The sequence below is a fragment of the Alosa alosa genome, chromosome 13 (assembly GCF_017589495.1).
Source record: "Alosa alosa isolate M-15738 ecotype Scorff River chromosome 13, AALO_Geno_1.1, whole genome shotgun sequence".
NCBI lineage: Eukaryota > Metazoa > Chordata > Actinopteri > Clupeiformes > Clupeidae > Alosa > Alosa alosa.
Window position 1 is genome coordinate 4,615,242 of NC_063201.1, and position 72,089 is coordinate 4,687,330.

At 39.5% G+C, this 72,089-nt stretch overlaps 2 protein-coding genes across 5 annotated transcripts in view; one reads left to right on the plus strand and one right to left on the minus strand.

Moving 5' to 3' along the window:
* Positions 1-24,331: 24,331 nt before the first annotated feature.
* Positions 24,332-35,349, minus strand: LOC125306554 (carcinoembryonic antigen-related cell adhesion molecule 20-like). Of its 2 annotated transcripts, XM_048261976.1 has the most exons (10): positions 35,085-35,349; positions 34,439-34,768; positions 32,567-32,842; positions 29,463-29,711; positions 27,870-27,984; positions 27,720-27,748; positions 27,566-27,606; positions 27,378-27,444; positions 27,148-27,200; positions 24,332-24,431 (listed from the first exon to the last, which is right to left on the minus strand). In XM_048261976.1, the coding sequence occupies exons 1-10, from the start codon at positions 35,137-35,139 to the stop codon at positions 24,399-24,401; spliced, it is 1,248 nt and encodes a 415-aa protein (XP_048117933.1). In that variant the 5' UTR covers positions 35,140-35,349; the 3' UTR covers positions 24,332-24,398. The 2 variants fall into 2 exon arrangements, with proteins under 2 accessions (XP_048117933.1, XP_048117934.1); XM_048261977.1 differs by lacking the exon at positions 29,463-29,711.
* Positions 35,350-48,286: 12,937 nt separating this feature from the next.
* Positions 48,287-72,089, plus strand: part of LOC125306557 — a 24,858-nt gene continuing 1,055 nt past the window's right edge. Inside the window, exons 1-5 of one of the 3 annotated variants that reach the window (XM_048261980.1) lie at positions 48,287-48,505; positions 49,895-50,089; positions 50,265-50,350; positions 50,604-50,903; positions 71,783-72,089. The exon at positions 71,783-72,089 is cut by the window's right edge and continues 1,055 nt beyond it. In XM_048261980.1, the coding sequence (XP_048117937.1) occupies positions 48,428-48,505; positions 49,895-50,089; positions 50,265-50,350; positions 50,604-50,883 (639 nt within the window). In that variant the 5' untranslated portion in view covers positions 48,287-48,427 and the 3' untranslated portion in view covers positions 50,884-50,903; positions 71,783-72,089. Of the gene's footprint in view, positions 48,506-49,894; positions 50,090-50,264; positions 50,351-50,603; positions 50,904-51,327; positions 51,622-58,122; positions 58,285-71,782 lie in introns of those variants that run through there. The other 2 variants (XM_048261981.1, XM_048261982.1) reach the window with 2 other exon arrangements.

The following is a 72,089-nucleotide window of genomic DNA, read 5'->3' on the forward strand; positions in this document are numbered from 1 at the left end:
AACAGGGTTTTGAAATCCTGCGCTGCTCAGTTAGCTCCTGTGTTCACTTATCTTTAACACATCATTGGCTCAAGAGACAGTTCCTACTTGCCTCAAGCAGTCTGTTATTGTTCCAGTACCGAAAAAAAGTCCATCATGTCTGAATGACTACTGCCCAGTAGCCCTGGCGTCTACAGTGATGAAGTGTTTTGAGAAGCTTGTGAAAAACATTATCTGCTCATCCCTCCCTGCCTCCTTGACCCCCTCAATTTGCTTACAGAGCCAACAGGTCTACAGAGGATGCCATCTCAAACCTCATGCACACCACCTTAACTCACCTGGAGGAGGGGAATGGGAATTATGTGAGGATGCTGTTCATTGACTTTAGTTCAGCATTCAAACCGATAGTACCTCTCACCTTGGTCACAAAGATGGAGGCCTTAGGACTGAACACCACCCTGTGTCACTGGATATTTGACTTCCTCACCAACCGTTCACAAGTGGTTAGAGTGGGGGTCTGACATCTGACTCATTAACCATCAGCACTGGTGCTCCCCAAGGCTGTGTTTTGAGTCCACTGCTGTACAACATCTACACACATGACTGCAAAGCCAACAGTAGTCATACCTCCATCATCAAGTTTGCAGATGACACCGTGATCTTGGGCCTGATTAGTAACAACAATGAACAGCTCTACTTGGATCAGGTTGATGAGGTGGCACAGTGGTGTCAATCTAACAGCTTGACACTGAATATCACTAAAACCAAAGGAAATGGTAGTGGATTACAGAAGGCAGCAGCAGAACTACAGTTACACCCCACTAATGATCAGCGGGCAACCTGTAGAGAGAGTCACAAGTTTTAAATACCTTGGTGTCCACATTACTAAACACTTAACATGGACTGTTAACACTCAATATGTTCTGAAGAAGTCCAGACAAGCGACTCTACTTCCTTTGTCAGCTAAGGAAATTCAAAGTTTCTACATCCATCATGAAGGCCTTCTACACTTCAGCGGTTGAGAGTGTTCTAACTGGTAGCATCATCACCTGGTATGGGAACTCCACAGTTAGAGATTGTAGTACTCTGCAGAGAGTAGTGCGCTCAGCTGAGCGCCTATAAGAACTCAACTCCCTGCTCTACAAGATATCTATTCCAGAAGAGTACTCCTAAGAGCCCAAAAGATTCTGAAGGACTCTTCTCATCCTAACAATGGATTATTCCTACCGCTGAAATCAAGAAGGCGCCTATGTAGTCACAAAGCCAGAACTGAGAGACTCAGGAGAAGTTTTTATCCCAGGCCATCGAACTCTGAACTCCCACTATACTGACTTTGCACTCATTCACTCCTCAGCACTCATGACCCCCCCACACACACACACACACCTACATGACTTTTAGCACTTTTTACATCCCTCTCCCTATGCTACAGACCTTTTATTTATTTTCTTATTTCATCACACCGTCAAAACACACACACACACATATCTGACTTTCTCCAACTTTTGCACATCTCCATAGAACTTTTTATTTATTATTTTTGATTTCTCCTCCATCTATCTACCCATGTCCTTGATTGCCTAGCCTGTCTGCCCCACCCGCCACCCCACCCCCATCCCCAACACACACACAAAAAGCACACACACTTACATCACTGTCATCACCACACATACATACAGCACACTGCTTGCTTCAGTAAGCCTCCTCTACTTACTGCACACTGCCCCCCCCTCCCTACATACACAGCACATTGTCTTCAGGATCTTCTCCAACACACATCCTCTACATACTTATAGCACACTGCCCCCACCTACCCACACACACACTACCCACACACACACACAGTCACTGCTCCTCCCTCCCCCCCCACACACACATCTTCACTGTCATCACTCACATACATCATACATACAGTACTCTGCTTGCAATAGTAAGTCCCTTCACCATACTTGCAGTACTCCCCCCTCTCCAACACACATCCCCAACATACTTGCAGCACACTGACCCCCCCCCCCCCAATACACAGCATGAGGAAGCTTCTCCAACACACATATTGCACACTGCCCTGGCAGTTGGGTAGCCCCTTGAGCCATGGATCTGCCCAAGGTTTCTTCCTTGGTAGGGAGTTTTCCTTGCCCCTGTTGCTCTTGGGTGCTCCTTGTTGGTGCCCCCTGCCCAATCCCAATCCTCCCCAATCCCAATCCTCCCCCACCTTTCTTATGCAGCCCTTGCCCCTTAATCTACTAATCCTTCTACTGCACTTTTTACCCCCATTAATGCACAAATAGGCTGACACCAGACATAATTTCACTGCATTTCTTACTTCCAGTAACTATATGCATGTGACAATAAACTTCCTTTGTATCCTTGTATCCTTGTATCCTTGTATGTGAAGCAAACGAGGATTCACCTTTCTGTGTCTCTGAGGTCGATGTGAGCAATGCCTTTAGGAGGGTTAATTGTAGAAAAGCTGCTGGACCGGATGGAATTTCTAACAGGGTTTTGAAATCCTGCGCTGCTCAGTTAGCTCCTGTGTTCACTTATCTTTAACACATCATTGGCTCAAGAGACAGTTCCTACTTGCCTCAAGCAGTCTGTTATTGTTCCAGAAAAAAAAAAGTCCATCATGTCTGAATGACTACTGCCCAGTAGCCCTGGCGTCTACAGTGATGAAGTGTTTTGAGAAGCTTGTGAAAAACATTATCTGCTCATCCCTCCCTGCCTCCTTGACCCCTCCAATTTGCTTACAGAGCCAACAGGTCTACAGAGGATGCCATCTCAAACCTCATGCACACCACCTTAACTCACCTGGAGGAGGGGAATGGGAATTATGTGAGGATGCTGTTCATTGACTTTAGTTCAGCATTCAACACGATAGTACCTCTCACCTTGGTCACAAAGATGGAGGCCTTAGGACTGAACACCACCCTGTGTCACTGGATATTTGACTTCCTCACCAACCGTTCACAAGTGGTTAGAGTGGGGGGTCTGACCTCTGACTCATTAACCATCAGCACTGGTGCTCCCCAAGGCTGTGTTTTGAGTCCACTGCTGTACAACATCTACACACATGACTGCAAAGCCAACAGTAGTCATACCTCCATCATCAAGTTTGCAGATGACACCGTGATCTTGGGCCTGATTAGTAACAACAATGAACAGCTCTACTTGGATCAGGTTGATGAGGTGGCACAGTGGTGTCAATCTAACAGCTTGACACTGAATATCACTAAAACCAAGGAAATGGTAGTGGATTACAGAAGGCAGCAGCAGAACTACAGTTACACCCCACTAATGATCAGCGGGCAACCTGTAGAGAGAGTCACAAGTTTTAAATACCTTGGTGTCCACATTACTAAACACTTAACATGGACTGTTAACACTCAATATGTTCTGAAGAAGTCCAGACAGCGACTCTACTTCCTTAGGTCAGCTAAGGAAATTCAAAGTTTCTACATCCATCATGAAGGCCTTCTACACTTCAGCGGTTGAGAGTGTTCTAACTGGTAGCATCATCACCTGGTATGGGAACTCCACAGTTAGAGATTGTAGTACTCTGCAGAGAGTAGTGGCTCAGCTGAGCGTACTATAAGAACTCAACTCCTGCTCTACAAGATATCTATTCCAGAAGAGTACTCCTAAGAGCCCAAAAGATTCTGAAGGACTCTTCTCATCCTAACAATGGATTATTCCTACCGCTGAAATCAAGAAGCGCCTATGTAGTCACAAAGCCAGAACTGAGAGACTCAGGAGAAGTTTTTTATCCCCAGGCCATCCGACTCTGAACTCCCACTATACTGACTTTGCACTCATTCACCTCAGCACTCCCCCCCCCCCCCCCACACACACACACACCTACATGACTTTTTAGCACTTTTACATCCCTCTCCCTATGCTACAGACCTTTTATTTATTTTCTTATTTCATCACACGTCAAAACACACACACACACATATCTGACTTTCTCCAACTTTTGCACATCTCCATAGAACTTTTTTATTTATTATTTTTGATTTCTCCTCCATCTATCTACCCATGTCCTTGATTGCCTAGCCTGTCTGCCCCCACCCCCCCCCCCCCCCCATCCCCAACACACACACAAAAAGCACACACACTTACATCACTGTCATCACCACACATACATACAGCACACTGCTTGCTTCAGTAAGCCTCCTCTACTTACTGCACACTGCCCCCTCCCTACATACACAGCACATTGTCTTTCGGGATCTTCTCCAACACACATCCTCTACATGCTTATAGCACACTGCCCCCACCTACCCACACACACACACTACCCCACACACACACAGTCACTGCTCCACTCCCCTCCCGCCCACACACACATCTTCACTGTCATCACTCACATACATCATACATACAGTACTCTGCTTGCAATAGTAAGTCCCTTCACCATACTTGCAGTACCTCCCCCCTCTCCAACACACATCCCCAACATACTTGCAGCACACTGACCCCCCCCCCCCAATACACAGCATGAGGAAGCTTCTCCAACACACATATTGCACACTGCCCTGGCAGTTGGGTTAGCCCCTTGAGCCATGGATCTGCCCAAGGTTTCTTCCTTGGTAAGGGGAGTTTTTCCTTGCCCCTGTTGCTCTTGGGTGCTCCTTGTTGGTGCCCCCGCCCAATCCCAATCCTCCCCAATCCCAATCCTCCCCCACCTTTCTTATGCAGCCCTTGCCACTTAATCTACTAATCCCCTTCTACTGCACTTTTACCCCCATTAATGCACAAATAGGCTGACACCAGACATAATTTCACTGCATTTCTTACTTCCAGTAACTATATGCATGTGACAATAAACTTCCTTGTATCCTTGTATCCTTGTATCCTTGTATGTGAAGCAAACGAGGATTCACCTTTCTGTGTCTCTGAGGTCGATGTGAGCAATGCCTTTAGGAGGGTTAATTGTAGAAAAGCTGCTGGACCGGATGGAATTTCTAACAGGGTTTTGAAATCCTGCGCTGCTCAGTTAGCTCCTGTGTTCACTTATCTTTAACACATCATTGGCTCAAGAGACAGTTCCTACTTGCCTCAAGCAGTCTGTTATTGTTCCAGTACCGAAAAAGTCCATCATGTCTGAATGACTACTGCCCAGTAGCCCTGACGTCTACAGTGATGAAGTGTTTTGAGAAGCTTGTGAAAAACATTATCTGCTCATCCCTCCCTGCCTCCTTCGACCCCCTCCAATTTGCTTACAGAGCCAACAGGTCTACAGAGGATGCCATCTCAAACCTCATGCACACCACCTTAACTCACCTGGAGGAGGGGAATGGGAATTATGTGAGGATGCTGTTCATTGACTTTAGTTCAGCATTCAACACGATAGTACCTCTCACCTTGGTCACAAAGATGGAGGCCTTAGGACTGAACACCACCCTGTGTCACTGGATATTTGACTTCCTCACCAACCGTTCACAAGTGGTTAGAGTGGGGGTCTGACATCTGACTCATTAACCATCAGCACTGGTGCTCCCCAAGGCTGTGTTTTGAGTCCACTGCTGTACAACATCTACACACATGACTGCAAAGCCAACAGTAGTCATACCTCCATCATCAAGTTTGCAGATGACACCGTGATCTTGGGCCTGATTAGTAACAACAATGAACAGCTCTACTTGGATCAGGTTGATGAGGTGGCACAGTGGTGTCAATCTAACAGCTTGACACTGAATATCACTAAAACCAAGGAAATGGTAGTGGATTACAGAAGGCAGCAGCAGAACTACAGTTACACCCCACTAATGATCAGCGGGCAACCTGTAGAGAGAGTCACAAGTTTTAAATACCTTGGTGTCCACATTACTAAACACTTATCATGGACTGTTAACACTCAATATGTTCTGAAGAAGTCCAGACAACGACTCTACTTCCTTTGTCAGCTAAGGAAATTCAAAGTTTCTACATCCATCATGAAGGCCTTCTACACTTCAGCGGTTGAGAGTGTTCTAACTGGTAGCATCATCACCTGGTATGGGAACTCCACAGTTAGAGATTGTAGTACTCTGCAGAGAGTAGTGCGCTCAGCTGAACGTACTATAAGAACTCAACTCCCTGCTCTACAAGATATCTATTCCAGAAGAGTACTCCTAAGAGCCCAAAAGATTCTGAAGGACTCTTCTCATCCTAACAATGGATTATTCCTACCGCTGAAATCAAGAAGACGCCTATGTAGTCACAAAGCCAGAACTGAGAGACTCAGGAGAAGTTTTTATCCCCAGGCCATCCGAACTCTGAACTCCCACTATACTGACTTTGCACTCATTCACTCCTCAGCACTCATGACCCCCCCCCCCACACACACACACACCTACATGACTTTTAGCACTTTTACATCCCTCTCCCTATGCTACAGACCTTTTATTTATTTTCTTATTTCATCACACGTCAAAACACACACACACACATATCTGACTTTCTCCAACTTTTGCACATCTCCATAGAACTTTTTATTTATTATTTTTGATTTCTCCTCCATCTATCTACCCATGTCCTTGATTGCCTAGCCTGTCTGCCCCCACCCGCCACCCCACCCCCATCCCCAACACACACACAAAAAAGCACACACACTTACATCACTGTCATCACCACACATACATACAGCACACTGCTTGCTTCAGTAAGCCTCCTCTACTTACTGCACACTGCCCCCCTCCCTACATACACAGCACATTGTCTTCAGGATCTTCTCCAACACACATCCTCTACATACTTATAGCACACTGCCCCCACCTACCCACACACACACTACCCACACACACACACAGTCACTGCTCCACTCCCCTCCCGCCCACACACACATCTTCACTGTCATCACTCACATACATCATACATACAGTACTCTGCTTGCAATAGTAAGTCCCTTCACCATACTTGCAGTACACTCCCCCCCTCTCCAACACACATCCCCAACATACTTGCAGCACACTGACCCCCCCACCCAATACACAGCATGAGGAAGCTTCTCCAACACACATATTGCACACTGCCCTGGCAGTTGGGTTAGCCCCTTGAGCCATGGATCTGCCCAAGGTTTCTTCCTTGGTAAGGGAGTTTTTCCTTGCCCCTGTTGCTCTTGGGTGCTCCTTGTTGGTGCCCCCCGCCCAATCCCAATCCTCCCCCAATCCCAATCCTCCCCCACCTTTCTTATGCAGCCCTTGCCACTTAATCTACTAATCCCCTTCTACTGCACCCCCCCCCCCCCCATAAATGCACAAATAGGCTGACACCAGACATAATTTCACTGCATTTTTTGTTTTGTTTTGAAATTCAACTTTTTTTGTTTTATTGATCAAACTTTAAACACACACAAAAAGGTCCACACAGCACATTACATTGTCTTATTGTACATAGTTTCCCTATACACCACCTTGACATCTCCAACAGAAAATATGGTCCAGAAAATAACAGTAATAATAAAAAATGGAAATAGAAATAGAAATATAACGGCTGTCATCAGATACACCTTATGTCCCTTTCATGTGTACCCAGAAATCATCCCAGATCATTCGTTTCTCATCATTCAGCCTTTCCAGCATGCTCTCATAAGAGGCTGCTTCAACACACTTCCAATTACGTAGAATAATTCTTAACATTGTGATACAACAGAGTTTTACCACAGCGAATGCCTGTTTTGATATGCTTGGTACCACTGACTTGTCTCCAAGTAACCAAAGTCTGGGATCAGCATTTCACTGCATTTCTTACTTCCAGTAACTATATGCATGTGACAATAAACTTTCTTGTATCCTTGTATCCTTGAATGATTAAAAATGTTTTGATTTGATAGTGTAGTGTTCACTCACATTACTTGTGGCAGACTTGTCCTGGCCATCTAAGCATAAAATGACTGTTGTGATTAATGTTGGATTACATGTACACAGGTTTGCATAGTTAGCACTAGAGATAAATGACCAAACAAAACAAATACATACCCTTTTCTCTGGATTTTCCAGATAAATTCCACACACACACACAAGGGAGGGAGAGAGAGAGATACATTTAATCTCTTTAAAATAATGTGCAATTACTTGGGCTAACCCTTACCCTTGGAAGTTGAACTATTGAACTCACCCTTTTCTTATTGCAAAAAAAGTAGCTCCAGCTCCAACTGCCAAACCAAAAACCACACATGCCACTCCTATTCTAGCTATGGCTCCAACAGACAAGCTGTTCACTTCTGTAGGGCATAATAGCAGAATCAAATATACACTTATTAGACACAATACAATAATTATTTGGTAAAAGGGTCAGTGACATATAAGGGTTGGTAAGATGAGAAAATTAAAAATATGTTTAAACCTTTAAAACAAAACATGCCTGAGATTTGCTAAAGTGTATACTTTGTATTTCTGTTGTATTCATATTATTTAATATGACGTGTATACTATTTTTTAACAAAAGATAGAACTAACAGCCTGTTAAATTGTCAAATGGTGTAACCACAAAAATGACAAATATCTAATATGTCACACCTCCTAGAGTTCATGCAATTGCTATTATTTTGTAATATCCTATGAGAATATGTTTTATTATATTTATTTCTACATTTAAATTATATGGGTTTTTCATTGTACTGAGCAAGACCATATGCTATAAACATCTTGTTGTATGTCTATTCTTTGACCATTTGAGTAAAAATGGTTTAAACAACCATTATTACAGTGGGGTAGGGTTTTAAATCATTATCCATATTAACTTTTTTGTACATTATTAGTCTTTTAGACAAAATACTGGTTACACCAATTGACATAAATCGGTTACACCAATTGACCATAAAACGTTTATAGCAATAGGACAAGAAATTGACACAGAAAATAGGCATCAAGGTAAACTGAGTTGGATATTTTGATATGTATTCATGTCATTCATCATATTCCATATCAAATATCATTTCATAACATCAATGAAGAAACTTGTGTTCTATTTGATTTCAGATCAGTTCTCATACAATTTCAGTCTATACCCATTATTTTCAAAGAGAGTGAGATAAATAGCCCTATTTTCACGATGCAAAACCTGGTGCAAAGCGTATTATAATTCTGACGCAAAGTTTTTTCCTATCTTACACTTCACTTTTATTAAATAATGTGCCCTGGGGTGTGGAAATTACCGACATAAGGTGTGGTCTGGCACATGATCTAAAAATCGCTATCTTACATCTAAAAATCATTACGCCACTGACCAAGAAAAGTCTGGTCTATAGCGACAGGCACATATGAAACACATCTGAAGACGCACTGTCACGAGATGTAGGCAGCAATTCCTCTGCAGAATAAACGTCCTTAGGTTATTTATTCAGTCATTCAAGCATTATAGGGGGAAGCTTTTTTCAGGCTTTTTTGCTGGTAACCCATTGTCAGTCAATAGTGAAAGTAATTAACTGTGTATAACTGTTTTGTCATTGACTATGACACCACGGTGAAGTTAGTTTCACTTTGCCTATAGTTCAATTAATAGACAAGTGCAGATGTGTGTAGCCTATACTCTGCTAGGTTTTAGTATGGCTTAGTGGAATACCTGTTTCATACGGTCTTGCGTACAAGCAGATTCCTTTAAATACACCACTGACTATCAAAATACTGATGCGCTGTTTGATGTTGCCCTGCTTGCTGTTAAAGGGAATGACAGATGTCCTCTTCATTGGTTTAAAGGATGTTAAGCCCAAAACACACCCATGACTGATTAAGAAACATAAGAGCCACCTTTTGCGCCAGGTACCTGACGTTTGATAACAAAACCACCCTAAATGTTGACTGGACAAACCCCTAAATGGATTAACGCTATTCGCTAGTGACCATGCATTTTACATTGCTAAAATAGGACCCAAAGTGTGTGTGAGAGAGAATAAGAGTGAGTGAAAGAATGGGTATGATCATTTCTTAACAACCAACCAACAGCAGGATCTGCATTCACTTGCACTCTGTGGCGAGACAAGTTTTCCTTGCTTGTAAGTGGCATCCATTGGGGGACAAGAGGTACATTTGATAATAAATGTATTTATATTATTTATTTATAATTTGAACATACTGTTTACATACATCATAATAAAATATAAAAAAATAATTATGGAAGTTTCAATTTAAAATGAAAAGCTTTGACATTTCAAAAATCGCTTAAAATGCAATCTAATTAAACCCTTTTAAGCTATTGTTCATGCTAAACAGTTAGTCACTATTTAAATTATGAAAATAATATAATTGGCACCTCAAATTACATACTCTTGGCCATGAATCTGACCAAACTGGTCTCAAACAGAAGAGAGTCAAATGGTGTAACCGGTTACACCATTTGACATTTCTATTTAAAAGCAAAATTTGCAGGCATTATTATGGACAACTATGTACACACTTCACCTTTATGTCAATATCCAAACACAGTTTTTACATTAAATTGAATATTTTATGATTATTATGATTTATAAACGTTTTCAAAAGGTCATAATTTGACATGTATAACCTAAGCTTGCCTGGCCATGGCCTAAAAACACTATTATGTTGCTTTAAGAGAGTTGCTAACCTTGACTCATAGCAGTTGGGGTCTTGAAGGGTCCTTCTCTATGACATAGTTTCCTGTCACATGATCCTCTGGCATAAAACATACAGAATTGCTCCTTAAATGGTGGTTGCACCACTTGACATTTTAAGTGGTTGATGTGACAGACACGATTCCCCATATTAATTAAAACATTCAGAACAATGGGGTTTCATTACTTGTATTAAATATAGAAAAGTTCTTCTGCAAGATCATGCCAGATTATTTTAGAAGGGATTTCACATTTTTTTCAGCAAGTGTAATTATTTGGTTCATGTTTTTGTGGTTACACCGTGTTGACAATTTTACCCAAATTCAGTTAATACTCTTTCAAAATTAAATAAATCCAAAACATTAAGATTAGGGTTTGATGAAAATTATATTTGAAAATAATTTGTCAAAATATTTTCACATTTTAACAATTTTAAATGTATGTAACCCATATGTACACAAAAAAATGAGCGTCATTGACCCAAAAAGAAAAAAAATCTGGCTGAGGTTCAGATATTTAATTGCAAAGCAGTGCAATCAATTCAAGTAACTTTGTTTCAGGTAAACCCATGATCATCGGTGTGATCTTCAGACCTACAATTCACTAACCCCCCTGAACACCCCATCTGTGTCAGAGAGGCCAAATTTGCATTCAGGAGCACAATACTGTGTCATGTGACTTAACTTCTAGAGATGTGCACTAGCCAAGGAGCTTAAAATCACTATACTCGAGTCCTTTAGTGACTGGTGTTAGAAAATGTTAATATTTTCATAGGCAAATATTTCTCCACAAATATGAAATGAAATGTAAGATAAACACCTCGGCTCAGGTCTCTTTAAAATGTATTACCTTGAACATTCAATTCCAAAACTGCTTGTTCTCTGTGTTTGGTGATGATGTTTGAAGCAGTGCAGGTATAGCTTCCACTGTCTTTCAATTCAATGTTCTCTTTACTGTATGAGGCTCCAAGTGTTTCTACCCCATTAAATGACCATGTGTAGTTGCTCTCAGGAACAGATTCAGCAGAACAGATCAGATTAATTTGACTACCGAGCACTACGGCTCCTTCTCCCTTAATCTGTGTTTTTTCTGGTCCATCTGTAACCATAGATACACACAACATGATATGAATATTTGCGTGTCAGAGAGATGTAATCCAAGTTTAATGCATGTTTCATAGACATACTGTACACTTGAACCGATAAAGAGTTCAAAACATTACACTCACAGTTCACAATCAGTCTTGTAGACATTGGCACAGGAAGACTGACAGGGTTGCTGACTTGACATGTGTATTCTCCATTGTCTTCTTTCTTCACTGGACTGATGGAAACTGTTCTGTTCTGTTCTGAATTACTTTTGACAGCACAATACTCAGTGCTTTGCAGGGAAATAATATATGTAATAATATGTGGAGCCCGACTCTAGGCTATATAGGCCTAGGCCACCTGATTATGGTAATAACACATTACAGTTTATTTTACATTAACTTACAAAACCCGCTGGGAAATGTGTTGTCTTCTTTCTCCACTGGACTGATGGAAACTGTTCTGTTCTCAGCACTGAGGGTGATTCTGTTGCTAGGAGACAGAGGTTGTCCATCCTTTGTCCACTCTCTGGTGATCATGGAGCCCTGAGCATCGCAGGTTATGGTGACAGAACTTACACCTGCTATCAGGACATCATCAGAGCGTGTAATCTCAACACCAGATATTCGCTCTGGTGAAGTGGAAAAGGTAAGAAAACCAGCATGGCATTGTTTGAGATTTAATTTAGACCAAAGGATGCCTTTAAAATGACTGCATTCAGAGGCAGACTGGCATACAGGGCATTTTCCCAGTGGGCCGACACATCTTGCGGCCGGTAGAATTTATGGCTTTCCTACGCAACTACTCAATAATTAGACTAATAAGATCTCAGGGAAAACACATTACACACCACCATCTCTTAATTTTGGAGTCATACCTTCCTATTATTACATATGTCAAGAGTACAGTACCTCCTCTCCTAATATGTCTAACAACCCAACACACATAACATGCACTTCCCTTTCTTCTTTCCGCTACCTCCTTCTTCTATCACCAATCTCCTTCGACTAGACAGATAGATACTTTATTGATCCCCAGGGGAAATTCAAGACTACACTGACTAGTACTCAAAGCACTCTCATCCACTGGTAGTAGTATTCATTGTTGGTGTAATAATCGTTATCTAAGGTCTTCTCTGCAATTTAGCTTGAATATTATTTATCCTATTCCTCCTATTATGTTGTTGTTGTAAGTCGCTTTGGATAAAAGTGTCTGCTAAATGAATACATGTAAATGTGAATGTAAAGAATGTGTAAAACAGTAAAATAATCTTCATGTTCAATAAGCAACAATGAAATAACTGTTCATCCATACTACATAAAGATACACACTGTACACATGCACGAAACTTTCAAAACAAGTGTACTGACTTGTTGAAAGCGTTATATCTGTTTGAGTGAACTGAAATGCTGTGTAAACATAAGTAAGTATAAGTAAGTATATATACTTTTTTGATCCCGTGAGGGAAATTTGGTCTCTGCATTTTACCCAATCGGTGAATTAGCTCAAGGGCACTTCAGCCGCGGCCCACTGGTCGGGGCTCGAACCGGCAAACCCTCTGGTTACAAGTCCAGAGTGCTAACCAGTGGGCCACGGCTGGATGAAAGGTCCAAACACATAAAACAAAGGCTATCAGTTAATAAGATTTATAATAGGTTATAATGCAGCGGTCATTTTTGACACAAAACCAGTAAACATGAAACAAACACAGGAGGGTTAAGATAAAGATATCCAGGGAACATGCACAGGGTCTGAGTAACTCATTCCTCTTTTTTAACTATCCTTTTGTTGCCACTAAAACTATGTCTTTGTTGTTCTCTAAATGCACTGAATGGCATTTGCAATTTAAATATTTTTTAAACATTTGTTTGCTTGCACTGGTATTTCCTTTAGGTAACACATATCTAGTTTTAACACATTTACACTTAATCGTGACAATGAATTACTTTTGACAGCACAATACTCAGTGCTTTGCAGGGAAATAATATATGTAATAATATGTGGAGCCCGACTCTAGGCTATATAGGCCTAGGCCACCTGATTATGGTAATAACACATTACAGTTTATTTTACATTAACTTACAAAACCCGCTGGGAAATGTGAACGTGTATTTTAGTTGTTTGTGTAAGTAACAAATCATATTTCATCCGATATTCTAAATTAAACGAAAATGTCTCCCAATTAATGCACATAGAGCCCCACATGCTGTCACACTCATTAATAAGAGAGGTGTCCCATTCAAAAATAAATAAATAATAATTTCTAAAGCATATGTGGCTTATAGTTTTCAGAAGATATAGCAAATACATATTCAACATTGCCACTGTCACCTCGCCTTTCCAGTCGAGTACATTCACTTTAATGAGTCTTGAGTCACTTGAGACAGCTATCTCTAGAATTATAGGGCACCGTATACACCGCAAACATGCACATTTTATCAGGAAAAATTGAGGATCTACATACCAAACACTGTCAGTGATTTTTCCCCTCGCCTTACATTCCCGCCAGACTGGATTGCCACAGTGTAAATCCCAGTGTCATTGACAGTCAGCTGCCTGAGCTCCAGTGAACCTGTGGTTTTGCTCACAGAGACTCTACCAACATATCCATCAGCTGGTGTCTCTACAGCTAAAGTTAAGATTATTCCCACATCTTTTAACACCCATATGACTACTGGAAATGGTGGAGTTGGTGGGTTGATGATGGTGAACTCCACACTCTGTCCTGCTTCTTCATACGGAGGTGAATCCACTTGTAATTCATTTTGGCACAAACACAATCCTGAGGGGCAAGAAGAGTCACAGACTGAACATCTCATTGTGGTAACAAATATTACAGAGCACATTACACTTAGGATATCAACACATCAGGTGACAAAAATTAAGGCAGAGTAAAGTAGATGAGGATTTCAATATCTCATTGTGGCTCCATACGGCCTTTTATCCACTCTCTGTTGGCTCCCTGGCTTTGTTTAAAAATATAAATTAATAAAATATTTACAATTTAATTGTAAGAAATATTTACAATTTCTTAAAAAAATTATATTATAAGATTAAATATTTGTACAACAGTGTTAAGCTTTAATACATCCTTACGTTACTAACTTATGTTTATTTGAACGCGACATATGCTGTCACATCCTTGTGTCCCTTTAACTCTGCCGTTCCTTTCTAATGAGGAGACAAAGCACTCCAAAAAATCCTCTATAGCTGTGGTCCCCAAATTTTTTCTTCCGGGGGCCAGTTCAAAATGCCTGGCTCTAAGAGAGGGCCAGAGACTCGGAGTATATCAGTAACCATAAATAGCTTAGTGCTGTAAACAGTCTACCTTAGTTTAATATTCCATTACATTTAATCATAGGCTACTGTAATTTAATACCATTGCTAGCTGTGTTTATATTGCCATCATGCCATATCAGTGTAAAATGTAGCTCAAATGAAATATTCAAAATGTGTGAACTCTGAACTCTTTGCATACACAGCTCAAATTGTGAACAAGCAATATCCTACAAATAATTTAAAATTCTCAAACTATGAGAGTTTTATGAAGTGCTGGCAGTGGAAATGACCACTTTCACTCAACTTATGAGAACTTGTGAATTTGTATGAACATTTGAACGAGTGGATACAAAATAGAAATAATTATCCCTGAAAGTCCCAGAAATATGACTTGAATAGAAGTTAGTTAGTTATTAGCAATTAATTGATAAACTTTTAGAATACTTTGAGCACTGATACAGTCAGCATAGGCCTCTTACATTGTTTGCAAGTAGGCCTACTGTACATTTCATTCCGTTTTCGATGGAAAACGCGAAACAGCGCCAAAACAACCACCAGTGGACAAAAAGAGTATTACACGTGTACTGTTAAAGAGAAACTTGGCAGGATTTCCCCCTCTGCTGGAGAAATTGCACATTATGCTATTTCAAACTGTGTGAAAAGGTAACGCTAAAGCACATGGATTTGTTTACAAGCTAGCGAACTGTTAGCATAAGTTTGGCAGAACTATGTGGATGTTACAAGGTAAGAAACACGTTTTAAAACGAGTTTCTTGTTTCTCACTTCTCTTTCCGGGACGGTAGTCTTAATGTTGCAAGGTTGGTTTTCCGCCTGGGGACGCTAGGCGCAGCGGGGAAAGTCATCATTTTCACCGGAACAGGTCATTTAACCATCCAAATGATTTCTAAACGGGTTTATTAAGTTGAAATAGTTGCCACGTTCTCCTTTAAGACTCGCTATAGAGAATGAATGGGGGAATTATGGAGGTTATAGTTTGACGATGTCATACTCCCATGCGGGGCAGATGCTATATACCACGGACATGTTTTGGGGGGCCACCCTAAAAGAGGTGGCGGGCCGTAGTTTGGGGACCACTGCTCTATAGAATGTAATGTTGAAGACATCTCGGAAGTAGATCATTCTGAGAGCACAGATACTCATGCAGACCAAATAGCCTACCATGCAATGCAACATTGTGAAAGTTAAAGTTGGCCAGGCCAGGCAGCCCAGCGATACCGAACTTTTCCCTTGCTACATTCCGCCAGCTTTCATGAAAATCGGGCTTGTAGTTTTGTGTGATCTTCAGAAAAACAATGAAATCGCTATGAAACATTGCATTTGGACACTGAGCAAAAATGTCAAGGCATGCTTAGCCTACATAGCCAGCAGCAATATTTTATAATCGTACAAACATTATATTGTTATGATTATTATTATGATTGCTACTAGCCTATTATAATGTGGAACAACAGTTTGAGCAAGGCCAAAGGGAAATTATGGATAAGAATAATTTAGAATCAACTTATTCACAGCACTCTTATTTTGGACCACTCAACTGTTTGATTATATTAAGTTCTGGCCTATCATTCAATTTAAAAAATAAAAACGTATTTGCGAAAGTAACGAAAGTAAACGAGTTGTGTGTTTTGGACAGCTACTGTAGCATAGATTGTGAATGTTATTGTAACTGAATGATACAAAAACTTAATGAATGACAATAATGTAACCGGGTAATATTTCAAATGTGCATGAACAAAGACAACTAATTAACTATGTGTGTGTGTGTGTGTGTGGAGAGTAGGCTAAACGAAAGTGCAAGACTAAACTTCTTCGTCGTTCTGTGCGGCGGCTGGTCCGACCGTCACACTAACCCTTGATTCAGGTGAGGTTGATAAGCTAATTCAGATCAATAGGCTGAAGACTCCTTGTATTTAAAAAAAGTAGGAAGTTAGTTTTACAATTTTTGGTCAAAAATAGCTCTTTTGAAAGTAAAGGTTGCCAACCCCCTGAACTAAACACGTCTTTTTTGGAACATATCAATAGGAATTAAAACACAATGAAAGTCGGCCTATATGATTTGATTGGTTCGCAAACCAGGCAAACATTCGTCCAAGCATTTAATTGATTATTAAATTGATCTGTTTTACTTTTTAGGGAGTTTGACACCATCGCTTGCTTGTCCACTCAAGCCACGGCAGAGTCAAAGGGCCGCAAGGATGTGACATAGCCTATGATGCGTTCAAACAATTATATGTTTTTTTATACACATTTTACACAGTGTAGGCTACACAGGTTACATAGTTTATAACATAAGGATGTATTAACATTGTTGTACAAATATTTTAATCTTATAATAATCATTTTTAAGACATTGTACATTTTTTTACATAAAAGGTTGGGAACCCCTGCTTTAAGTCATAGAAATCCACCACAGAACACACACAGGGGTTCCTACAGCAGATAATTATCATGCCAAAGCAGGATGAAGGTCTCAGTTACATCCTAGACCCATGACTGTATGCTTATGTTTTATTGGACGCTGATAGCCAACTCTCCAGTGATCCTACACCTTCTTGCAGGCAAATGGGCGTACTGTAGGTGCTAAAGAAGGCAGAATCCATTCTGTCTGACAGTACTCATCTCCTGCAGCCCGAATTCCAGGACCTGCTGTCTCCTCAAACATCCACTAGCTAGAACCAAAGATTGTACATAGACGGAGCAAGACACTTCGTCATAGTTTATGTCTATGGGCGCAAAATGAGGCATTCCCTCTGTCAGACTCATAGCCAACAGCAGCAGAATAAATAACAGGCGCACACCTGATATAAGGTTGATTTTCTCCAGACTGGAATGCTGACAAAAAATGCTAAAAATGTATCAAAATGGTCAGAAGGCTTTGAGGATCATGAAACCGTGCCCAAAATTCTACAGAACCAAGATCTTAGCATATGTGGCAAGGCCGTAGCCATGATGTCAACATTGGGGGGGGGGACCAAATCTGTGGTGCGGTGTGAATTTCAATAACAGAATTTCAATAAATTTCCTGCCATGCAAAAATATTATTAAAATCACAAACAAGTCATTCAGTCAATTAGGATATACCAAACTTTTGACGGACATAGGCACGGATGAATTATGAACCCCTGGGCATAGATGCAAAAAAAACCTCCCCTGTTAAGATAGGGGGGCCCGGGGGCATACTTCCCCGGAAGACTTTAAAAAAAAAAAAAAAAAAATACCCTTTATATTATGACGACGTGAGTTTTGTGGAAATAGAGGAGAAGGGCGGAGAAGCAACTTCACACAGTCTTAGGCTTCAGGGCCCCCTGAGCTCTTGGGCCCAGTAGGCCCATTCAATAATCCATCCCTAGATATAGACCTGTGGTATGACTCCATTTGTCTCCAAAATGTATATTTTAAAAGAAAATACAAACTAGAGTACCTTTGATAACCTCTATATTACACTGAATGCTTACTCATAGGTTTGGACCTAGCCCAGTCATATTTTGTATTTTGATTTTATTATTCTGGCGGCTAATCACACAATTTTAAGGTTGTTTGAAAGGGATGGGATTCAATATAGGCTACTAAGACAGGTCCCTCTTCTGTCTGACTCACCTCAAGTTACCCTATGCATTATAGGCTGGTTTCTGACAGAAATTACGTTTTGTGTTAAAATGCAGAAACATAGCCTTTATTTGGTAAATGGAGGTGGAAATTCCTTTCTTTGGTTAATGTCCGCGATTCACATTAACTGTAGGCTATCACCGCCATTGTAAAAGTTTTTTTTGTGCCATCGCCACATTTGAGTGCTACGTTTTGCCTGCATGGATGCGCGATTGAGTGCGCATCTACTGTAAATGTAACATGCAAGATGCAACAGCCATTTCTAAGAGGCTTATAAACCGGTTCATTTCTGACATTACTACTAGCATATGAATGCATTATTTATGTTGTAAGACATGTGAAAGAAATGAATGACACAGGCACGCACAAATTCAAATGAAAGGACACTATTCACTTTCGCCATCATTGCAAGAAAATAGGCTACAATACGGAAAATGCTTCAAAGTTACCTTTAAGTTTGATCAGCTTCAAAAATGAATGGGGTTTCCTTAGACAGTGCTACACCTTTCCAACAAGTTTTGTGAGAATTGTACCGGTATCTTTTCCGATATTGTTGACAAGCTTTTGATAGCCCCAGTTAAATGCTCATGAAGGCTGTTCTGTAAGTGACGCTGTTTTTAGCCAACAAAGGTTATTTTTTCTGTGATTTTTGTTTCTATTGCTTTTGGTTCTTTGGTTGGGTATTCACGCTACTGACAGCCATGGACGGATTATGAACTTTCGGGCCCCTGGGCCCAGATGTATTAAGGCCCTCCTGTTGCATGTGGGTTCAAAAAGTGGATCTTTCATATATTCTAGATTCATTAGATATAAAGTGAAGCATATCAAGCCATTTGTTGTTGTAATCTTCGTTATGGTTTCATGAAAACAAAAAATGAGTATCTCAAAATATTAGAATAAGGAGGTTATAATACAGAAATGTTGACCTTTTGAAAAGAAATTAAAATCTCCTGGTAGAAGGCTACATTAACTCTGGACTTGATAAAACACAGTGGACCAACACCAGCAAATGACATGGCACCACAAATCATCACTGACTGTGGAAACATCAAACTGGACATCAAGCAACTCAGATTCTGTGCCTCTCCACCTTTCCTCCAGACTCTTGGGACATTGATTGGACCCTGATATCAAAATGAAATGCAAATTCTGTTTTTTTATGTGAAAAGAAGAGTTTGGACCACTGAGCAAAAGTCCAGTTCTGTCTCTTCCTAGCCCAGGTAAGAACCTGGTCTCTGATTCAGGAGTGGCTTGACACTACAGTAGGAATATGCCACTTGTAGCCCATGTCCTGGACACGTCTGTGCATGGTGGCTCTTGATGCAGACTCCAGCCTCAGTCCATTCCTTGTGAAATTTCTGCATCGACTTTGCTTATTTCTCTCAAGGCTGCTGCTTGCACACACTTTTCCATTCCAGTCAACTTTCCATGAATATGCTTTCATACAGCACCCTGCTAACCTCCTGTGGCTTACCCTGCTAGTGGAGGGTGTCAATTAGTGTCTTCTGGACAACGATCAAGTCTGCAGTCTTTCCCATGATTGTGGTTGTGTTTACTTAACCAGACTAAGAGCTCAGGAAACCGACATTTCTTTATTACAACCTCTTTATTGTAATATTTGGAGATACTCATTTTTGGTTTTCATGAATTATAAGCCATAATCATCAAGATTACAACCAAAAAAAATGGCATGAAATATTTCACTTTATATCTAATGAATCTAGAATATATGAAAGATCCACATTTTGAACTAAATTAGGGGGGTAAATATGTACTTTTCCACGATATTCTATTTTTTTTTAGATCCACCTGTAGTGCAACAATAATATATAATAGGCTTGGTACTGTACCGTCTGATCATCCCCTTTCAGTTGGATGTGCTTGGGAAAGAGAGTTGAGTCCTGTTGTTAACTTCTTCCATAGAATTTACACAATGTCTAAATGGCCTCATGAGAGTCAGGACCCATCTTTACCTCTCCGGTTGTTTTGAAAGTATTTAACTGGACTAACCGTCTCTCCTAAATCTTCTATGTAGTTCCTGAGAAAGAACATCTATGAATGAATACTCATTCCCTCTATAGTAGTCTTCTACTGACTGGAAGGAGTGGTTCTTTGTAATTGCATCAGTACTTTGTCTGTACTTTGCAGGGACCCTCCTCTGCCGTTGCTGTCCTGGGGGGACTGTGGGGATGCAAGTCCCAGTGGCTTCTGTCTATTCAGTGACACTCTTAGGGCGTTTTGGTGACCCACCTCTTATACAGTTTTCCAAACTCCTTTTCTGTCCCAACCTTAAAGACTGTAGTGGTTATCTCAATGAATTGAATTTAAGATCAGATTCACACCCTTACCGGCAAAAAATATTAAGGAAAACCATAGTCTAGAATTGCTAGGAAAGGAAGGAAGGTCGTGTCAGTTAGCTGTTCCAAAGGGATCCAGTTTGTAGATTTTTATGTTACATCGGCATATATTTGTACCGTTAAGAAAAATAAGTACATGTATATTTATTATATGTCATGCACCTCGAGACCAAAACACATTCCTCGTATGTGAAAACATACTTGGCAATAAACCTGCTTCTGATTCTGATTCTTCTGATTCTGATTCTGATTTCACCCTATTCAGGGTGCCGGACCTCACAAATGCACTGTAGTGTGTCTTTTCATAGAGCTGGTAAAACACACATAGAGCTTCTCTACTAGATTTAAAAAGATCATGAAGAGGAAATGTTGTGAATTTATTCCAGCCTGTGAAAAAAGTCCAGATGACAGAGGCTCGATTTTGCACTTTCCACTAACACCAAATATAAGTAGTGCGCTGGGCAATGCACATACAGAGCCTTGTCAGTGTTTTTCAGTATTCTTGACTGCAGGCCTTTGTACTGACCACTCATATCAACAGACAATCGTGGCCTTGACCAGGCATGTTTTGATAGGCCATTGCTCTTTAGTTCTTTCTCATTCCTTATATCTGTTCTTGTGAATAAGACCTGGGCCTTTATGAGATAATGCCGTGCTCTGTTTGAGAGTATTGAAACTTTCTTCTCACCTATTTTCTGGTCCTTCACATTATCCACAACGAGTACACTATCGTACTGGCTAAACAACTTAACAATTTTAAGGGAGTTGCCATTGTTGGAGCTTGTGTAAAACTCACCCCTGAAAACCTTCCTCCATCATGTGAGGCGTAAAATTATGTCAATGAATTATGTCAAAGTATTTCTGTTTATTTGTTTATTTCTTTAGCTCTCTGGTGTCCGTTGCTTGACCATCCGAGCTAAAGCCTTTCTTGGTCTTTCTTCCACGAAGGGCAACCTTATGAATTGAATTTAATAACTGTATCATGCCACTAGATGGAACTCTTGTGGAAATGTACATTGGTGACAGTCATGATCAAGCCAGAGAGAAATTAGAAAGTCTAGTGTGGATTGTTTCATGCGTCACATGTCCAGTCTTATAGGTCTATAGGGTCCCCAGTATTCTGCAATGAACACCACTTGGTGCAGTATGGACTCTTAGTTAACATTTAAGTTTGGCCAAGCAACTCTCAAACTGAGTGAAGCCTGCTCCTACCATATACTTTATCGCAGTATGGACTCTGACATGTGCATTTGTTTCTACGATGTAGACCCACGATCATGCAACACACAGCCATGTGTGTCTCTGCTCCAATTAGTAACTACATTTTTCATTAAAACACTAAACAAATATTTGTAATAATATACAATAATTGACAACTTTGAGTTGAGAAATTAGTTGTTGTTTCCTCCCACTGCAGTACCACAATAAGTGGAAGATACCATCATATTTGCTGCATAGGGTGTACTCTCATTTGGGCAAGGGCAATACTGCAGTAAGATTTCTCTAGCACCTTTAACTATCCAACCCACCTTACAGAGAGACAAGCTGACAGTGATGAAGTTGGACTCACTCCTGGTGTCTGGGATAACAGGTTACCTCACACAAAGACTGCTTCTCTGAGGCTGGTAAGTACCACTGGTGCACAACAGGGGGTAGCACTATTGTTCTTTGACATATCTGTCTGGAGACAGTAAGCCAATACAAGCAGTTGGGCACCATCTTAGACAGGGGTGAAAGTAGTTTTTATTTCTTGGTGGTACTATGATATAGAGTTATAATCTTACCAGAGCCGAAAAATTTCACTTAGCCTAATTATTTATTATTTATTTATTTGTTTATTTACTGTATTATAGTCTATTTATCAAGCATTCACTAGGACTTCTTATCACTCTAGTATCACTCTTTAACCCACCTGCATCTGTTTTTGATTATGAATAAATTGCAAACACTTAATTTCAACATTTATTTATTTATTTAACCTAGTTACTCTGCTCGCTCCCACTTCCAATCAAATTTTTTTTTATATAGGCTACTGTATATCATGAAACACGTTTCTTTGAGTCATGCCTTTTTATTTGGGAGACTGCAACATACTTCTGTCCGCTAAAACACTTTCATTATTGCTGCGCAAGATCTGGTTAAGCCGTACACGCACTGTCTGTCTCCTGTCTCTCCAGCGAAACACTGCACACATAAAACCAGAATAGGCTATTGAAACATCAACATATTTTTCTTTAGCCTGTATGTTTTTTTTATTTGGGAGACTTTCCAAGAAACGTCCGTCTGCTAAAACACTTTGGATACCAGTGCACGTTGGCGCAATTACTGTAGGCTACTGTACGCGCGCTAGCTTGCTCGTTGTCTGTCCAGCTGCACGGGAGGTTTAGACACAATTCAGATACAGTTCAGAACGATGTATATGAAATATATTTTGGGGGAAACGTGTTGCTTCTGGTAATTTGACGTTAGCATGTTGTCATGCTGAAAGTGCTATATTTTTCAGAGACAGTATAGTTTTCTTTCCGGTACGGCGTACCCTCTCCAAATATTTTAGTGGTACTCCGTACCGGCCAGTACCGGCTTACTTTCACCCCTGATCTTAGATGATACACTGACCTTTGATGCCACAATTAACTCCTTATTCAGAAAGGCCCATCAGAGACAGTTCTTTTAGAGGAAGCTGAAGAGATTCAATGTTGACACTTCTCAAAATGTTTTACTCTTCTTTTATTGAATCAGTTTTGACTTGATATGATATGCTGGTTTGGCAACTGAGTGACAAACAAAATTAGGCTCTGTAAAATTGTTACTCTCTGCCAGAAGATCACTAGCACTAACCTGGACAGCATTGGGCAGGCAGAGCCACACTGGCCATTTTGGCAAACACCAACCACCCACTCCACTCAGAGTTTTGCCTCCTGCCATCAGGGAGGAGGTAAGCGGGCCAGGTCTAACAGATACCTAACATCATTTGTCCCATCAGCTGTTGGGTTTCTTAACAAATTATAGATCAACTTGCATTTGTTTATCATTGCTTATGTTTACATTTAAATTGGAACATATTACAATCTTCCACAAGTCTATGTGATTTTACATTTTGAATATGTGTGTTATGTCCTAAATACTATCTCATATCGTTTTCTGTGAACCAAATTACCCCTCAGGGACATTAAAAATATCCAGTCCAATCCAATTCATATCATAGAAGAAACTAATGGGCTAATTTTAGTTAATAATCAACCCGTACACTCATTTCATTGCCCAGTAGCCTACCTTTGACTGTCATTCCATTTTATTATCATTTCCTGGATGTGTGGGAGGGGCAGACAAACGTTCTTTGTGTAAATAAATATGAAAGAACATAAGACACTCAATAGAAAAAGAAAATCTGTGAATATTTCTCAATTACAATTAAATGTTCAGTTTAAAAGGAGTTGCAGGAAAAGGGGAAGGACTTGGGAAGCATTCTTTATTTTCTTCACGTGGTATGTGGCTAGTCCATGAAGTGGTCATATTATACTAGTTTACATACAAAGGCTCGTCAGTTGGATCCTTTAAGGGAAAACAAAGAAAAGATACATTTTAGAACTCAATCAAAAAAGCACATCTTTTAAATTGTAGGTGATCCTACGATTACTGCTCCATTTGATTTCAATTGGTCCATACTATTGTCAAATGCATTACTAAAAGATCCGTGTACTTTTGCTATCATTCATTTGGAAGTGAAATGGGAAATGGAATGGAAGTGGTATATGACTTTTTGAAGTTCTATAGTCACTTGCTAAGTGAAAATGATGTCGTATTTTGACCTATTACAGGGATCACAAACACAATGTTGACTTAATGAATAGAATCTCATCTTAAAGTTGACTTAATGAATAGAATCTCATCTTAAAGTTGACTTAATGAATAGATATCTCATCTTAAAGTTGACTTAATGAATGGATATCTCATCTTAAAGTTGACTTAATGAATGGCTATCTCATCTTAAAGTTGACTTAATGAATGGATATCTCATCTTAAAGTTGACTTAATGAATGGCTATCTCATCTTAAAGTTGACTTAATGAATGGCTATCTCATCTTAAAGTTGACTTAATGAATAGAATCTCATCTTTAAAGTTGACTTAATGAATGGCTATCTCATCTTAAGTTGACTTAATGAATGGCTCATCTTAAATGACTTAATGAATGGCTATCTCATCTTAAAGTTGACTTAATGAATGGCTATCTCATCTTAAAGTTGACTTAATGAATAGAATCTCATCTTAAAGTTGACTTAATGAATGGCTATCTCATCTTAAAGTTGACTTAATGAATAGAATCTCATCTTAAAGTTGACTTAATGAATGGCTATCTCATCTTAAAGTTGACTTAATGAATGGCTATCTCATCTTAAAGTTGACTTAATGAATGGATATCTCATCTTAAAGTTGACTTAATGAATGGCTATCTCATCTTAAAGTTGACTTAATGAATGGATATCTCATCTTAAAGTTGACTTAATGAATGGCTATCTCATCTTAAAGTTGACTTAATGAATGGCTATCTCATCTTAAAGTTGACTTAATGAATGGCTATCTCATCTTAAAGTTGACTTAATGAATGGCTATCTCATCTTAAAGTTGACTTAATGAATGGCTATCTCATCTTAAAGTTGACTTAATGAATGGCTATCTCATCTTAAAGTTGACTTAATGAATGGAATCTCATCTTAAAGTTGACTTAATGAATGGCTATCTCATCTTAAAGTTGACTTAATGAATGGCTATCTCATCTTAAAGTTGACTTAATGAATGGCTATCTCATCTTAAAGTTGACTTAATGAATGGCTATCTCATCTTAAAGTTGACTTAATGAATGGCTATCTCATCTTAAAGTTGACTTAATGAATGGCTATCTCATCTTAAAGTTGACTTAATGAATGGCTCATCTCAGCAAACAGACGTTTCGCCAGCAAATGAAGTGGCTATTAGCCTCTGGCCAACCTCGAAAGCGTATTCTGTGTTTGAAAGTGTTTTAGTGGACTATCGACCGGCTGTCAATCAGGGAGTGGCGTGCTATGCATAATCCCGGCACGCCATGGTTGGCAGCCTGGCGAAGAGGGGCGGACCCCGGAGAATATAGGCTACGGTTGAGGAAGTTCTGCTCTTTTTCGGTTCTGGGCCTGACACGGCCCGCTGTGTTATATGCTGCATTGTGTGCTTTGTGACAATAAACCAGTTCATGATAGTGAAACGCTACAGTATGTTGCAGTCTCCCAAATAAAAAGGCATGACTCAAAGAAGCGGTTTCATGATATACAGTAGCCTATATAAAAAACGATTGGAAGTGGGAGTAATTAGGCTAAATAAATAAATAAATGAATGTTGAAATGTTGGAAATTAAGGCTAAATAAAGGCAGATACAATTGGGTAAATGATAATGTTGAAATAAGAAGTCCTAGTGAAAATTGAAATGTTGAAATTAAGTGTCTGCAATTTATTCATAATCAAAAAAATACAGTGGGTTAAAGATATCTAGTGATACTAGAGTGATAAGAAGTCCTAGTGAATGCTTGATAAGTAGACTACAGTAAATAAACAAACAAATAAATAATAAATAATTAGGCTAAGTGAAATTTTCGTTTCATTATAACTCTATATAATAGTACCACCAAGAAATAAAAACTACTTTCACCCCTGCCGACAGGTGGCCAAAGGAACCATTGTTTAATAAAATCTAGATCAGACCTTTTAGGTAGCCTACTGTCCAAATAACGTTGTTATAGGGGGCTACACCAGGCACAAAACTGAAGTGTCCCGTTTGCGACGCCACAAAGACTATTATTTTTGTTTGTTTGTTTTTGTAGCCACATTATCCATTCATTGAGTCAACATTGTGTTTGTATCCATTCATTAAGTCAACATTGTGTTTGTAGCCTAATCCCTGAAATAGGAGAAAATACAGGATCATTTTCATTTAGCCAGTGACTATAACTTCAAAAAGTCATATAGGTCCACATAGCACTTGTTTTTCCATTTTCCTTCCAAAATAGAATAATGAATGAACACAAAAGTACACGGACCACATTGTCTTTGTAGCCTAATCCCTGAAATAGCTGAAAATACAGGATACTTTTCACTTAGCAAGTGACTATAGAACTTCAAAAAGTCATATACCACTTGTTTTTCCATTTTCCATTTCACTTCCAAAAAAGAATAATGAATGAACACAAAAGTACACAGACGCTAAAAAGTGCAGTATGCTGAAATGTGGTGTTTACTCACAGATTTGTAAGACAAACGTCTGTCATAAATACGATCATTTGGAGCAACAGTGCCTGAAACAACAGAAGATGGCATCACTTCACTGAAATGGCATACATTTATTTTAACTTGTATGTTTATTTGATATGACTAAACCAAAATAAACAAAAAATAAAATACAGAAAATATGGACAAATCTTTTGCAACTCTTTTACTGTATTGCTTGACAGCCTTAAAATATTTTGAAATACCTGAATTTGTCCTCATGTTTAATTCTTGAGCTACTCTACTGTTTACATAGACATGCGAAGCAGCATCCTATTGGGTAAAGTAAGAGATGACATTTTAAACCTAATCCACATAACAATGCATGATTGTAATAAAATCATTGATTGGAAATCACAAAGATTTGATAGTGTAGTGTTTACTGTTTACTTACATTACTTGTGGACGGGGGGGCAAATGGACTGTCCTGGGCATCTGAGCAAAAAAATGACAAGAGTTACTAGTTTCACTTGGATTACATGTACAAGTCTGCATTGTATTTGACCTATTAGACTAGGGAGAAAAGACTAGAAAAAAGAAATGCAAACCTTTTTTTCTGGAATTTCCAGAGACATTCCTACCCACACACACACACACACACACACACACAGAGAGAAAGAGAGACAGACAAAACAATCTTTAGATATTCTCTTTGAAATTAAGTGCAATTACTTGGGCCAACTCTTACCCTTACTCACCTTTTTCTCATTGCAAAGAAAGAACCTCCAGCCCCAACTGCCAAACCAAAAACCAAACATGCCACTGCTATTCCAGCTATGGCTCCAGTGGACAAGCTATTCACTTCCTTCTGATCTGTGAGGCATAATAGCAGAATACAATATATAATTTTAGACACAATATGAGAGTAAAAAAAGAATCTGGGAGACGTTCAGATAGTTAATTTCAAAGCAGTACAATCAATTCAGATACAGTGTAAGTGTCATGAGCTCTCTCTCTGCCTGGTAACACACGCTGATTGAAGTCTGACCTCCACCTGTTCCTGCTCTGCTCTGCTCTGCCTCACCCTCGTTACCTACCAGCTGCACTGCATTCACCACTCATCATGCCCTGTATATAAAGCCTTGCTTTTCAGTCCACACTTGTCAGATCGTCTGCAACCAGCACCAGTTACCTGCCTGTTTTGGAAAACGCCTCTGACTCTTTGCCTGTGATCCCGGACCAGCTTCGACTACTTCTGTGTTCTCCAGCCCTGGTAATCTTGACCTGCCTTCCGTCCCTCTTCTCACGAATACCGCCTAGTCCTTGACTGTACTGCTGCTTCGTTTCAATTGCTGTTGTGTGTGTGTTTCCCCAGGACTTCCCGGATCATCCAGCTCCTGCCATCGGCTGTTCGGCTACTGGGGAACACACACACGCAGACTCTTGGAACTCCTGTACCCCGGAACCCCTGAAACCCCCCTTAACCCCCAACCCTTAATTAAACTTTTGAACGTGACGCTTTTGTGGTCCTCGTCCTGTTTGGTGTCTGACAGTAAGTATTCACCGCATTTGGATATTTCCCCTTTTACTACTTTTATAATTGGAATCTTGGTCCATTTAATTTGGTCTTTATAGAATCATTTATAAAAATCCCAAAAATCAAAGTGAAAGCGGATTTCTACAAAGCAATATTAATTCATTAAAAATATATACTGCAAAATAAGCGATTCAATAAGCAATCAATTGGTCTGTACTACTAGCAAACGTTATTGGGGCTGTCTTGGAATTCAATGAAAATAGTTACAACAATGACCTAAAAAAAGCAACATGATGTGAAAAATACCTGTTTTAACCTAAAGACACAGCTATGTTCTGTGTTGATATCCATTAATCATCCAATCAACCAATCATGCTAACCAACTACCTTTGTCAAACTCTATCCTATTTATAGAGACAACTTGAATTCGTATAGCCTACAGTATATGATATATTCTTGAATAAATTATTCATTTAGCATTATATGGGATACCCGGAGGTAAAACAGCACACATGGCCTTAACTTAGTTGTTTACCTTTTGGCATCTTAGAAATCTTAGTTCACCAAAGAGGTTTGTCAAAGACCTATTTGTTACATTTTACTTTATGCTTATGTGGAAATCACATGGTTTTCATTTTCATGTATTGTATGAGTATACAAAGTTTGCGTTTCATCTTCTATTAAAAGACAAAGAAAGACCTATTTTGTTTGGAATAAGGCATTTATGATCTTAACTTGGTTGGTTCCAGACCTAGCAAGGGAGTGTAATCTAGGTGTCAAGTTTAAGCTTTGGAGAGGCCCTAACAGACTTTACCTGTGACTGACACATCGACATATGTATTTTGACTGAGATTGGTGATGCTGTTCCTAGCAGTGCAGGTGTACTTCCCACTGTCTTCATGTCCACTCTGCTCTTTAATGTATGAAGCTCCGGATATTTCTGTCCCATTAAAAGCCCAAGTGTAGATGCTCTCAGGAATGGACTTAGCAAGACAGGTCAAATGAATGAAATTGCCAGTATCTACTGCTTTTGTGCCAATAATAACAATCTCCTCTGGCCCATCTAAAAAAAGACATGATCAATAGCACATTAGGAATACAAGCAGGTATAATTAAAATAAATAAAGTTACTGTATTGGATATTATATACATTTGTAACCATCGTCCACCAGCTCTAATATTTAAAATACAGACTATGTTTGATGTACTGCACATACAGTACAACACTGCACCACTAGTTTATATATATTTGTATAAAGTGCCACACTTCATTGGGAAGAGACCTGGGCCCGTTTTCCGAAAGCATCGTAAGCCTAAGCGTCGTAAAGTCCCTCTTATGAACGTCTTAACATTTGCTGACTGTTTCCCGAAACCATCGTAACTTAAGAGCGTCGTGAAAACACACTCGTAGATCTACAAGTGCTCCAGAGTTCTCATTACTGGCTAAGAGCGTCTTAACAGGTATTTCCCACTGAGGTCACCAACAGGACATACAGGGGAATTACAACTTAGAATATAATCATCCAAATACGTTCCCATTCTTTATTGTGCTTACTTGTGATGAATCAGATTTTAGCGTGCAGCATACATTTAATGGGCATAATAATGTGATTTAAAAACAGACAAAACGTTTTAAATGAGACGTTGCCAGAATAGTTTGCCATTATCTTTGTCTAAGTGTAGGCTATCTAATTATTAGGCCTATGAAGAAAAAGCAGAGATAGGAACATGTGGTTTAAATTGTCCTGCGTCAAAATCTAAGCCTAGGCTTATATGTTGCCTACATTCCTCTCTTTCTTACTCAACCTCTTTCTTATCTTCATCTTGTGACACAAACATAAACAGTGCAACAATCTAATTTTAAATAATTACAATTATTTATGTCTGTGTGTGGTATATAGCCTACTTGGGATGCGAACATGCAGATATCAAAGTTTTTCTATTTCCATATTTGTTGTATTCTGCATTTATGGAGCCACCACTAGGGTGCAGTAGTGTGAAGTTACATGCAGGAGTTCACTGAGACACATGTAGTTTTGGGGGAGAAGAATAAAAAGTGACATGTGGACTTAAAGGAACCGTATGTAAGAAATGTATTTCAATTAATCATAAAATGGCCCTGATATGTCACTAGACATTAAGAAATCATGTTCATTTCAAATACTTATATCACTGACAACAGTAGTCTGGCCAGGATATTGTCATTTAAAAAGTGAAGTTGCAGCCCTCAACTGATGTTGATGTTGTGTTTTGTCATGTCATGTTGTGTTTTTTGGCCTGATCGCCACCCTCTACCTATCTACTAAGCACAAAGTCAGTAGTGTTTTCGGCATCTGGGTTGGCAACCTCGAGTCAGGAGGGAGGGGGAGGGGATACACTGCTCTAAAGTAATTTGAAAGTGATTGCAGTACCAGTTTTGGCCACAATCTTACATATGGTTCCTTTAACAGGTGCTGTTGCTGAGTTTCTGTATACACCAATCCGCCGCGAACTTTATGGGCGCTGCCATCTTGCCTGCAGCCATTACTGCGTGCCTGCGGAGTGTGACAGTGTGACACTTGCCAGTGCCTTCTAATGGCTTTTCAATGAAGGCATCCTGTCAGAGAATATCAAATAGGAGATCCTGCTCATGAAAAATGTCAGGTGAAAGGGAACATTGGGTAGATGTCAGGCAGTGGCCCAAAACTTACCAATGAAGGTAATTTATTGACAACATAATGTATTAAGACGTGTATTAATTAATGACAACAATAAGCCGAATGCTATCATTAGTAGCTGTGTTGCTAATATCACAAGCTTCAGAAGTTGCAAATAACTATTAGCCACGACCACTTGTAGCAGTTAAATACATGTTCTTACAGGTATTCAGGATTATTTTATTAATCGTATGTATTTCATCCACTTTTAGCGCACATCTTGGTCCTCCACTTTCGACAAGGAACTCTGTGTAATCCGTAAGCCTGTAAACATGGGCACTCAATGTGCAACAAAGGTTTGTGAATTTCACAAACGGTTTAATTCTAGGTCTGTATATTCTTACTGTTGTTAAAACAGCCGACCACACAACACGCTTTTCCTGGCATCACTGGACAGCATACGTACTAAATAAAAATGAAGAAAAAGAAGATTTTGCATCTACAGCTAACGTCTGCTACAGCCGCCTACAGGACCAACACATTACTTCGCTACTTCCTTAGCAGCAAGGCAACGCAGTAATGGCGGCGCTGCTTTACTTCCGTGTTTCGCCGGATTTGTGTATAGTTACCCCAGTTAGAGAAACATAATAATATTGATGTGAATTAATGTGTAGATCCGAAGTGTAAGCGGTAGGCCTAGCTGTGACGTGCAGTCACCTGACATCACCATCAAATTAGAGGATATTTCAGAACTATTAACGTGGACAGCTCCCCTTAAGAGCAGTGCACGCGTGTTCACGCTACGAGCATGTTCGGGAAACAGTCGGAAAAAACAAACGAAAACCAAACAAAACCCTCGTAAGTGCGTGTGTCCATTGTTATCAGGAAACTGGGCCCAGGACTAAAGTGTTGCAAATGTGCCACATAGATCCTCTATCACACGATGGTATATATAGCCTGGTTAAAAACAGACTCATTCACTTTATGAATTGAGTCTGGGGATTCACAATTGGGAAACTGACAAGAAACAGATTCAGCAGTCAGTCAAACAATGTGCGTATGTCTGCTGTAAATGAATGTACGTTTTTTGATTAAAATTGTTTTCGTCACAGATTGGCCTGACCGTTATGGGGTCTGAAAGAAATGTTGATGTTCCAGATTAATATCTCCCTGAAAGGAGGTCTAGGTGGGCGTGGACAGGCTATGAAATATATTCCATTAAATGCAATAACTGATATCAAATGAGTTAGTAGCTCAAATCAAGTAATTCAAAAATACTCACATTTGACCACAAGGTTGTGGTTCTCACTAACAGAGCTGACAGGATTACTGACTGTGCATGTGTACTGCCCATTGTCCTCCTTCTCTACTGGGCTGATGGACAGTGTTCTGTTATCCTCATAAAAGGTGATGCTGTTGCTAGGAAACAGAGGTGTTCCATCCTTTGTCCACTCTCTGGTGATGATGGTGCCCTGGGCATCACAGGTCAAGTTGACAGAGCTGTTGCCTGCTATGAGGGTGCCCCCAGTGCTTATGATAGGAGATGTAGAGATTCTCTCTGTGAGAAGGTCATACAGAATATATGTTACCATGTCTGATTAACTTTTACCTGCTATAAAGTGTTAAGCCCATCAGGATTTAAGGACAATGCAAGATATTATTTCTGCGTGAATTAAAAAGACAAGACACAAAATTGACCCTTTCACAATGATAAAACATATAGAACTGTGAGTGATTGCATACTCCTTATATGACACCTTATATCAGTGGTTCTCAACCTTTTTTGAGCAAACGCCCCCTGACCTTACTTTGATCCTCTGGTGCCCCACACACACACACACACAATTAAACACACACACACACACACACACACGCACACAATTAAAAAAAAAAAAAAATGGGTGGGCTATTAGGCCACTCACACTCATGCTATATTGCTTAAATAAAAAAGCAGAGACCATTTCTGTGCTGTTTTGGTTTCTTCTGGAATTATAAGAAAATGTCCCTAAGCAATAGGAGACTGGTTGGGTAAAAAAAAACACTACCACATCAGCATTGGTTGTAATGATTTTTTTTTTTCACATTAAATGTAGGCAACAAGGCGTGTCATTTTATCATGGACAAAAATCAAGTGCACATCCGTGAACAACACATGCACCGTAACAATCCAGCGGATTAGCAGGGTCTTTTTCGTGGAGACTACGCTCAGAGCAGCTGCAGAACAACAGCGGCGGAAAAGCGGGCTATAGAGATGGCGATAGCTGGGGCTGGGGAAGCGTGAGTCGAGGTGTGCAGGCCGAACTGCACTGTATGACCACTGAGCATAGATAAACAGTAAAATGTAGCTGGGACGGTAGAGGGGTTAGAAACCCATGAATGAAAATAGCCTATTTATTTCAGGTAAGCCTATTTTTGCACCAAAAATATGTGAAAACCATGAAAGTTTAAAATGTAAAAAAAAAAAAAAAACCTCTGACGTTCCCAACTAGGTCTAGGTAGTACGAACGCCCCCCAGGGGGCGGTACCGCCCCCGTTGAGAAACCCTACCTTATATGAACCCAATATTCATAAAGCATTACAATGTAGCCTACAGGTGTACCTTTCATCAGTCCAGTTGCAATGGATGGACTGTGATGAACTGCCCTACTTGTGATTGTTTAGAGATTTTAAAGGTTTTATAACAATGCTACAAATTTTGGCTACTTTGTGTGCGGCCCGCAAACACACATTCCAAACAAGTATACACAAAAGTTTCAAGAGTGGGGGATGGAGTACAAGATGGAGACATATTTATTAATATGATTTATTTTCGCGGCATAGATGTACAGGGCTGCGCGGCGGTCATATTTTGTACCGCTATGCGGTACATCTAGTTTTGCTTATCAAAGGCCTGCTTCACCCAGTTACCATAAGATTGTGTGACTTAAACATGTTGTAATCAATGTTGAACTATATGTACTGCCTAGTTATACATATAGGGGCTGGGGACCGAACAATGTCTAAGGGGCTCATAATGTTCTACTCAAATGTTGTGCAGATAAGTAAATGGGACACTCTATACATTTGTAAATGTTTGTGGATTGCTACATTCATCAGTTTCACATTCACAAATTTCATCAGTTTAACCAGGGTAAGGGAGAGATAGGACCCTTACCGAACACTGCCAGTGAGGTTTTCCCAAATTGTTCTACACCACTGCTGGATACAGTGATGTTCACAGTGTACTCCCCAGTGTCATGGAGAGTCAGGCTCCTGAGATCCAGTGAAGCCGTGGTTTTGTTCACAGAGACTCTGCCAATATATTCAGGATGTATCATCTCTGTATCACCAAGTGAAGTGATGATCACTGTATTGCTTGGACAAGTCCAGGTGATTTTTGTAGGTGGTGCAGATGGAGGGTTGATGAGGGTGAACACCACACTCCCTCCTACTTCTCCATCCAGAGGCCCATCCAGCAGTAACTCATTTTGGCATGAACACAAGCCTGAGGGAACAAAGGGAAGAATGAATCTATCATGTTTGATGCAATGCAGCTTCAAGACTTAGACAATAATTAGTCGGTGCGCAAGTAGGGAGGTTTTTAGAAACAACAACATACCCTAAATCCTAAACCTTAAAAGGATATACAGCATAACAATACTGTGATATAAGCATGCTGATGTATACACATTTTTTAATATATATAGCTTATCAATTATCTTCTCTTGACATCTTTACATTATGTCACAGAATTAACATTTTGACTGTAAATGTATGTTTTCTCTTCTTAAGACTTTGAATATTAAAACATTGTCTCTTACCAGCAGCTGAAAGAAATAACACAGTAAACACCGTCAATGAGATGTGCAGATCCATTCAGGAAGTTGAGTATTAGGTAACTAATCCTTGGTCTTCCCTGATTCTGTTATACATTTACATATAGGCCTATCTAACTAAACAAAATCAAGTAGTCACCGTCAGACTTCCAAGAACAAAATGGACAACAGTACGCCAACGTTTTTTGACATAAAAAACATCAACAGGAAGAGGGAAACACACTTATAGATATGGTACATGGACGGTAACACTTACACTATCATGGAGGCAAAGGTCTTCAAAAAATTGCTCTGTCAACATCCCATAAATCCCAGACAACAGAGAGCGTAAGAAATGATTACCAAATATGTACTGACATCTTGTGGTTAAAGACTCAAAAATATTCACATGAAAAACAGCCAGCTAACAAATTTGAATAATGGAATTCAGTAGTTTTTGTCATCTTTATGGTTATTGATATGGTATTTTGCAGACCCTTTTGTCCAAAGCACCTTACAGAATATGAACATAATCATTACAGTTAATAATATAAAACAAAATATTGTTGAAAAGCCTAAATTAAGCATAGTAATAACAATAATACCAACAACAATATTAAATATCAACAATGACAAAATGATCAGTTTTAAATTAACAACACCATAAACATACCAACCATAACTCTGAAAGAGAATTAATTAATTAAATGCAAGGTGAACAAACAGTACTGCAGTGTTTTTCAACCACTGTGCCAGGGCATACTAGTGTGCCGTGAGAGATCATCAGGTGTGCTGCAGAAAATTACCCAAATGTCACTCACTGGTCCAAAAAAGCAACTGTTGCATCAAAGAATTTATAACCACATGCTCTTATTGATTGTATGATTGCACTATGTGTGGTATGCAGGCATTGTACAACGGGGCCCCATATCCAGTATTCACAGAATCATCAAATATCCAGTTCATAACAACAATTAAATTAGATATAGTCACCTACAAATGAAACAGAGGGCGCTTGTTTTATTGAGCAAGTCTTGCATAGAGGCCATAATAAGGCCGTATCTGTGTATTATTTTAAATTTTAGGCTATGGTATGTTTATTTTTTCTTCACACAGGATGTTAGTGTGCCGTGGGACATTTTAAGTGTCCAAAGTGTGCCGTGGCTGAAAAACACTGCAGTACTGTAAGAGTCTTTAAAGCCCTCTTGAAAGTCTCAAAACTATCACAAGAACGCACTAAATACGTTTTGTTGTTTTGTTAGAGTATCTCATATCTATCTATCTAAGTAAGTATATATACTCTTTTGATCCCGTAAGGGAAATTTGGTCTCTGCATTTATCCCAATCCGTGAATTAGTGAAACACACTCAGCACACAGTGAACACACAGTGAGGTAAAGCACACACTAATCCCGGCACAGTGAGCTGCCTGCAACAACAGCGGTATCTATCTATCTATCTATCTATCTATCTATCATACAACAACATAAGGTGTGGTCTGGCGCATGATCCAAAAATCGGTATCTTACACACCCTCTAAAAATCATTATGCCACTGACCAAGAAATAGCAAAAGGTGCATATAAAGCAAGCTGATGACGCACCATCACAAGGTGTAGGCAGCCATTAGCAGCCCCTAAGCAGTCCCAAACAACTCCTGTGCTTTTTTTAAAATTATTTTTTATTCAGTAATTCAAACATTATTGGGGTAAATGTTGTTTTCGATGGTAACCCCTTGTCAGTCAATAGTGAAAGTAAATAACTGTGTAGAACTGTGCCATTGACTATGAGTTCACAATGAAGTTAGTTTCACTTTGCCTATGAGTTCAAATAATAGGCGAGTGCAGATACATGTAGGCTATACACTATGCTAGTCACAAACAGGTTTTCTAAAACTGATAGTTCCGGTCCTTGATTGTGATTGGCTGAATCACGTTCGATGCCATTGTAAAATCCAGCACAAACATACACCTTGACCGCATTCCCTTCTATATTACTGCGCTACCATAACTTGATACAAAAGTTAAAGTAGCTGCGTCTCGACATTGCTTGGCAACCATTCAGATAGAGGAAATATATTTCTTGGCGGAAGAATGGCTAGCTATGAATAAATTGTTATACATTTCTCATTGCTGTGCCTTTACTTTATGAAACTTTGCCAAGTATTTATAGCAACAGTTTTAGAAAAGCAATAAGCCACTCGAGTCTGTAGGTTACACTGATTCTACAACAGCAAAGGGGGGTTTTAGGCTTTCCGCCAGTGCGATGTGCCTATCAACGTCCCTTAGCTGTTGTAGAATCTGTGTAACCTACGGCCTATCGGGGCTTATTGCTTAATTAGTAAAGCAAGGTTTAGAATCACTCTGTTCCATACACAGACGTCTTGCATGCAAACAGATTCCTTGAAATGCGCTGCAGAGTGTCGGAATACCAATACACTAGTTGAAGTTGCGCTGCTTGCTGTTAAAGGTAATGACAGATGTCACTCTCATTGATTTAAAGAATGTTACGCCAAAAACACACCCATGACTGATTAAGAACTGAGGTCTGATCACAAAATCATGCCAAATGTGGACTGGACACGCCCTTTTAAGCTTTGCGCCATTGACCATCCGTTTCTGAACACCAAGATAGGGTCCAAAGTCAGTCAAAACCTGCATTAATTTCCCCAATTCCTCAACTCAACTAACAGTCTCCACTAAATAATTAAGACTCCAATCATTCAATTTATTCTCAAAGGTGCACACATGAAGAAGAATTATAATAACAATAATAATAATAATAATAATAATAATAAAACAAAGGTTGATAATCAAACAAAAAAAAACATCTTTTTATCTACACAACACATTTAAACCTCATTCAATCAAATTGGTATCATCTATCATGACACAGATATTGTATCAATATCTTTACATTGAGTTTAATGCAAGCAGCATTCAATAACCTATGCCATGTAGTCAACAAGCAACACACAGAAAAGAAAATACCAGAAAAAAACACACATCAACAGCTCATGTCAGTTTGTATTTGATAAGATAATTAATACATTTTTTTGTTCTTCATTACAAGTACTGCATTGCTTTCAGTTCAACTGCTTGAATATGTCCAGTTGTCTAAGAGCGTCTAACTGCTCCTTATAACTTACGATGCAAGGCACAGTGTGCTTACGATGCAAGGGACAGTATGGCTAGCCTCGTCACACCTTTTAGGGAGATATAGTCTAACTCACTGTTTACATCAAGTCCCAAAAAGGTCAGGCTAATCAGTGTTTCCTGACTGTCAATGCTGTTTATTTAAGCAATAAGTTCGAGAGGCTAGCCTGACGAGCCAGACCCACATTAAAATGTAGGGTCTGGGCACTCACCGTTCGCAGTGCTCAGTCCAAGGGGCGGGATAATCAGTTGTCTTTCAAATTCCCTCTGCATAATAGGACAGCGGCAGCTATGAGTCCCATCGTTTCCCACCAGCGGAGCTAGTTGGCTAGTTCAAACGTTTGCCAAATTAATAAAAGCTTAACTCGTGTCACACTGTTCACCAACAGCAACATCCATCTTATTTGTTTTCAAGTAGCAGGGAATTCAAGCCAAACCGTTGCAACTCTGTCATCAATCATTATGTTAAGCCCACCTAACGACTCTATACACGATTTCATTGGCCTGATTGAGTTTCGAGTTCTGGAGCTCGCAAGCCAACGTAGAGTTGCTAGACTAGCCCTGGCAGCTAGGGGCGCGTCTAGATTTCTAGGCTACAGAGAGGCCGTAGGTTACACTGATTCTACAACAGCTAAGGAGCGTTGTTAAGCACGACGCGCTAGCGATGTAGCCTGGAAAATCCAGACCCTGATAATCTAGAAAGATTAAGGGTCTGGCAAAGAGCAATGTAATGGCCCAACTCGAGGGGCGGCAACAAGTGTCACGGGGAAACCTGTACCTGTGTTTATCTGTCTGTGTCTGTGTCTGTGTGACGTAAGAATTTACCTGGAGTCTGATCATTGGGGTGCATTGAGGTAATTAGTCCACGCAGGTGTGGTGATTTAGGGGTGATGGGCCAAGTAGCATTTGAGTAGTCACGAGTCACTGGTGTGGGGTGTAGTGAGTGAGAGGGTGTCTGCACGTTCTGCGAACACTGTGGATGAGAGATAGGCACGGCGCATAGTTGAGCCAGTTTTGGGTTGGTGACGGCTAAAGTTTTTGGACGCTTGACCCGAATGGACGTTGCTGGTGATTGAACCATTGCAAAGCAGTGACAACGCCTGTTCATTCATTGCAGGGGTGCGGCTTACACTCTGCCAAGTTAAGTGCTATTGACTTTGTCATAATTGTTATGGGACTGCAGCTTGCCCTTGCGAGGTTGTTGCCTGCTGATCGTGCTTCTACTATACTCTAGCGAAGGAGTGTCGTCCTGGTATCCTGTCCTGTCAAACGTGAGCCGGCCACCGCTACGAACCAGCCTGCTGTGGGAATACTAACACGCCTGACTATTCACCTCGGGGGTGCAGTTTACATAAGCCGCCCACTGCCCAGTTAAGTGCCGCTTTCCTCTTTATTACTGAATCAGAAGAGCCAGCGTTTGGTGGCTTCTTGGATTTAGAATTGTATTACAGCTACGATCGCCCAGTTAAAGTGCTGAGTCTGGACACTTAAAGCCCTGTGTGTGCTGTGATGGACTTTATTGTTCTCGTGTGATACTTGGATATATTCTTCATAGACTCTTACACTCGTGTGCTGATTTGATGGACTTTGATATTATTTGGCCTTTGTTGTTGGCGTGGCATCCTCTCACCTGTGTGTAGCTATTAATTGCCGACAGAGAACATTGTTTCATCCACTGAGCTGCATATGTGTCGAATTCAGCGCCCTATACTCCCATTTGTCTCTCTCTCTCTTCTCTCGTCAGCGGATCTTTGCTATTGGCCCGTCTGTTGTCTGCCTGCGGCTCACCCGCCCCTAGCTGTCAGTCATGAACCAAGGCCCGCCCCTGCCCTCCTGCAAGCCAGCGCGTGTGTGCGCAGCCGGCTCTGATTGCCTCTCCTGCTCCATCCACTTGAACTATGCAGTGCCACCATTGCCACTCATCCCGTCATTTCCATACCTTGGATTGTGGATTTTATCACGAATAGACTGAGTATTTTTAAATAGGAATTGACTGTTGTTTCAATAAAACAAAAAAATAAATATCTATCTTTTCTAAAGGCTACCCTCCGACTCCGGTGTGTTTGTGGTAACAGTGTCTCCCCAGAAAAAACAGTATAGACACCTCGGCTACACAAGCATGCATTTAAAAATCTCACTGCACCCAATTGGATAACACTAGACCATGTTTACTCTGAATGATTTCTGACTTCGACGCAATCGGATAACACTACGACCAATGTGTACTGTCCTCCAACGTTGCAGCGCTATCTTCATCAGTTTAGCTGGTTCCCCGGAATGTTGGGGGAAAAAGTAACGTGCATCATTGCTCTTTGCCAGAGTTTCTCGCAGAGACAATTCCATTGTGCTCTCGCGAGAACTCTGCAATTCCAGGGTACTACCAGAGAATGTCTAATAAGGGGAGAACCTTCACTCTCTGAACGCTTCCGGTGTGGTACTGCATCTAGGGGCGCTCGCGGGCAAGTCCAGAATGAATGGAGGTCTATGGAGCTGTACCCCTCATAATCCACTTTTCTCGGGATATATATATTTTTTTTCAAATAATTTGAATATTGTATTCGAAAGGGGAGGCAAAGACAATACACTTGGTTGAGTATTATACTTTTTAAAGTCACTTAATTGTTCTAAAAAGCCCGTCAAACGTGTCAATGACGTCATTCATTAGCATGATCATAGCATAGCATAGCATCAAGGCTAGCGTGTTATGGGCAACAACGACCCAACCTGTAAGAAAACGAAAGGACATGACTCCCGGATTATTTCACTTTTGATTGATAATCCATATCCATTTTGCGAAAAATAAAATAAAATCTGAGGGTTTCAGTTGTTAAATAGGTGAAAACAATAAATGTAGCCATGTAGCTCCATAGGACCCCATGTATTTTGGACTCGCCCGCATTCGCCATCTAGGTGAACTCTGGTGAACTGCAGCCAAATTCGGTTTGTATAGGATTAATAGAGAGTGGGGAGGCTCTCCGTAGACGGGCTCTGGTACTACCAAAGAGTATAGAAGTAACAAGAGGCGAAACTCTGTTGCAGTTTTGACAACAATCGCTAGTTGGCGCTGCTGTCGCGCTTTCGCCATTTTGGACAGATCATGCCACTATAGCCGTTGACTTCAATCAGAACATGCCAACGTAAACCAGCAAGATTGGTCACTATATGGTGCTCAATTTCGAACCACTAGTTCACTTTTAAACACTACAGGTCATATGTAGGCCAATAAGAAAAAAAATATTTGAATCACACCGCTCAAATTAAACGGCAATAATATTATGTAGGGCTACATACAATACATGGGCTACAGATCATGTACATTCACTGGGCAGATCTACAACAAGTTTGACAGAAAGACTTTACAATGGATTTTTAATCTACAACATAACAGAAAGTTTACTTTCCATCACTGTTCCCTCCGGACTGTAAGTCTACTTGAAAACAGTAGGCCTATGTTTAAACTGCAAATAAAATAAACGGCCATCACTTAGCTCAAGCTACGTTAGCCAGCCTGTCAACTGGAATGACTAGAGAAGCTAACTAACTAGCATACATGTACATGGCTATCAGCAAGCGGCAAAACGATATTTCAATCATTTCATTGTGGGTCCAATGACAGGATGTTATGTAGCTGAGGTGGAGGGGGGGAGAGGGAGGGAGAGTTCAGCATCCTTACGGCGGTGTAGGGACATAACGTTGGATGAAAAGGTAAATAGGCTAATCTTACATAGCCTACCAACTTCATTTCTCTTAGAAATCGATCCATTAGTAGGCTACTTTACAATCAGTGCCCCTGATCAGCTTCGTAAATCAAAGCACCAATTACCACCCCTTTCGTTCGAAAATTCTAAAACAACGATGTTTTAATACCTCAAAATAACATTTGATAAATGAACCTTACATTTTTCAGTAGCCCTAGGTGTGTAGATTTGAACCAAATCTGGTTTGGTTCTTACCGGGGCTTTTACTGCCTGAAATATCCGATTTTGTTTACCACGCTCAGAGTTTAGTGCTGGCCTGGTGGGTGCCTATTTCCATCTGTCAAATCTGTTGGAAGCTAAATTATTATGAATAAATGTATAGCCTTACTCATCATATTTTGCATTTCTCAACATGATTTATGACAGTTGGGGAATTCAGGGTATGAGAAAAGGTTAGATAAAAAAAAAACTAGAAAATGTAATTTCGAGGAAATTACCAGTAAAATATAAACATACTGTATATTAACATAAAATGCAAAACAAACTTTTATTTGGAAACAGTTGGCAGGAGTCATAGTTGATAACAACTGACAGTTGAAATGTCTAAACAGTTAAATAGTTGAGTAGTTTAAATAGTTAAATTATTTAATAGTGAATTATTGTAGTGAGGACATTTATTCTAAAACAGTTGTGGGCAGAGGAAATAGGAACAGAATCTGTAGTCTTAAGAGAGCCAGATTGTATGCTTAAAGCCTGAGACATATAGTTTAAAAGTTGAATTTAGATAGTGTAATGGATGTTGATAGACAGAAAGTTGAATGGATGTTGATAGGCAGATTGTTTAATGGGTGGATGAGTGAATGGTTTGAAGAGGATGAATGGATAGAAAGTTGGATGGAATGTGCCTTATATCCTTGTAGAATGGAGAGACACCGAGAAAGTTGGCCTAGTTAAGCAGAAAGCAGTTGATACAGGTGCAATCAGTTTAACTGGCCATTTGATGAGTCCTAGTAGTGAGCAGCTGGAAGTTGATACAGGTGCAAATCAAGTTAATTAGCCCATTGTGATGTCATCAGCCCATGTTAAGTCTATGGTGAAAAATAAGCTTGTTTTTTATTAATATCTCAAAAAGTATAAAGTTTACAAAAGTGAAAAATACATTCCCCACGTGTCCTTTTCAAGACCTACGTTACAAAGTTTGAACAAAGTTTTTATGTTAAACGGTTAAAGCTGAATTAGATGCAGACATTTGGTGGAAAGAATAACTAGAAAAGCATTTCCTGAAGGAAATACAGTGCATGCAAAGTTGTTGCTGAGTTGGTTGCTAGGGTAATTATAGTGGTTGCTATGCTGTAACAGTGGTTGCTAGGTTGTTGCTATGGTACTTAAGATGGTTGCTAGGCTGTTGCTAAGGTAATTATAGTGGTTGCTATGCTATAAGTGGTTGCTAGGTTGTTGCTAGGGTACTTAAGGTGGTTGCTAGGTTGTTGCTAGGGTACTTAAGTGGTTGCTATGCTGTTGCTAGGGTAATTATAGTGGTTGCTATGCTATAAAAGTGGTTGCTAGGTTGTTGCTAGGGTACTTAAGGTGGTTGCTAGGCTGTTGCTAGGGTAATTTTAGTGGTTGCTATGCTATAAAAGTGGTTGCTAGGTTGTTGCTAGGGTATTTAAAGGTGGTTGCTAGGATAATGATAGTGGTTGCTATGCTATAAAAGTGGTTGCTAGGCTGTTGCTAAGGTAATTATAGTGGTTGCTATGCTATAAAAGTGGTTGCTAGGTTGTTGCTAGGATATTTAAGGTGGTTGCTAGGCTGTTGCTAGGATAATGATAGTGGTTGCTATGCTATAAAAGTGGTTGCTAGGTTGTTGCTAGGGTCATTATAGTGGTTACCATGCTTTATAATGTGTAAATAGTAAAAAAAAAAGTAAGAATAGTTAAAAGTTATTGAAATTGGGAGAAATAGAGAGAGGGATAGAGAAAATGAGGGAAAGTGAAGAAAAGGAAGTGAAAGAAAGTTGGGATTAGAAGTGAGCTATTCAGTTGAATGGAGAGGGACACACAGGAAGAGGTTCCATTCAAGTTGCTGCAGGCAGTCAGTGAGAGAGCACAGGTGCAGTTGATTGCATTCTATTTCCTTAATAGCCTATTATGATGTCATAAAGCCAATGTTAAGTCTATGGAGATTTTAAGTTTAGGTTTTATTTAATATCTCAAAAAATAAAAGTTGTAGAAATATGAAAAGTCATAGAACGAAAATTTGGTTCAAGAGCTACGTGTCAAAGTACCAAGTTTCTACGATAAGCGGTTAGAGTCAAATTAGGGCCTGGAAGAATAATAAGTCGGAAGAAGCCCGTGGAATAACAATACAGTGCATTTGCATGCACTGTAATAATAATAATAATAAGAAGAAGAAGAAGAAGACTTCGGATAACAGAACAATGCATTTTCATGCACTGTAATTATACTGTAAGAAACTTTTTAATCTGGACCGATATCATTAAGTTCTATGAGAGGGAGTTAAGTCATTTAGAGACGAATGACCGCGTCGCAGGAAGTGCATCATAATAAAGGGACGCCAGACCCTCTTGTAACAGCTGTACTCAGTGATACTGCAGACTCGTAAAATTAGTTAGAAAATAAGGCAGAAAAACAACAAGTTTCCTCATGCTGCTTCCTTATGTTGGAATGTGCAAAAATGTACAAACAATCAAGAGGATGCCTTCTTGTATGTGATTTCTGCAACAGTGATACTGCAAACGTGTTGATAGCCTATTGTTGATTTATATCCTGTAGCCTAAAGCATGTCACACAGTAGGGCTTTGACTTTTGCCCAAAAATCATATTCGAAGTTCGTTTTTTTTAATAGAAAATAATATATTCGAATATGTATTAATAATATTTTAACCAATAAATGTCTTCAGTAAGACCGATATTGGTATCAAACTTAAGTTCTATATGTTCTGTCCACCAGAGGGCAGTGTATCAGTCAATGTCAATAGACCACGTGCATGAAAGGCTGAGTATTTATGCGTGTGTTAAAATTGTTATTATTGAGCATAGGGCCCGGCGATTAAACGATAGCGATATGTATCGCAATAGACATGTAATCGATATCAATAAAAAATATGTTTGATAGAACATTCATAATTAAAAGCAACACACACCTCCTGCCTTACGTCCATAAATAAATAGGCTAAATAGATCTTGCATTGTAGTATGTCAAACTCTACCAGAGTAGGCGATAGAAGTAGATAGATAGATAGATAGATAGATAGATACTTTATTGATCCCCAGGGAAAATTCAAGAAGGCCTAGTAGGCCTACCTCAACAAAGACTCTCCTTGCCCCGTGCACTCTCTCCCTCTCAACAGGCGCATCCCTCCTTAGCATGCACATGTAATCCAAACATTAATCGTGTAAGACGACTGGCTAAACTGCTATTAAATCCGGTTAGCATCATTAGCACGCTGCAATGTTGCATTCAAATTGACTGCTAAGTTCTAATCATCTCAATCCCGATGCAAATGGAAAAGTATTTTCCAAGACTCAAACGGGCCTGTCCCAAGGAGAAAAAGTATTCATTTGAAACGTAAACACACGTAGGGAAACTGAACAGTCTAACCAGACTATAATAAACTAGCAAATTAAGCTAACGTTAGCCTACTTTGTTTACAATATTTCCAGGCTTCAACCAGTGCTGCTTTTCATTCAGACTTATCTGCACATTTATTTATTTGAGTGTTTTTCATGATTGTGTTGCCATTTCTTTTCCCTGTTTGCTTTGATTGATAACTGAGGTGATTAAAATCAGAGGAAGGTTAAGTTTAAAATAAAAGTGTCTATTATGTCTATGTGTGAGCTCACTGAGTGCAAACCAGCCAGGATGCTAACTTCACCTACAGGAGCCCAGATGACCAATAATAGCCTTGCTAATGAGATCGCAATTTTACTTCACCAGGCGTAAAAAAACCTCGGAATCTGAATTGAAAACAACCAAATACATTTATAGAAATGATCTCCATAGGCTACAGGTTCGAATATTAAGAGATCCCTAAAATTTGTTCGAATATCTTTAATTTGTAAAATAATCGAATTATATTCGAATAACGAAGTTCGGAGTCAAAGCCCTATCACACAGTAGCCTAGTCTACAGAAAACTAGGCTATGTGATGTGATATAATGATAACTTGTATACCTACAATGGTTTATTAAACATCATAGTCATTTATTTAGTCAGTCATCATGTTCATGTTAATGAATAGGAAGGACACCTAAACGATAGCCATAAACCAAAATTTTGCGCAGTATCTGCCGTAAGTCCCTATGCATGAATCACGAGCTCCTTCCAGCTGACTGGCAGATCTCGTGGACAGTCAGTCACGATCGATTATTTAATAAATAAATGTGAATTACGAATAATAATAAAAAGCTTTTTTCCATGAACTGTAAAAGAAAACACGTTTTTTCCAGCTGTATTCTCCATAAAGAGTAAATTATGTACTTATTTCCGGAATTGACGTCACTTCCTGGACTCGTCTGAGGCTGGTCTAATGGGTCTGAGGTCTCTCAATGACTTAAACCCTACTGCTAATGGGTCTGAGGTCTCTCAATGACTTAACCCCTACTGATCTGGGGACAGTTGTGTTGCGTTCAGTCCAAGATGGCGGAGCTGCAGCTCGGTTATGGGTGCGTTTGTTGCAATGGGACGTTCTATTGAGTTTCGCCTCTTGTTACTTCTATACTCTTTGGTACTACCAAGCGGCAACATTCTAATTTGAACAATGAAGCCTACCCGGAAATGCGAAAAATTGCAATACATCGAAAATCCGTTAGGGGCAGGTCCCAAAAGGGAGCAAATGTCCATAGACCCCCATGTTAAAATGTCTGTTTTCACAGCATAAATTCATGCTTTTACAGGTTGGTCCCATGGACTTTTATTGTATTTGTTGGTAGTTCCCGAGTGCCGGACAACTGTGAGGGGGGTGAATTTTTTTCTAACTCATTAGTTTAGATCGCATTTAGATATAAATTTCAGCGCCCCAGCTCCATGACTCGTCAGAGTCAGTGTTACAGTGATTACAAGTCTTGCAACACACTAAAAGGACTGGTTGGGATAGAACCAAGGGGTGGAGTCATCTTTGCTTCGATGCTTTTTACAGGAGGAATATCAGACAATGATCTCACTCGTCAAAGTGGGCTTTAAAAGATTTGATCACAGAGGACAAGATTAATGTAGGGGATGGTCTCATGGCTGACAAAGGGTTTAGGATAGAGGAGGAAGTGGGGGAACTTGGGCTTCACCTGAATATCCCCCCTTTTGCACGCAGTACTGGTCAGATGACCAACGCAGAAATTAAAGTCACAGAGAAAATTGCTCGCCACCGTGTTCACGTAGAAAGAGCTATAGCGCGAATTAAATCTTTCAGAATTTTAAGCAACAGAATTGGCCTTTCATTGTTTGGATGTGTAAATCAAATATGGTTTGTATGTTGCTTTTTAACTAATTTCTTCAACTTCTTAATTAAATAAAAGTGTTTACAGGGGGTGCTGTGGTCCAGTGCCTCATGGACTTTACTTACATGGTAGGATAAAGGTGAACCAACAGGTGCTGGTCCAAATGGTGTCACAATTAACTTTGTAGTGGCTGTGTTGTCTTCCACCAGATAAGATATCGAGCTAGTCTTTAGTCTTTTCAATACATTTATGTCTTCACTCTCAACAGTAATTTTTCTGAAAATAAATAAGAACTTAAATTACACCTTTTGTACATATATTGATTTATTTCTTATTAACGCAAATCTTAAAATATGTAAAGCTGCTACCAACGCAATCTTTATATTTATTTATGTATATATTATCTGTGTGTTTTTGAATGGTCCTTGGTCTGTCATTAAAATTATACTCTTCAACAACATGTGGCTCTGTTTTCTGTTCTTTATAGTAATGTCATGTCACAAATCTAATTTAAACATGGCATGCCACCTCTGCATTAATGTTGTGGTTATTGTGTTCATTGATAATACCTGTTGTCTACAAACTTGGCCATAACAGGGCTCCTTTTCCTTTGAAGATTGAAAGGTTTTGAAATAACCATTTGTGAGACGGGTTCTGGTAATATTTTTTCTCCACGTGGCTTGTCCCATTGCTGGGGCATACTTGTTGAAGACAGTAAGGTAGGGACATCTTTTATGCCACTTATCTTCCACGTTTCAAGTAGATATATCACGGCAATGACATGAGAGCAACTGCCATCACCACTGAAACAAATCATTATGCATTGACGGTCATTATGCGTAACATAGCACTAATACCACTGAGGGAAGTCAGCACACGCCAACAGTTAGTTTAGGCTCGCTCTGTGCAAGACTCTACTTCCGTTCTACTTCCGCTCTCTTGAGTGTGCGATCCACTCCTTCCGGCAAGATGGCGCTGTTTTACACTCGGTGTCTTCAGGAGCTGCCAAAGCTTACTATATCGGACGTCCACAGGCTCGTCCGTAATGGATGCTCTGCCCCCCGGAGTAAACGGGAAAAGGGGTACAAGATGTATCTGTCAAGTTTCATTGACAACTATGAAGGTGAGTGTAAAATTGACAGCAAAACACATTCACATTGTGCTATGGCTAACTAACTAGCTAGCAGTAGCCAGACCCATAGCTTCTATAGCTAAATATAGATCTCTCTCTCTCTCTCTCTCTCTCTCTGATATGATCGCGGCTCTGGCAGTAGCTATGTGTGTTGTTAACATTTAGGTCAGTTGTCCTGTAGAGATTTTAGATTTGTAGTATCATCAGTTGTTTTTAACGTTTTTTAGTTGAGGTGCATATTATGACCTAAACAAAAACGCAGCACCCTGTAATGCACTAACGTTTCAGAACTAGAGGAAACGATTCAATCAGACGCAGAGAGAACATAACCTATCGCTATCGGACACTAAATTTAGACAGCTGTCAAGTTAGGATTAATATGAGATTTTCAGAGCCCCGATCAAGATTTTTAGTGCCCGCGATCAAAATTAATTCGAAACCATCCTTGTCCGTGTTTGATCGACTTACGAGTGGAAAAGAAGTGTGTTTTGTCTAACATTACATGAATTATGTTGAATTCCCAGTATCAAACAAAGACCCTGCAGGGAGGGTGACCGTCAGGGCTGTATGTTATAGGTCCATGAGGAAACACGAGAAGCCTCACGACCTCAGAGTAGGGTGGACAACATGTGTTTAACCAGTTCAGTTCAAGATCAATTCAGTTATCAGTTCAAATCAGATTCTGGGGTGTTCGTGCGGCTATAGTTGGTGATGTGGATGTAGATGTAGAATAACAATAATACAATTTAAGTTTGTGTATTTGACAATAAGAAACCTAAGTGTGTTTATTTGACCTAAACCTGAACTGTACTTTCATGGACACTCCAGAAACTGGTTATACTGCTCCCGTTCTTTGGAGTATAAGTTTAAGTAAGCCTATTCATGGTGGGAACATTAGTCAGTATGAGGTAAGAGCTGACTTTGTACCCTCAATCTAGGCTATACAAATCTGTTCAACGCTTTACTAACACTATTGTTCTAACTATCATAATACCCAGTGTTTCCCACAGAATTGAATTCTATTTGTGGTGGTATGCAGAATTAACTCGAATGCAACAGTTTTTAACAAATTAGTGCAGCGCGGTTATGATTCTAACCAGATTTAAGCACAATTTAGTACAACCAGGAAAATCATTGTGTGGTGGTCAATGTTGATATTGTGGTGGGCCGCCACAAATAAGTCAATGTATGGGAAACACTGTAATAGCAATAAAATGGTGAGGCAGGCTTATTTGTTCTGGTTGTTCTGGTAGCCTAATGAATCATACCGCTACTGTTTGCTTGAACGATTAGCCTGCTCTCACCCTTTAGTATTTTTTTTATAGTTGTTATGTAATGACTTAGTCTAATTGTAATACTAAAATCATGTTTTATTCATAGATTACTTTTGAGGGCAGCTCACCCATTAAAATTGCTGTGGCTGAGTGTTCCTGTGTTGCTGGAAACGCTCTCTGCAACCACAATGTTGCACTACTATACCAGACCACAGCGTACTCTACACTTCAGCTGAAAGCAGTACCACCTGTCCTGAGCTGCACAGAAACTGAGCAGCGATGGCATAAACCACGAACACTGGTAAGTACAAAAGAACTTAGGCTAATCACTAATTATTGATGTCTCATTTATTTTGGAAATTGGATATAAAAAAATTGCAATAAAGACAAAACAAGCGCATCATTACCACATATTTTACAGTTAGCTAAGGTAGCTCTGCCAATCACATTGTTTATTTGTTTGTTTACTGTGATAGGGTGTGAAACCAGGCAGAGTGGGTAACATGGTCTTCATCTCAACAAAACCCAAGGCAAGACAGTACACAGCTGCTGATGGTGTAAGGTAATAAGGTCACTGTCAAGTAATAATGTATTCTGCAGTCATTGTCAGATTCTTTTTGGTTTTGAGAGTTATTCATGGGTTTCATCAGGTTTTTTCCACAGGTGTATTAATCAAGCACCATGCAGTCTGCATTCATAATCATGATGCTTAATTTTATACACCTGTGGAAAGGGACCTGGTGAAACCCATGAATAGTTTCTTCTTTTCTAATTATGATAAATAACTGTTAAATAACAAAAAACTGTTTTCAAAGGAGCAAGCGCTACAAAGCAGTGCGGGGGGACTTGCCAGACCCAGATGTCCTGAAGGTCGATGAGGCATACCAGGACTTCACGGCAGACCTTGCTCCGCTAATTACCACACTATCCATAAGTAGTGATGTCCCCCTCGTCGACTCAGCCTTTGGGACCGTTCAAGAAGGCAGCCCTATTTCATACCAGCACCCAGTGCCAGTGAGTAGGGTAATCATCCAACACCCAGACGCACACCCTCCACCACCCCTGACTTCGAAGTCATTGATCCAGCCTAACTAATTACATTGATCAAGTTAACGGTATGTCTATCTATGCCCATCACCATGCTAGTGTTGGAAAAGTTTTCCAACTGTGAGTCCCCTGGACTGTAGCCTGGTTTTAACCAGGCTACAGTCTGGCTAGGAAATCTTCAGACCATGTAGAACTACAATACACATTTGGGATATGTCACTTTTATACAGAGCTTAAAGGAACACACCAGCTTTTTGGTTAAATAGCATAGTTGTATTGTTTGCTATTATCCAGTTAGCCTATAGCTATCCTATAGTTAAAAGGGAGCTATAGACTAACTGGAACAACACACTGGAACAGCCCTTTTGTTTTTTTGGTCTCATATATATTGTAATGTGGCAGATCCATCCAGATTCCAACAGTCGTATACTATTGGTAATTTTTTCAATGGTGGCTAGCAATTTGCATGTCTTTTGTCTCTGATTTCTACAGCCTCTGCACACCCCGCTACCCCCACCCCCCTGCCCTGGCCCCCAATATATTTTACGTTAATGGTTGTCTTTATTGATGAGAAAAGAGGCGTTACCATTTCTTTGGGAAGCAGACATGAAGAATAGTGTGGTAATGTCTGGTTTGATTATATGGCTATTGATTTTGTTACCTATGCATAATAACAGTGACAAATTAGTCTTGTAGCAGATTTAAACAAAATCCACTCCCTCCAGTCTTCATACTTTCTCTCTCACACACAGAGAGAGATGGATAGAGAGAGAGACACTCAACTTTGCATAATGTTAGACTACTTTAAAATAAACGTCCCTATATTTTATCAAAATAGTTACAAAGGGCAGTTTAACTAAAATATAAGACAAATGATCATGGACATCCACAGCATGACTGCAGGCCGTATTCCTCCCCTGATAAAGCTGGATCCTGGAAAAGAGAAAAAAAAGCACTTAGACTACTCCCCTAAATTGTCATTGGTGTTACTTTCCTACTTTCCTGATGGGTAGTCACATTAGAAAATAATACAAAAAATGATAAATGAAAGGCTCAGTCTGGGATTTGACACAATTTCAAGCCCATAACATATTTTTTCACATTGAGCAATCATCTTCTCACGCCCGCTAGCTGCTCATTACGTGATTACACAGTAAAACCCCTGGTCTCTGTAGGCAGCCACAAACTGGAAACAAAGTGGGGGCAGCCTGCCCCCAAACAAATACGAGCCTGCGAGGAATTTCTCTGAATATAAGGATGAGCTGTTTTGTTTGGTCCTTGGTTAAAATATAATGTACATAGTGTCTGCTAATTAATGTAGAAGGTGAAGTGTGGCGTCTGCGCCTCTTGTCTAGTGTCGGCCACCGTATTCATCAGTGTTCCTTGTACGTTTACCCCTTGTTTATGTGACCTGTAATTGTTTTTTTGGCTTTTTAAAATACACTTTTGGAACTACCCAGCCCCTGTGTGCGATCTCCCCTTGCTTCACTTGTGCTAATTAATGTAAACATAAATATAAACACAAACAAATGCAATGTCTGTTTTTGCAATTTCTGTTTGTTATGTTTCGTCTGCAGAGACCGCGTCTGTCTACAGAGACAATGTGTTTTTACAATGTGTTCAGGGAACAGGCAGCTAGCGGATAGTGAGGAGATGCTTGCTGTATGTGACAAAAATGTTTTAGCCTAAAAAACGTGTGACATCGCTTAAAGCACCTTTAAAGCTAAAAAAGCCAGTCAGTGTTACATTAAATTCATTATAAGGTATTATTCCATCTTGTAAAATGCATAAGTTGTAAAAGGCATCAGCACATTGACCTGGGGGTCAGCAGTGTTGGTGTTTAGAGTGAATTGACATCCAATTTTTTGCCCATCGTGATAAGTTATAATATATTAAAGCAACGGCTCATAATGCAATATGAACATTACTATACAGTCTTGCTTGTTTGTAGATGATTACATTCACTATACCATTTATTACAATGCCTTATGATCCCATTATATGAATGTATGAATAAATCATGATAGCCAGGGTGCGATTTGTAGGGGGGGATGGTGAGGATTCCCCCCCCCGGTTTTCCTATCCCTACCTCTGCTAAATTATTTTTATCGTCGTGGGGGACAACATTTATCCCCCTCTGCCCCTCATATTGATTAATGCTACTTTATATAAGTAAAGCGCTGCAACGTGAGAACAGTCTAGTAGGCTAGCCTACATAATAATCTGACTACAGAAAGGCACCGTCACCGTCAGCACTGATGCTGCTGACACAGTGGCTGCGTGATAACTTAATTTGGCCTTGATCGTGCAGGACATTTCAGAATGTCGAGTGTGTAATCCATCATAAATGGCTAGGTTCAATGGAAAAGTTAGCTGGACAAATGAAAGAAAACGAGAAGGATTCAGTGAAGCATAATAATGTTTTAGAACCTTCAAAATTAGAAAACTGATGCAACTGAGATGGAGGACAACTGCACGTATACCGTAGGCCTATTCTCCGAAGGAACTTACATTAAATGAGGAGATATTTGCTGAATGTCACAAAAAGTGTTACAGAAATTGCTTGGCATCGCTTATTCAATGGCTCTCTACCGAAACACCTGTAGTTTGCGGAGGACGAATGAGAAAGCACTCGTTTGATAAATCAGCCAGTAGTAGACAAACTAGAGAATGTAATTCCAGGGAATTACGAGTGCATGAAAATTAAGCTAGGACAGACATACCATAGCTTAATAAAAAAGTTGATAGTTTAGACGTAGACAGTTTAAAAGTTGAATGTAGATAGTTTAACAGTTGTTAATAGACAGATAGTTTAATAGACAGATAGTTTAATGAATGTTGAAAGTTTAAAAGTTATATGTAGATAGTTTAAAGGTTGTTGACATACTGATAGTTTAATGCGTGTTGGTAGACAAAAAGTTTAAAGGCTGTATATAGATAGATAGTTGACGATAACTGACAGTTGGAATGGCTCGAATGTTTGCTAGCAGTTATGCTAACAAAGCTAATTATTTTCACCAAGTTACTTAGTTAACTTAGCTCATGTTTTCTAGCAGTTTTGAAAAAAATGTTAACTATGCTAACCATGTGACTCAGCTAACGTCGCTAATCATTTTTAGCAGTTTTGCTAAAATGCTAACAATGTTAATAATGCTAACTAGCTAGTGAGGACTTTTATTTTGAAAAGGTTAAATTATTTGCTAGATGGATGAGGTTTAATATAGTTGGAATGACTGAACAGTTAAATAGGTGGATAGTTTAAAAGGTTAAATTATTTACTAGGTAGATGAGGTTTAATATAGTTGGAATGACTTGAACAGTTAAATAGGTGGATGGTTTAAAAGGTTAAATTATTTGCTAGGTAGATGAGGTTTAATATAGTTGGAATGACTGAACAGTTAAATAGGTGGATAGTTTAAATGGTTAAATTATTTGCTAGGTAGATGAGTTTTAATATAGTTGGAATGACTGAACTAGATAGACGAGGTTTAATATAGTTGGAATGACTGAACAGTTAAATAGGTGGATGGTTTAAAAGGTTAAATTATTTGCTAGGTAGATTATGTTTAATATAGTTGGAATGACTGAACTAGGTAGATGAGGTTTAATATAGTTGGAATGACTGAACAGTTTCTCAGGCTTATAGCATAGAATGAGACTGTATGCTTAAAGCCTGAGAAACTGACAGTTGATGCAGGTGGCCTGGCCACCTGGCACAATATTCTAATTGCTATGATGTCATAAAGCCTGAGAAACTCTCAGTTGATCCAGGTGGCCTGGCCAGATCCATATATGGTGATCCAGGTGGCCTGAACACCTGGCATAGGATTCTAATTGCTATTGTGATGTTATAATGTAATGTTAAGTCAATGGGGAAATTTTAGTAGTTTTTAATTAATAGTTTAAAAAGTATAAAAGTTAGAAAGTTGAAAAATACATAGCTGAAGTCACATAAGTAAGACCTACATAACGCAGTTTGAATGAAGTTTCTAATGTTAAACAGTTGAAGCTGTATTAAACGCACAAAAAGCGTTAGAAGAAGAAGAATAACTAGAAAAGCATTTCCTGAAGGAAATACAGTGCATGAAAATGCAAAAAATATGATGTCAAATATCATACAGAGTAAAAACAAACTATATTGGTTGCTAGGTAGATGAGGTTTAATATAGTTGGAATGACTGAACAGTTAAATAGGTGGATAGTTTATATAGGTAAATGATTTACTTGGTAGATAAGGTTTAATATAGTTGGAATGATTGAACGGTTAAATAAGTGGATACTTTAAATGGTTAAATTATTTAGGTAGATAGTTGACGATAACTGACACTTGGAATGGCTCTAATGTTTGCTAGCAGGTATGCTACCTATGTTAATAAAGATAATAATGTTAACCAAGTTACTATGCTAACTAACATGCTAACAATGTTAAAATGCTAACTATGCTAACCATGTGACTTAGCTAACTTATCTAATAATTTTTAGCAGTTATGCTAACTATGCTAACTAACATGCTAACTATGCTAACCATGTTACTTAGCTGACTTAGTTAATCATTTTAAGCAGTTTTGTTAAAAATGCTAACATGTTAACTATGCTAACCATTTGACTTAGCTAACTTAGCTAATCATTTTAAGCAGTTTTGTTAAAATGCTAACTAGCATGTTAACTATGCTAACCATGTTACTTAGCTAACTTAGCTAATCATTTTTAGCAGTATGTGTTAAAAATGCTAACTAGCATGCTAACTATGCTAACCATGTGACTTAGCTAACTTAGCTAATCATTTTTAGTAGTTTTGTTAAAAATGCTAACTAGCATGCTAACCATGCTACTTAGCTAACTAGCTACAGTAGGTATGAGTCATAGTTGATGACAAGTAACAGTTACAATGGCTGAACAGTTAAAAAGTTCAGTAGTTTAAAGGGTTAAATTGTTTAACAGTAAAATATTATAGTGAGGACTTTTATTTTGAAACAGTTTTTGGCAGAGGAAGCAGTTGAACAGGATGTGTAGTCTTAATAGGGCCAGTTTGTATGCTTAAAGCCTGAGACTGGCAGTTGGTCCAGGTGGCCTGAACACCTGCCATAGGATTCTAATTGCTTAACGGCTCTATTGTGATGTCATCAGCCCATGTTAAGTCTATGGGGAAATTTTGACTAGTTTTTAATTAATAGTTTAAAAAGTATAAAAGTTACAAAGCTGAAAAATACATAGCACCCATGTCCCAAGTAAGACCTACGTAACATAGTTTGAATGAAGTTTCTACGTTAAACGGTTGAAGCTGCATTAAATGCGTTAGCGGAAGAATAAGAATAAGAAGCCTAGGAAGAACAGTACAGTGCATTTTCATGCACTGTAATAAGAAGAATTCGGATAACAGTAGAGTGCATTTTCATGCACTCTAATAACTTTTAGAAATAATCTGTACTGCAAAAACGAATGTTGGTGGGTATTTAAACTATCTAGCGTGTGTTTACAGCTGCAAGAAATAGAAGCTTCATGGTCTTTATGTTCTGGTTTGTAAATTATTTTCATAAAACTTCAAGTTGCCCTATAACTTTACTCTCCAAACTCTTCACTGCACTATAGGCAATTAACTGACAGGCTATTTATTTTCTGTAGGCTACAATAAACACATTTATTTTTTCAACTTTTGCAATATTACGCACTTGGCTACTGAACGCAAATCAGCAGGAGAGAGAATGCACGAGCCTACGCGAATGTAGCGCAATGTGTAGGCTATTTGGTTACCAACTAACACTGTTAGCCAATTCACTAACTTAAGACTTCAGTGCCATCATACACAACGTTTTTTTACACAACAAATACAGAAAGGATGGAGGCAGCAAAAGTAGAGAAGTCATTTCAGATGGGGCAAGAACAAGGTGAATTTGTATGCATGTCAAAACGTAGTCCTACCCTGCATTAGAGGAGCTGATCATCATACCAAGCACACTCGCTGTTTAAAGTCATACACCACGGTAAACTAAAACTAAAATGTTACAAAGGTGGCAAAAAATAATATAGGGTATTATTAGCCATGACATTACTAGGCTATGAATCGCTCATTTTTTTTTTTTTTTGGGGTTACAAACTTATTCAAAATCATCCCCCCCTCTGGTTTTTACACAAATCGCACCCTGATGATGGCGATAACTTTCATATTATTTCACATTCATAGTGTTATTCTCACATTATCTTTGGTATTTTTTAATGACTCACCATTCACAATCAGGGTCTGTGTGATAGACACTTTGCTTCCTGTGATGTCATTACTTGCTATGCAAGTGTAGTTGCCAGAGTCTCCTACTTTACTCTTCACAATGTTGAACACTGGACCAGTCACACCTGTCCCTTTGTCATTGAACGTCCAAGAGAAATTAGCAGGGGGTTGTGAATCAGCTGAGCAGGTAAAAGTTGTGTTATCAGGGGCATTGATTTCCCCAGTTCCTCTTACAGTAACATTCAGAGGTCCATCTGTGCAATGCAAGAAAGGAGAAAAGAAAACAGTAGCATGTTTAGCAAAATCCAGGGAATAAATGCACCACAATTATGAAAGTATGTCTCTCAAGTGTCTTTCATTTGGACATGTTTAGAATATAATGTATGTTACTTTGGACTTCCTGGACAATCACTGACTGCACCTTAATGTTCTCATGATCTCAGTCATGAATGGATTTTTTTGGGGGGTAAGGCTATTTACACCCCTGGTACAATTAGCAGTGTATGCTATTCGTACCCTGGTGCAATTAGAAGTGAATTCTATTCGTACCCCGGTGCACACAGTAATGTGTCCTATTAGTACCCCGTCTAAATTCTAAATAGACACTCCGTTCTTTTTTGGGATGTAATGTGGACTATGCCACAGAAGGTTCTCAGACACCACATATATTCTTCATAACCTCTTCGTGCCTGTCCTTCTCTTCTATTCTTCAAAGCACATCTCTGTTTAATGACCTTTGACCTCTGACCTTTCTGTTTAATGATCACTTCTCCTCCACACCCAACACATAGTTCCATACAGATAACTTGTTTGTTTGTTATTGTGTTTCCCTGCCTTCCTACTATGTAGGCGACCTTGGGTTTGAGAGAGGCTCTATATAAAATAAACTTATTATTGGGGGCGTGGCAACCCATAGTGATTCTAGCTTTTCCTATTATTTAGTGGTCCGAGCAGCGTAGCTGCAGGACCCCAATTGTTTCTGTACCGTTCATTTTTTTGGTCAAGATTCTGTAAAAGTCATACTGCAGCCTAAACCGTAACTCCAAAACTCTTCAAATTTTCAGGTATGGTTACCAGTACCCCCCTCTGCCCATAACCCAAAATTTGAGGTACTGCACCTTTTTCTCCTTATCAGATTGACCTAGACTCAAAATTCTTTCATAATATTAATCTCTAAACTTAGATGCATCTTTTTGGCCCTGGTCTTATGGTCTAAAAATGTTTACTTTTTACACAATTTCATGGAAAAGCAAAACATTATAAAAAGTTTCACAAAAATAATCAAATCTTCACCAACATTCTCACAGACAATGTTTAGACCAAGCCTCACAAAAGTTATCGCTCAGAATTTTGATATTTTGTTCCATTTCAGAGATATAGGCCAATAAAGTTAGACCACTTAGGCCATTTTTCCTAGATCACCTATATTCCTATAAACATAAGTCCTAGAAACTTCACATTTTCAAGTATTGTTACCAGTACCCCCCACTACCCATAACCCAAAATTTGGGTACTGTACCCAAAGGTGGCGCTCTTGTCAAAAATGCTTATTTCTCCTTACCAGATTGACCTAGACTCAAAATTCTTTCATCATATATCTCTACATTTAGATGCATATTTTTCACCCTGGTCTTATGCTCAAAAAATGTTTACTTTTGCCACAATTTCAGAGAAAAGCCAAACATCATAAAAAGTTTCACAGCCTTCAAAAATGATCAAATCTTCACCAAAATTCTCACAGACAATGTTTAGACAAAGCCTCACAAAAGTCATCAAAAGAATTTGGATATGTTGTTTCATTTCAGAGATATAGACCAATAAAGTTCGACCACTCAGTCCATTTCTCCTCCTATATTCCTATATGACTACATTTTTTTCCTTGGAGAACAACCATACAACCATCATTATGTGGATACCATTAACAGTGCACATTTTCAGATCTGTACTCTTTTTTTATAAAGCCCTTAATTATATTGTCAAATGTATGCTAGGAATTTTCTTGATGTTGTGTGTTTGCCAACACACATTTTTACCATGTGAATGTGACTGCCAAGTATGTAGGATTGTCAGTGGCTCAGTGGGATAAGTGCTGGTGTTTGTGAGGTTGAGAGTTCGAATCCCCGGTAGTGCTTTAGGCTCTAGCTCGAATACTATTGGTTATTGAAGATTCACACCATTGAACAGCACCTGAATGACATCAGGCAATACACAGTCATTAGTTGCCAAGAATCAGAATTCCGAGACACTCTGACATTTAGGGGAACTTCTTTGTTTACTATTTTTCCTTCATCATTAAGTCGATCATATTTATATTTCATCCATTAGTGTTCTTCTCTACAAGTGTCTAATTGCCCCAGAATTTCAAAAAGATTTCAGGTGTACTCTTTCAGGAAAGCCCTTCATTCTATTGTCAAATGTATGCTTGGAGTTTTTCTTGTGTGTTTACCAACACACATTTTCACCATGTGAATGTGACTGCCCAATGTGTATGATTGTTAGTGGCTCAGTGGGATAATGCCTTGTACTGGTGTTTCTTAAGTTGAGTGTTTGAATCCCCGTTAGAGCTTTAGGATTTGTCATTTAAGATTCACACCATTGAACAGCACCTGAATGACATCAGTCAATCAACAATCACACTCATCAGTTACCAAGAATCAGAATGCCGGGACTCTATTACATTTAGGGGAACTTCTTTGTTTACTATTTTTCCTTCATCATTACGTCTATCATATTTATATTTCATCCATTAGTGTTAATCTCTACAAATGTCTAATTGCCCCAGAATTTCAAAAAGTTTTCAGGTGTACTCTTTTAGGGAAGCCCTTCATTTTATTGTCAAATGTATGCTTGGAATTTTTCTTGTTGTGTGTTTACCAATACACATTTTCACCATGTGAATGTGACAGGTCAACATGTAGGATTGACAGTGGCTCAGTGGGCTAATGCCTTGTACTGGTGATCCTTAGGTTGAAAGTTCAAATCCCACTTGAAGCATTAGTGTTCGAATGCTGTTGGGTTGTGGAGGTTAGCATACTAGAAAGCTTTTGGGTTGTAGAGGTTAGCACACTATAACATTACAGCTACTTGTCAATATGGACTTGTAGTGCAAGGCAAGTATAACTATATCATTATAGGCTGTGTATCTTATTGACTCCAACACAGAACCCACCCCCCCTTCACCTACCACCACAAATACAATTCAATTCTCTGGGAAACACTGCCTTTCATTATCAAACCCTTCATCTTATCCACGACAAATAAATAGTCCTGTAGAATCAAGTATTGTTAGAATACTATTGGGTTGTAGAGATTAGCACAGAGTTGTAGAGATGAGTACTGTTAGAATACTGTTGGGTTGTGGTGGTTAGCATACTACAATAGAGTATTGTTAGAATACTGTTGGTGAAAAGACTCCCTAAGTTTATATATATTATTATTATTATTATTATTATTATATTGTTTCTCATTTCTCATTTTCGAATGTACACTTAAATCTGCACAAAGTCCTTGAGGTGAAAGTGCTGTGGAGAAATTGCAGGATTGTTTGGCTCTGCCACCTAACCACGCCCAGTTTACCTGCTGGAAAACCCTGTAGCTCCGGAGCAGGGGCTCAGACCAGGATAAATTGTTTGCTCGCCCTCAGTTCACTCTTTTGTTCATCTCAACCCGGCACTCCAGTGTGTCCTGCTTTGTGTGCATCTTTGAGTTAACGTAAGTCATCACTTTAATGACCCTCACTATGACTTTTGTGATGTTTATCAGTTTGTAGAGTAGCTCTGCCATCATGTGTAAAGTTAAGGTCTTTGTTTGTTGGTTTGGTGTGTTGGAGTCCCATGTGAGAGATGCATGTGAGAGATGATTAGATGATGTTGGTTGACTTGGGATGTCAAGTATTGTTTAGTTGTACCTTATATAGCCATATGATTTCAGTTTATTGTTGTGAGTTGGGATCTGTACTGATTTACCCCATTTCACTGATTACTCAATTTTCTGTTTGTTTCCTCTTTGATGCAGCACACATACAAGTAAAGAACAAAAGAACAGATGAATTGAAACTCAAATAAAGTTCACTTGTGTTGCACTGAAACCTGCCATCTCCGTGTCATCACTCCATACCATTATGCCTTCTGACCGAGGCTCTGCCTGCTCGCCACACACTCACTCTACCTCAACGCACATCGCCCCCTACAGTTCCTTCAGTTGGGTTGTGGAGGTTAGCGTACTAGAATAGAATACTGTTAAGAATACTGTTGGGTTGTGGAGGTTAGCACACTATAACGTTACAGCTACTTGTCAGGACTTGTCGTGCAAGGCAAGTATAACTGCATAATTATAGGTTGTTCATCTTATTGACTCCAACACAGAACCCACCCCCACCCCCCTTCACCTACCGCCACAAATACAATTCCATTCTGTGGGAAACACTGCCTTCCATTATCAGACCCTTCATCTTATCCATGACAAATGCATAGTCCTGTAGAATAGAGTATTGTTAGAATACTATTGAGTTGTGGAGATTAGCGCACTAGAATACTACTGTTAGAATACTGTTGGGTTGTGGAGGTTCGCACACTAGAATAGGGTATTGTTAGAATACTATTATGTTACAGCACAGGGTAATCCTAATTTTATGCATCAAATTTATTCCAATCCAACTCAAAAGTTTTGAACAACACAAAGTGAAGGTTTTATCCAGATCAAAACCAAGAATAGATTATGTGATCTAATCCAATTTCAGGATCCTTGTTTCCCGTTGAACAACCCATTTTCAAGATTTGATCCAATCCAATAGCCGACATCTGGTAACTGAAATCCGATAACCGAAGTCCGATCACGTTTCTTTTGAACAATTGGGCCCAAACAATCAAAGCATATGTAAAACTAAAAAGCTATGCTACCTCATGTTCGTTTTGCTCGGACCCCGTAAATCACCGCTTGCGATTATATTTATTATTATTACACATCTGCCATTGGAGTCTATGGCAGCCCATAGAACGCCTGGCTAAAAAGTGCAGATTTTTGGCAGAAAGTTTCGGGACACTCCACTGACCATTCACACTCATTTACGGACCTCTAAACCCAGCCATCTAGCGCCACCAACAGGTCAAAATCTGGCCGAAAATTGAATCGCTGGGTCTAAAGTTATGAAATTTGGCACACTGATTCAGCACTGTCCCATGATCACTCTCACCAATTTCCAGAACTCTATGCCCAACACTCTAGCGCCACCAATGGGTCAAACCTGGATTGCATTCACGCATGTGACCATTGAACGGTGCGTCCGATTTTCACATATCAGGCACCGTTGGAATCCCTGGACCGACCTAAGTTCAATGACCCCTATTACGTCACTTTCTGCCATATTGGACCCCCGCCATATTGGATTTAGTCCAAACTCTACGAAAAGTTTCAGCGGTCAGAAATTTCATCCGATTTTCATGGAACTTGGCGGAGATGATCTTCTCCCCGAGCCGCACAAACGATACTTGTCAGATTTTTCAATTAGATTTTTGTTTGCCCGTGACAGCCAATCAAATATGGTAAAGAAGCCGCCAAACAGGAAGTGGGCTAACATCTCGGCTATGCTTTAATGTATGAAGTCCAAACTTGGTACAGGGACTTGGTATCTGATTGTGAGGGCACTACTTAAATTGGCATCATGTGGCCTCTATAGGGGGCTGTAATACAGGAAGTGAGCTTGTATCTCAGCAACGCCGGAGTAAAAGTCAAACTTGGTATAAGGACCTGTTACCTGATTATGATGCCGCACTAGGAAATTGGAATCATTTGGCCTCTATAGGGGGCGCTGCAATACTGGAAGTGAGCTCCTATCTTAGCAACGCTTTGATGTATGAAGTCCAAACTTGGTACAGGGACTTGGTACCTCATTGTGAGGACACAGTAGGAAATTGGCATCATTTGGCCTCTATAGGGGCTAGCTGTAATACAAGAAGTGGGCTCATATCTCAGCAACGCTTCGTTGTATGAAGTCCAAACTTGATACATGGACATATTAGCTGATTGTGAGGACATGCAAGGAAATTGGTCTCATTTGACCTCTAAGGGTGCTGTAATAAAGAAAGTGAGCTCACATCTCAGCAACACTTTGGTGTATGAAGTCCAAACTTGGTAGAGGGACATGGTAGCTGATTGTGAGAGCGAACAAGGACATTGGTGTAATTTGGCCTCTAGGGGCGCTGTAACAAAGTAAATGAGCTTATTTCTCAGCCATTCTTTATCCAATGGCAATCAAACTTGCTGTGAGTGCTTGCTCATGGCATGGCAATGGCATTCCTGCTATAGCGCACTGCTTGGCCCCCGCATTGCTGCTTGCAGCTATATTTTATTATTATTATTATTATTAAGAATCCTTCAGCATCTGAACTTGTGGGAGGGATGGGAACATAGTTTGAATTACAGGGGGTACTGGGGGGTACTATACCCTCCAATGAAGACCCAGTACCCCCCAAAGAGACAGAAATATTAGTTTTGGGGGGGTCATATAATTTTTCTGATATTGTGAAAAAATATCATTACAGTTACAATACAAGTCAACTCCTAGTTTTACTGTAGGAACATTTTAATGTTAAGCGATTTCAGACACCCCTATTGTGGACCGTACCATTTTTAACCACCGTGGCGCTAGAAGCAACTGAGATAGAGAACGACTTCAACTTCTCAAGCAAGTGTCAACGTTGAATGACAAAACGCTAGTTAAATTCCTCCAGTAGGCTAAATTCAGTTTGCTGCTGACGTGCATGGGTAAAATGTAAGTTGCTAGCTGACGTCTAGCTTGTTGAGGATTTTACTACCTTCATTTATAAACGTGTTTTGTTCTTTCATAGCTCATGTCACGTCTTCATAGCCTACATTGAATTACTGGCTACTTACCTGCTACTTACCCACTGAGGCTAGTAAAGTGGACCTTGGTTAGTTACCAGGGTTAGTTAGCAAGATAGGCTAATTCTCTATTTAAATCAAGCTTTACAGTGTGGTGATGTAAAATCGATTGTCATTTCCAAGGAGATGAACTCCATAGCCTAGGTGTCCATTCTCATTTTATCTTGAATAAATTGCCTTGTGCCTTTTTGAAATTACTTTGGCACAGATCCTGTGTTTTTATATTAGCCTACCGGGTTTGATGTAGCTAAGTCTATGTTATAACATCAGAGAAACTTTGAATTTGCCCTTGGGAATCAATAAAGTATCTATCTATCTAGAAACATAAAAGTAGCCTAGGCTAAATATTATGTGCTAGTATTTTAATTTGTTTTTAATTGGTTGGTATTGTTTTTACATTCTATTATTTCATATTTTTAGTTTGATAAATGTAGTTTCATCTGAGAACCCTGATACTATCTTAATGAAACTTGGATTTTATTTTATTCAAAGAGACACTATGAGGAAAAGGAAAGGGCACACAGACATCAGGCACTTTTTTGGTGCTAGCAGGAAATATTAACACTAAGATCTACAACCAATTACATTAAAAGTGCAGGTGCAGTTAGGTTTTATACACTGTTCATATGTGTTAAGGAAAGGGGGGCCAGCAGACAGGAGAGGCACAGGATATAACCGTAAACAGACTGCAGGGAGACGACAGGATGTATAAGAACAATGAGATATTCTGTAGTCTACTGATTATCAGTTTGTTCAGACCTTGTATGTGTTGCACAACACATGTTGCACTTGGTGATCACGGTGGGGATTGATATGGTAGTGGACCATGATGGTCATAGAAGAAGTGAAGGAGCAGTACCCCCCAATTATGGTGGGGTAATTCGCACTCTGGATGGGAATGTTTCTACCACATTGTCTTACAACCTTTTGACATATGGTAGTGTCATTTTCAGTCAGAACAAACTTATCGATAAAGAAGAATCAACATTGAATCAATATTTGCCAGGGGTATGAATAGTTTTGTTAACTTAACTGTAGTTAATTGTGTCCATGTTATAACCTGGCCCCACCCCACTTAGATCTCCTCTTATTGAGATACTACATACAAAGTTAAAGGGACAGTGTGGAACGTTTTCAGTTGTTTGTTAACTAAATTAACATTTCCCATTCATAAATGTGGCCTCATTCATGTTTAATTACCACCACCACCAATTCAAAGCATACCTATTGGCTTAGAAAATTGGCATTTACATATACATAGCGTTTGGAAACGCTCCATCTATGTGCGCCATTTTAAACTAACGGTGACCAACTAGGGACATTTGCGAATACAGAAATACAGCTCCGTCTTTGGCATGCAAAGAAAAACGTAATCTTGGATTCAGTTATGAACCCATTTTCTACAAGTTACATATCATTCCGACATTGACATTGCATTTTCCAAGAAACAAATAAAGAGAAAAAATAAATTTGTTTGTGATTTGTCACTGTCTCAGCAAAGCTCTTGTGCACAGTCACCTTGTTCAAAGGCTCTAGTCTAGACACAGAGACAGTTGATAAACTAACCTACCATAGTTTTTCTAGAACTAGCAGACTACCACAAAGTTGCTGATTGTATGTTATTTCAGGTTAGTTTGCAACAATATACAAGTTTAACCAAAGTCCTTCGCTGCTACCTAGCTAGCGAACATCACTAGCAATTCCCATTCACTTTCAGTTTACTGTGCTATCGTTAGCTAACTAGCTCGGTTAACAGGCAAAATTAAATGATTTATTCCATGTCCGAAAGTGTGTTTCATTGGCATCACACACAAGCAATAACAAGACAAAAGTTTATGTTTTGACACACCTATTTAGGAGTCCGGAACTAGGGCCATCATCTAGGTAGATTCGCAACGAGATGAGCTGCGACTAGATATGCTTTGCGACGGCTTGCAACAGCTGGCAATGACGTGCACCATTAAGCATTTAATTCACACCGCTGCAACTCCGTCTCCGCCGGTTTTGTCTCGATGCGGATCTTTTGTATGAATTAGGTGTTATGTTTTTGATGTTCGGCAGCTACAGCAGTTCTATTAGGTTACAATAAAATCCCTAAACACTAGATGGGAGAAGTTCTTACACATGGGACCTTTAAAGCAATATCAACAATTTGCAGCTTTTGAAGTTTATTCTTTAAGAGCAACGATTTTTCGTATCATCTTCAAATTCAACTTTATCGTTTTTTTCATAATATACCCATAAACACATTATCCCCACGCTAATTTATGCACTAGTGTTGTTGTATGAAAGGAAGATGTTCATACCAATATCACCTAAAGACACCAATTAGCATGTTAGCAAGCTTTTACCCCTTCCATCTGTCTTTTTAAGATAGACTATATAGCATACACTAGGTCGACCTAAAACCTACAATGCTGCTTTAAGTAGTAGGCTAAAACCTACAGAAGAACAACCTGTTCAGGTCAGCAGTTATCATGTCACTAGAAACTTAAAGGGACACCAGGCAAGCCTGATGCTTTTTCTCTACGAAACTCCCCCTCACTCGGTCTGAAGCTCTTTTCCTTTTCTTTGCATCTTCCGTCAAAGGGTTTTCGCTGCTTCACATGCGGCTCTGCCATTATACACCGCGTTTGCAACAATCGCTAGCGTTTCGTTAGCCTGCCTCTGTGCTGTGGATGCAGGATGTAAACTGATCCTGCTTCAGTCGTAGGTGCGATACACTGAACTTGCAAGCGGGATATTCTTCCTACAGGCAGTAGGGCGAGAGAGTCTTCATTAAGCCCTGTAATGAGTCATTTAACCATATACCGACTTATGAAGATGAGTAATTAACACGAAAACGTTGCCTGGTGTCCCTTTAAGCTTATGACAATAACAGATGAAAGTCATCCAGTCTCATGCAGATGGGGCATGTGCTAGTTTGTGTGATGGTGACATTGTGCAAGGGTAAAAATAATAGTATAACACTGATAACAGATGTTTTAAGCCTCCAACGTCGCCTTCAAGGCAGCGCTGCATGGAAGGCACTAGGGTTAGGCAAGGGTTAGGGTTAGGGTTAGGTTGGGGCAGCCGTGGCCTACTGGTTAGCACTCTGGACTTGTAACCGGAGGGTTGCCGGTTCGAGCCCCGACCAGTGGGCCGCGGCTGAAGTGCCCTTGAGCAAGGCACCTAACCCCTCACTGCTTCACCTCACTGTGTGTTCACTGTGTGCTGTCCCCACCAAAAAAAAAAAAAATGAACGAACGATTCATAGCCTAGTAATGTCATGGCTAATAATAGCCTATATTAATTTTGCCACCTTTGTAACATTTTAGTTTTTGTTTACCGTGGTGTATGACTTTAAACAGCGAGTGTGTTTGGTATGATTATCAGCTCCTCTAATGCAGGGTAGGACTACGTTTTGACAAGCATACAAATTCACCTTGTTCTTGCCCCATCTGAAATTACTCCTCTACTTTTGCTGCCTCCATCCTTTCTGTATTTGTTGTGCAAAAAAATGTTGTATATGATGGCACTGAAGTCTTAAGTTAGTGAATTGGCTAACAGTGTTAGTTGCATAGGCTACATGCATTCTCTCTCCTGCTGATTTGCGTTCAGTAGCCAAGTGCGTAATATTGCAAAAGTTGAAAAAATAAATGTGTTTATTGTAGCCTACAGAAAATAAATAGCCTACTATCATACCGTCAGTTAATTGGCTACAGTGCAGTGAAGAGTTTGGAGAGTATAAAGTTATTGGGCAACTTGAAGTTTTATGAAAATAATTTACGAACCAGAACATAAAGACCATGAAGCTTCTATTTCTTGCAGCTGTTAAAACACCCGCTAGATAGTTTAATACCCACCAACATTAGTTTTTGCAGTACAGATTAATTCTGAAAGTTATTTGTCTACTAGGCCTAGCCTAGGCTACTGGCTGATTTATCAAACGAGTGCTTTCTCGTTCGTCCTCCGCAAACTACAGGTGTTTCGATAGAGTCATTGAATAAGCGATGCCAAGCAATTTCTGTAACACTTTTTGTGACATTCAGCAAATATCTCCTCATTTAATGTAAGTTCCTTCAGACAATAGGCCTATACGTTCTACTCTACGTGCAGTTGTCCTCCATTTCAGTTGCATCAGTTTTCTAATTTTGAAGGTTCTAAAATATGACTATATGCTTCACTGAATCCTTCTCATATTCTTTCATTTGTCCAGCTAACTTTTCCATTGAAACTAGCCATTTATGATGGATTACACACTCGACATTCTGAAATGTCCTGCACGATCAAGGCCAAATTAAGTTATCACGCAGCCACTGTGTCAGCACAGCAGCATGAGTACTGACGGTGACGGTGCGTTTCTAATGTCAGATTATTATGTAGGCTAGCCTACTAGACTGTTCTCACGTTGCAGCGCTTTACTTATATGAAGTAGCATTAATCAATATGAAGGGCAGGGGGGGATAAATGTTGTCCCCAACAGGGATAAAAATAATTTAGCAGAGGTAGGGATAGGAAAACCAGAGGGGGGGAAATCCTCACCATCCCCCCCTACAAATCGCACCCTGCTTATACTTATACTTATACTAGGTGCCTTGAAGTTTACGTGGGGGCTTAAAACACCATCAAGCTTAATAAACATAGTTTACAATATTAGAAAAATAACTTACAATTAACAGTCAGTGTTCGTGTGAAAGGGACTTTGTCTCCAGTGATGTCATTGCTAGCTATGCAGGTGTAGTTGCCAGACTTTTCTGCATTACTGTTGACAATGTTGAACACCGGACCAGTCACACCTGTCCCTTTGTCATTGAACGTCCAAGAGAAATTAGCAGGAGGTTGTGAATCAGCTGAGCAGCTAAAAGTTGTGTTATCAGGGGCATTGATTTCCCCAGTTCCTCTTACAGTAACATTCACAGGTCCATCTGTTCAATACAAAAAAAGAGTAAAGCAAACAGTAGATGTTTAGCCAGGGAACAAATACAAACCCAAACTGTAGCCTTGCTTGTTGAATCACATTAATTAGTTTTGTTATTATTGTCCTATGGTATATGGTTTAAATGACTAATTATGGGCACTTTTAGGTATAGTGCCCAGGGGCACCACATTGTCTTAATACGGGCCTGCATGTTAGCAAGCTTTGCACTTCCAACTGAGCGGTTGGTGGTGTTTTTAGTGGTAGGCGTTTTATAGATATGTGTAGCAGGTAGACCAAAAACTCTATAATGTTGCTTAGTAAAACCTACAGACGAACAACATCCATCAGGTCAGCAGTTATATTACGCCGCTAGAAACTCAAACTTATGACACTAACAGATGAAACTACAGTTATCCAGTGTCATATGCAGGTGAGGCATGTGCTTATTTCGACACCTAGTCATATGATACTGACATTGTGTAAGGTAATGTGCTTTAAATCGTTATACATGAGATCGTTATGTATCAACAACTCAGATTTTGAAACATTAATGATCATAGTTTACAAATGATATTAGAAAAGGAACTTACAATTGACAATCAGTGTACGTGTGACAGGTACTTTGTCTCCAGTCATGTCATTGCTAGCTATGCAAGTGTAGTTGCCAGAGTCTCCTGCTTTACTCTTCACAATGTTGAACACCGGGCCAGTCACACCTGTCCCTTTGCCATTGAACGTCCAAGAGAAATTAGCAGGAGGTTGTGAATCAGCTGAGCAGCTAAAAGTTGTGTTATCAGGGGCATTGATTTCCCCAGTTCCTCTTACAGTAACATTCAGAGGTCCATCTGTATAGTGCAACAAAAGAGTAGAGCAAACAGTAGCATGTTTAGCAAAACTCCAGGGAACAAATACAAACCCAAACTGTTACCTTGCTTGTTGAATCACATTCATCAGTTTTGTCATTATTGTATAGTTTACAAATGATATTAGAAAGGAACTTACAATTGACAATCAGTGCAATGCGTGTGACAAGGTACTTTGTCTCCAGTCATGTCATTGCTAGCTATGCAAGTGTAGTTGCCAGAGTCTCCTGCTTTACTCTTCACAATGTTGAACACCGGGCCAGTCACACCTGTCCCTTTGCCATTGAACGTCCAAGAGAAATTAGCAGGAGGTTGTGAATCAGCTGAGCAGCTAAAAGTTGTGTTATCAGGGGCAATGATTTCCCCAGTTCCTCTTACAGTAACATTCAGAGGTCCATCTGTATAGTGCAACAAAAGAGTAGAGCAAACAGTAGCATGTTTAGCAAAACTCCAGGGAACAAATACAAACCCAAACTGTTACCTTGCTTGTTGAATCACATTCATCAGTTTTGTCATTATTGTACCCCTACAGTTGAAAAGCGCAATAATAAATGAACTAAATGTGCATCTTTGCAATAAACATAACTACTATAAACATAACTCCTAAACAATATAGCGGGAATCCAACAATAGCAGTCTGTAAGAGAGCTCTGAAGTCCTGTAAGTACTGCCATACTAAAGGAATTCAGAGAAATCCAGAGTTCTCATGAGAGCATAATTTGAATTTGAGACACTCAGGCAATGAGTAAAGATGTACGTTACTTTTACCCCTTGTATCGCGAGGAAACAAACACATCGGTGTATCTGATATAGGCAAGCCAGAGGCAAGCTAAACAGATAACGACAGTGCTACAACAAATCAGTCAGCAAACATTGGTCGTAGTGTTATCCAATTGCGTTGAAGTCCGGAATCACTCAGTAAACATTAGTCGTAGTGTTATCCAATTGCGTGCAGTGAGATTTTCAAATGCATGCTTGGGCCATTAGGCTACATTAGTCATGGCCAGACCCTTAATCTTTATAGATTACCAGGGTATGGTATCTCCAGGCTAATCTAGGTTGTACAGGCCATCTATGTGTTTTAGAAGTTTCATGGAAATGATGTGTCTTTGACGGAATTCATTTACAGAGAACTTCCTCATCTGTGTGGTGCAGACACAACTGAACGTTTTGCTGCCCCACACATGTTTGCGCCCAGGAAAGCAAAGTATCTCCACATGATGATGTAAATCATTTGAGATCTCAAGAAAAACAGTTGTTTCTTCACATTTCGTTCCCATTTCTAGATCATTTGTGAATATTTTAAACAAACAAAAAAAGTGCAACTTTGAATTTATGACATTAACAGCTGAAAGTAAAGTCATCCAATGTCATGTAAACATATGCTAGCGACTTTTGATCTGGTGCCATACTGATATTGTGTGAGAGTGGAGAGAACTGAGCGTAGATGAGATGAGAACAGACTTAGATCAGTATCAACAGCCAGACTTTGAAACATGTATGATCACAGTTTACTCTATTAGGAGATGAACTCACATCTGACAATCAAGTTGTAGTTTGTGGCCATGACACTGACGGGGTTGCTGAGACGACATGTGTACTCTCCCGTGTCTGTTCTCTCTACTGGACTTATCTTCAGTATTCTGTTGTCTCTCTGGAAGGTGATTCTGTTGCTAGGGCACAGCGCTTTTCCACCCTTAGTCCACTCAATGAGAGTGACGTTGCCTTGAAAATTGCAGATTAAGTTGACAGAACTCATACCCGCGACCACAATGTCTTGAGAAGGATTGATGGAAGGATTTGATATGTTCTCTGTTAAGTTGTAAAAAAAAAACAGAATGCAACATGATGCTTGTAAATAACAGGTGAACAAGTGAAGTGAAGAGTTTGACCAAATTTCATAAAGAAAGATAATATGCTCTATGGAAAAAGGCTATTCGAAGGCTAAAAAATATTATCCCATCTAGTGTATGTAGTCAACAACTGAAACATGCTATTTAATTCTGGAAGCTTTTTGAAATTGTAATCTTTATTTAAAGAAAATGCATTTTCTGTTTTCAGGACATACTGTGCCTTCACCTAATGTTGCCCATACACTCACCAAAAACTTGTAACCTAATTTCCCCATGTCTTCCTGCTGAGTCACTCGGCAGCATTGTCAACGAGTAAACACCTGCATCATTTAGGGTCAGGTTCTTCAGCTCCAGGGAACCGGTGCTGGTATTCAGGAAGAGTCGGCCATCATATGCAGATGCGGTAGTGTTGGTGCCGTCTCTGATATAGGTGAGGATATTTTCCAGCTGAAGACTCCAGAGAATGGCGATGTACGGTTTGGCGGGAGGACTGAGAGTGGTTCTAAGCCACATGT

Bases quoted from the DNA above. Each gene is read 5' to 3' on its own strand.
- LOC125306554 (XM_048261976.1), bottom strand. From the start codon at position 35,139: ATGGATCTGCACATCTCATTGACGGTGTTTACTGTGTTATTTCTTTCA. The intron at 27,445-27,565 runs GTAAGTAAACAG...TTTACCCAATAG, and splicing joins CCCCCCCGTCCACAAGTAAT to GATGCTGCTTCGCATGTCTA. The intron at 24,432-27,147 runs GTGAGTAAACAC...TTTCCCTTAAAG, and splicing joins GACGTTTGTCTTACAAATCT to GATCCAACTGACGAGCCTTT.